The 72,089-nt window shown below is 39.4% G+C and overlaps 1 protein-coding gene and 1 pseudogene across 2 annotated transcripts; both read right to left on the bottom strand.

Annotated features, from left to right (window-relative positions):
* Positions 1-18,604: 18,604 nt before the first annotated feature.
* On the bottom strand, positions 18,605-22,328 carry LOC148028884 (uncharacterized; annotated as a pseudogene).
* A 9,775-nt stretch (positions 22,329-32,103) lies between these two features.
* LOC148028883 (dimethylallyl, adenosine tRNA methylthiotransferase) lies at positions 32,104-56,994 on the bottom strand. Of its 2 annotated transcripts, none has more exons than XM_087687650.1 (7): positions 56,671-56,988; positions 56,512-56,600; positions 56,270-56,411; positions 33,929-34,024; positions 33,652-33,777; positions 33,286-33,548; positions 32,104-32,827 (listed from the first exon to the last, which is right to left on the bottom strand). In XM_087687650.1, exons 1-7 carry the CDS (start codon positions 56,873-56,875, stop codon positions 32,714-32,716), a joined length of 1,035 nt encoding a protein of 344 aa, XP_087543776.1. In that variant the 5' UTR covers positions 56,876-56,988; the 3' UTR covers positions 32,104-32,713. The 2 variants fall into 2 exon arrangements, with proteins under 2 accessions (XP_087543776.1, XP_087543777.1); XM_087687651.1 differs by lacking the exon at positions 32,104-32,827 and adding an exon at positions 32,858-33,113 and having other exon boundaries at positions 33,193-33,548; positions 56,671-56,994.
* Between the last annotated feature and the right edge of the window lie 15,095 nt (positions 56,995-72,089).

Raw genomic sequence — 72,089 nt, 5'->3', positions numbered from 1 at the left:
CGGGATGCTCATTTGATGTTGAACACTTGGGAAATGTTTGGTCAATGCATTTGGAATGCTTTTGGAATGATTTGAGCCCATATTTGGCTCAATTTTACTATCGTTTTTACTACTATAATAAGCAAAGCTAAATTATATTTTATGAGTGAAAGCATATGTCTATTGCTTATTCATGCTTCCTTACTACTTGGGATGATACTTTGATGTCTATGGTTGGTGTCTATGGGATGACACATTGATGTCTATGGTTGATGCCACCACATACTTGGGCATACTCCTGAAATGCTTTCAGGCTTTGATTGGCCTCACTTTTTCTTAGACTTGACTATCATTTTACTACTATACATACAATGGACAACAAGCTTTTAACAAGGATAGTCTATGCCTAATTCTCTTTCGTGCTATTCAAGCACTCTATTGGATGTATTGGTGCATAACATTGAAGCTCTATGCTTGATTAATCTATTGAATGCATTTGAGCTTTGACTTGAGCTTAGGACATTTGAAATTGGTTGTCTGTTACTTCATTGGATGCTTCAGAGGTCTATGACCTTACATGCTTGAAGCTTTTATTGGATCTTATGCTCCCGACTATGTACTTGATGTGTCTTGGGTGCTTGGATGCCACTCACATGAGGATTTGAGCTTTGTTTTTCTCATTTGGCATCTGACTTTCGATCCAATGGGAGTCGCTTACTTGACCCTTGGATATTATATTGAGCTTTGGATTTTTTTTTGCAATTAAACTTGAGCTACTTCAACTTTTTCTCGTGTGCTACAAACTGTTGTATTATTTATGAGAGCAATCCCCTCCATTTGATGGTATTTTGATCATACTTTGTGAATAGCTCATTATTTGGTCCGTATTTTCAACTTGTTTTGGCAGTGGTTTTGGGGATGTTTGCAGGTATTACAATAGCTTCTTTGATCTATATTGTGCCTCTTTTTCTTGTCGTATGGTTGGTCATTCAAATGACAATGCCATCTTCAATATTGAAAAGTTGGATATGGCAACAATTATGGCTATTAGAAGACCCAAATTTGGCAGTTTTTGGTGCAAAAATCTCATATTAGGCTGATCAAATGCAAGAGGATCAAACCTAAAGGTCAAGATCAGGATGTATGGGATGACTTAGATGAGATTTGCAAGTCCACGATTATCCTATACCTTAACAAGCACGTTTATTATAATGTTGTCACAAATGGGCAGTTAGCATGGGATCTTTGGGCAAATATCTGTTATCTCTATGATAAGCAAAGCCCTACTTCTCAAATGTATTGGCTAAAGCAGGTTATGGACCTTCGTATGAAGGAAGGTACTAGTGTTTCTTAGCATTTGAGCGAGTTTCATGCTATCATTGACCAAATGTTGTATCATCGTAGGCTATTGACTTTAAGAACACAACCTTCCATCTTTTTTCCTGTTGCTAACACTGCTTGAGTCTTGGGATACATTCCATACTTGGTATGTGTGCAAATATGCTTGAGAATGGGCCAAAATGACGTAAAGGGTGTACTCCTAATAGAGGAGATCAATAGGAAGAATGTGGATGCTTCTTGTACTTCTCATGCTTTGACTATTCAAGGTCGCTATGATGGCAAGAGTATGAATGACTATCGTGGTAGAGACTTGTAGAAGTCTCATTCTAAGTCCTATGGATAGTCTCACAGTAAGTCCCATGGACATGAGTCTAATTTGACATGCCATTGTTATGGGAAAGCAAGACATATCAAGCCGCAGTGCCATAAAATGCATGCTAACAAGCAGAAGGAAAAGAGCAAAGGGAAAGCATAGCACAAGTTTGATGATTGCAGCATTGTCCTTGCTAAGTCTAGTATTTAGATCGACGAGATAAATGTAGTGTAGCAACCTTACTTTGATGATGATTACAAACTTGTAGCTTTTTCTTTAGATGAGCCACAGCCGATTGATGCCTGGCCTAGTTTTACTCAGTGTTGGTTGATGGATTCAAGGGCTTCCTAATATGATCCCTCATAGAGAGTGGTTCCGCTCATACCGCAGTATGACTGGATCTGTCCATTTGGGGAATGACTTGGCATTGCAGATAGTTGGTAGTGGTGACATCTGGCTACAATTTGGTTTAGGCAGTATGTTTACTTTGCACAATGTTCAATATGCAGTACTGGCTCTCATGAAGAGTCTTATCTCTACTGGCACACTAGATGATGAGGGTTACTTTATTTCCTTTGGGGAATATTCTTGGAAGATCACCCGGGGGAACCTTGTTTTAGCACATGGTGCCAACTTGGTTGTATCTAGATTCGTAGATCATGTTTTGTTTGTGGATGCAATTCCACATGTATGCCTTTGGCATCATCGCCTTGGGAACATGACCTTAAAGGGAATGAAAATGCTTACTCATTTGTAATATCTTTGCCCCCTTGACTATAAGTGTTTTGAGTTATGTGATCATTGTTTGTATGGTAGGTAGATATGTAGTATGCATAATAAGTTTGGCACTCTATGCATGGGTGAGCCTTTAGCTCTTGTTCATTTTGATGTATGTGGATCTATGCCCTATCAGTCAATAGGAGGCGCAAAGTACTTTCTCACATTTATTGATGATTACTCACATAAGGTCCCAGCATATTCCATAAATCTAAAATCTAATATTTTGGCTAGCCTTCAATGTTGGCTTGCATTGATTGAGAACTAGTCTGGGTATAGGCTGAAATACCTATAGTCCGATAATGGGGGTGAGTATGTCTCTAAAGCCTTTAAGAAATTTTGTAATGAGAATGGTATTAAGCATCATTTGACCACCTCGTACACCCCACCCCAAAATGGTATGGCTGAGTGCATGAACAAGACAATATTGAAAAGGGTCTATCTATAGTATGCTTAGCTAGGCAGGCTTACCACAACAGTTTTGGGCTAAGGCAGTGACTTACTACCGTACACTTGATCAATCAATCTTCTTGCAGTACTATTAACACTCAGGTTGCAAAGGAGATGTGGTCTGGAAAATATCCCTCGTATGCTCATTTGCATGTCTTTGGTTGTGAGGCTTTCTGCCATGTATCCAAGGACAAGCGCACTAAGCTAGATCCTAACTCCATGAAATACATCTTTCTTGGTTATGGGGATGCAAGTGAGATGAGCTATCACCTATGGGATCTACAGGCTCGAAAAGTCATCCGTAGTCATGATGTAGTTTTCCATGAAGAAAAGATGCATAGGCAGCCTACGCGGATAGTCAAGATACATAGGGTTATATTTTAAGAGGAGCCTTATGCTCCCATATAGTCATCTAGATAACCTGCAGCAGTAGTTGATACTCCAGTGGTCCATGACCATGATGTTAGACAGAATGTGATGGCTCCTCAACTGCCTTGAGACACTTTGCTAGAGCCAAACAACATCCTGAGTGATTTGAGTGCTCCATTGATTATGTGATGGTGACAGATGCAAGTGAACCTCTCACTTATGATGATGCCATGTGCCATGGTAATTGTCACTCTTGGGAGAGAGCCATGCAGTTAAAGTTTGACACTTTATAGAAAAATCATACACATGGGAGTTGGTTCATTTGCATGGTGGAAAGTGTGCATTGCCATGCAAGTGGGTGTACAAGTTAAAGCGTACCCCTGGAGGCCCCAAGCCTACTTATAAGGCCAGATTGGTTGCTAAGGGTTTTAAATAGAAGCATGGTATTGACTTCAAGGAAGTCTTTTCTCCTGTAGTCAAGAGTCATCCTATACCTGGTACTAGCATTGGTTGCTTAGTTAGATCTAGACCTTTATTATCAAATGGATGTTAAGATGGCTTTCTTACATGGGGACTTGCATGAGGAGATTTATATGCAGTAGCCTAAAGGCTTTGAGAAAAAAGGTAGGGAACACCTAGTGTGTAGATTGAGAAAGAGTCTTTATGGCCTTAAGCAAGAACCTAAGGAATGGTACCACAATTTTGATGCTTTTATGCATTCACAAGGCTATACACACAATGATATGGATCCATGTTTATACAAGAAGAAGATTCATGATGGCAGCCATTTGATTTTGGCACTCTATGTGGATGACATGTTGATTGTTGGGAGAGCTCCTAATGAGTTGGATGCTTTGAAAAGTTAGCTCAAGAAGAGATTTGAGATGAAAGATATGGGATAGGCCTCACATATTCTTGGGATGTGCATTACACATGACCCCTCTCAAGGGCTCCTTTACTTGTCACATGAGTATATACAGAATTTCCTTGAGCAGTTTTATATGCAGGATGTTAAGCCTATCTATTGTCCTTTGCCTTCTTATGTGAGGGTGAGCCAAGCCGATTGTTCGCAGTATGATGAGCAAAAGCCCGAGATGACCAAGTTCCCTTATGCATCCATAGTGGGCAGTTTTATGTATGCCATGATAGCCACTCGTCTTGACATAGCTTTTGAAATGGGAGTTATGGCACGCTATATGGCTACACTTGGCAGGCGGCATTGGGATGCCATCAAGGGTATCATGAGGTACCTGAAGGGCACATTAAATATGTACATATGTTATGGTGGCTAGGATATAGAAGTCATGGGGTACACTAACTCTGATTATGCAGGACATGCAGATATAGTAGAAAATCCACATGTGGCTATATGTTCGCCTTTTCTAGGGAGGATATTGTTTCTTGGATGTCCAAGGTGTAGAAATGCATGGCCCTCTCTACTACAAAGGTCAAGTATGTTGCAGCCACCACTAAGACTTGTAAGGAGGCCACCTAGTGGTAGACCTTGGTATGACTAATGTGGTCCCTACACTGCATTCAGATTCTATGAGTGCTATCCAATTAGCCAAGAATTAGATCTTTCGTGAGAAGATAAAGCACATTGAGGTGTGGTACCACTTGATTAGAGAGGTCATTAAGGACAAGCCTATTGACCTTGTCAAGGTCTCAATTGACCAAAATTCTACAGCAACAGAGTGTTTTGCCTTTCTTAGGAAGTTGATGGACATTGGATGAGATGGCCTCTATTCCTCATTTTGTTGTACTCCTTGTACACATTGTACTTTGTCACTTTTTTTCTTGTCCCATCTTCACTCAAGACACATTCATCTTTAAGTAGGAGGTTGTTGTGGGTAAAGGGGCATGTGCCTAGCTGCCTGTGTATTACTACATTGACAATACCTGCACCTGCACGCTACAAGCTGCAAGCGCCCATCATTGCCACTTCATTTTTTATTCTTTCGATGACATTTAAATAAATGGAAGGCCAATCACACATTGTGACTGTTGAGTTTCCACATCTTGAGTCTCTCTCTCTTGCTCTCTTGCTCCATCTGCCATAACTCACACCTCTCTTGCTTCCACTTGCTCATCCTTCCACTTGGGCTTCTCCCTTCAGCATGTTCTTCACAATAAAGATTAGACTTGCCTTCCCCAAATGCATCAATTCCTCAAAAAAGAGGCTTTCTCAACTCAAAATTCATACATCTAACCTTGTGCCTCGCCACATGCCTGATGTCCTCTTTTAGTAGGATCATATACACAGAAACAATAGGATAAATCCCTTTTAATTCATCATAGCTCCATACAAATGCATCTCTAAACTCCTATAGGAGTGCCACATAGTCCATATGCTCATCATTCAATAATGTGGTGCCAAGCTTGATTCAGCAGGGATCATCAAGAGTCTCGAGATCCAATTCTATCACATCAATGTCACGAGTTTGATCTTTTGCTTTGATTGGCTCATTGAAGCATACTTGGTACACCCTTTCTGTGGTGGAACTCTCATCTAAATCACTAGAGCTCAAGGTTCCAATGTGGAGGTTCCCTGAAGGGCCTCCCATTCCATGATGGGAGGTAATGCCCTCTCATTCAATGGGTGCTCAAGGTAGCCATCCAAGATCATTCTTTTCACTAAAAATTAGCCGACCACTAGGGATTTCCACCAAACAATCCGAATGTAAGATCCAAGGCCATCCAAGCAATAGCTAGTAGCTTGGTCTCTCAACAAATCGAATAACATGGAAGTCAAGAATACACTCAATATGTGCTACAATTACATGCACTTGAGACATCATTTATTCTCATTGTCTCAAAATATCATCATCCATTTTAGGATAGTGGTGACATCCTTTTGGATAGGTAGACCTAACCTCTCCAATAAATCCATACTCATAATGTTCATGGAAGAGCCCAGGTTTATCACCACTGCACCTTCTATCAAAATGCTATGCATGTAAGCTTGTACCCTAGGGTATTGTTTTTTGACATGCTCCCACCATTCATTGTCCACTCGATTGATACCACTAGGCTATTTCACATCTAGTTTTACTTCACATAAAGCATTCACTTAATGAAACTCTCAAAAGTTTTCTATTGCTTTCTTCTCTTTCCACACCATTCGGTCTTTTGTCTTATTAATGGCCTTAGTAGCCTCCTTTTCTTTCAGTTTTTGTTTACTTTTAACCAAAAGCTCCTCTAAAATACCTTCATGTTTCAGAGGACCCGCCTGGGTCTTACCATCCACGACCTTCTTGTAAACCACACTCGGCTTAAGATTAGCTTTGCTTGTTCTAGGGCATCTTTTTTATTCTCTTTCATTTTTTGACCTCTAATAAGCACTCTAACATTCTTAGAAGCCGCATCCTCGTTTTTTGGAAGTATCTCAACTAAAATGGCCCCATTGGGCTCCTCAAGGATGGCTTTTCCCCTTTGCAAAGATCTGCTTAGGGTCCTCCCCTTGAGTATTCACATTGTTTGCATGATGATTCACATGACAATGTAGTTGACTACCTTGCTGGAGAGAATTGATCATTCTCCAATAGGTATTGGCCATATGGCCTAACCACATATGTCATACTTCACATGAGGACACTTTTTTGGGAGTTAGTAACCACCATACCACTCGCAGCTAAACTTTGATGAATCCATATCATAAGGCTTCTTAGTGTCCTATCAAATTTTGCTCACGCTTCAAGAAATTAACATTCACAGTGATCTATCGATATTGTTCATATCATTGACTTTCTCTACAATATTGGATGTAGAGGATTCATATCCAAAGGTTTTACAATTCACAAAGGGGATGTTGCTTGTATGGACCCTTGGTTTACAACAAGGACCTGCCCACTCCTCATAGACATCGTAGGCCTCAGTTGTTGGGCCACATTTGGCATTGTAGGGCAAGTAATTAGGGAAACCTTTGATTTAGGACTCCATGATTTTACACCACTACATTAGTTGGGTAATGCAGGTAATGAATTGTAACCCATTAGCACCACATTTGGCACCAACCCAGTGATTTAGAGGGCTTACCCTCTTGCTACATAATTAGCTTGGTCTTGACTTAACATCCTCCATTGCTACTATAGTTGCATCTAAATCGTTTAGTGTCGTATTGCTCAAGTATAGTTGGATCCTAAAATCCAACCCTCTCAAGAAGACCTTCAACTGACCACAGCAATGGATAATTGGATAGTGTTACCCAAACAATGGAAAACTTCACATAGCTTTTGAGCATACACTTTTACACTCTCATTGAATTCTTATAGAGTCTCATTTAGGACACGCAACCATATTGGCTCCCCTAGAACTCCTTACAAAGTAGAATGCTTACATACTGGCAATAGAATTTGTTGCAAGTCAATGGTACCAGTGGGCTACATTTTCCTTCAAATTTGTGATGAAGAACATCAAATGATGTGCTTCCTCATTGACTTGATAGTTAAAATAAGTTTTTGGAAGTCTTTGATGTGTAGTTCCACATCTTCATATGGACTTCCACTAAAGATAGGAAGCGAATATTCTAAAGTGGATAGAGCCACCGTGTCAATTGGAATTTGAAATGCTTGAGGGGATATTGAGGTTGGTTGTGCAATTTCTACACATATAGGAATAGGCTTAGGAAGAATGACTACGGTGCTACTAATAGCACGAGTAGGTCATGGGATTGATCCACTAGTTCGACTAGTCCTTGAAGGAGTAGACCATCAAGCTTTAGGTGTTAAGGGTAACCTACCACCTTTGTATGTGTGGGATTCCTCTTGCTATGAGGGGTTGTAAGCCCCCTACCTTTAAGAAATACAAGGCTAGTATTGTCCAATGAGTGATTAGGAAAAGATTATGCTCGTTTACATAGCTTCTCTTCACATTTCTCTTATTGAATTTGAGAACTCTCTCATATTCTTACCTTAATACCTCCTTCTTCTCTTTCTAATTGAAGAGTCATACAATCAAGAACCAAGTCTTAGGACCTTGGGAATCCTAAAGACTCTTGATAAACACACCATCTATCCAGAACCTAAAATGGGCCCTCTCACACTTTAAGCTCACTACCGAACCTCACATAACCAACCCCCATGACCTTGTATCCATGAGCGACTTGTTATAGCTAGAAAAACCTTCTCTAAATATTAACATATTGTGTTGTAGTCCAATCAACTAACTACTTACCTTGAACTCCAAGCAGGAGTGCCCAACATAAGGTATCTAATACACCACATAAAGGTAACACATGCTCCTCCTTTGGCTGATTGATATGGCCTCTAATCACGAGATTACTACTGTCATGAGGACATGTATTTTTGAAACCTCACTTAATATGTGGATTAATTTTTAATCACATGATTAAGTAAATGTTGCACATGTGAGGTGCATCTAGGGTTAAAGTACATTTACGAGAACCGGAACCCAAAGAAATCACGAGATATCAAAGGAAAAAGTTGCTATAAGTTATGCCGCACACGTACTTCGTGGTATCTAGTGCCAATTGTTGGCCTAGGTCATCCATTTGGCCATAAGTGTGAGTTGGTGAAACTAGAGAAGTGGTGTTTGATGGTACTTAACACCAATCTGATGATCAAAGATGGCGCAGAGACACTTGGGAATGGAAGTTGCCTAGCCAATTTAATTATTGGCCAGTTAGATTGATTTTCAGGGCATTAAAATATTTATTAGATGAATTTTTAGTATTTAAATGCTAAAAATTAATATTTAATTATGAAAAATGCTAGAAAAACCATTTGGGAAGGCTATCACTTGTCAAAAATGTCCATGCAAGACTAAAAAACGTCTTTAGAGACTAGAGAGAGGCATTTTTATAAATTCAGCCCATAAGAGAAAGGGAGGGGAGGCTGCTGGTCTGATTTGCAGCCAAGGGAGGGAGAAGACCAATCAATAGCAAGAGACAGCATCTACAAGCTATTGAGACAGGGTAGCAATAGTAAATGAGTGATTTTCTTCAATTCTTTGCATCTACAAGCTATTATGGCAGGGCAATAACTGTATTTGACTGACTTTAAGTCATTCTTCGCAACAAAACTCTGAAATTTTTTCTCTCTATAGCTTTCCCTCTCATCTCCCAATCATTTCATTTTTGCTCGAAGATCTCAGCATTTAGATCCCTGGAGGTTGAGAAATTTTAGATTTCTCTACTGGAAACCCTAATCTGCATTAAAAATTAGGGTTCAGCGACAACCTCAAGAAGCGTGCCAAAAATTGAAAGCTCCAAGACTTGGATTCAATAGGGTTGAAGCTATTTTTAGCCTATTCAACTGGAGGGACCAACAAATAATTGAATTTGGAGCATTTTCCATATCCATCAAAGCGGGTGAAGGCCAATTGATTGCCCAAATCAAGGGGCAAATCAAATTAAAGATTTGCTGGTGATTCATCACAACAAGGGGAGTTGGAATACCGAAAGGAATTGGGACAATCCCATTGTAAATCAACTTCTTCTTCAATGAAGCTAAAGAAATACCGAAAGGGGCACCAATTTTGGGGCCAATCGGGTGTGCATTGTCCAAAGATCAATATGAAAATTTGTATTTTTAGATTTGCACTAATTTTTTGCTATTGTAATTAAGTTGTAATCAAAGATTTACCACCCATCCACAAAAGGAAGGCTAGTTACATGGTTCCATTACCAAGATACCACTCAATCCCTTGATTTGGTGGGCCCGAGGCACCTGATTCCAATCCAAAGCTTTGTGCTAGTGCTGATATTTACTGTCAGCTGAGAAATTACTGCAATATGTCTTCATACAGTGAGATGGACTCACGCAATGATGATGCCTCTCAATATGAATGTTCACATGGGAATAAAGGAAATGCAATGCTTGGCCTTAGACAAGGCTCAGACCATGGACATCAAGCTAAAAATGTTGCTATTGGGCAAGATGCACGGCCTTTAAGGCTTAAGGAGGCTGGTGACTAGCAAAGTGAAGAGAAATTTGATGGGACGAGGAATGCTCCAAAGAAGGACAGCAAAGGCAAGAATAAGAAGATCTTCTACACCTTCAGGATAGCAAGATGCATCGAAGATAATGCCAAACCCTTCATTTGAAGCTCCCAAAGATACTAATGAAATAAAACAGTTGGTACCTATGGGGAAAGGAATGAAAATGCAAGGCCATCACAAAAGTGCCAATCCAATGGATTTTGGATAGCTAGGCATGCATGCTATGATGGGACAGCCATTATATTTTGGTGGAAGCACGATTTTTCATGCTATGGTTGGACAAGGACCGCATACATGAATGTATGGCACAAATCCCTATGGTATGCAACAACCAATGCATGGAGTTCAAGGCCCAATGTATTCGCGTATAGCTGGAAATATGCAAAACCCTATGTATGGCAGCATTGGCTTTATGCCTAGGGCACAAAGTAGCATGTTTGGTACTTCATCTGCACCCCCAAATGCTTGCTCAAGGAATGAATGTTGGTCATGAAAATGCTCTGTTTGGCATTGGTTTTGATGTAAATTCAGCAAATGAACCCTTTTTGCAACAGCCAGTATATGACAACTTGACACCCATAGGGGCAGCAAAAGACTATGATGAGGGTAAAAAAGAAGTGAAGTTTGAGTCCTTCAGCAGTGTACAAGATAGGCTAAAAGCTTTGACTTTCATTTAGTAGTTTGATGTACCCTATTCAAGGGGGAACTTCACGGAGTCCTCAAAGATCCGAAAGGTAACCACTTTCTTGAAAGGGAATGCATTACAATGGTGGTCCACTCTTTTGATGCAAGGTAGAGCACCATCAACGTGGGTACAATTCAAGCAAATGTTTGCATTGAATTGGTTGACAAGTACCTTTGAGGTGGACATCATGACAGCTTGGAATAAGCTAGATGCTAAGGAATATAAGAATATGGAGCAATATAATAAGAAGTTTTGGGATGCATTGATGCCTATTACTTCTTATCGCACCGTACCCCTTCATGAGCAAGTGGAAAAATATGTTTGTGGGCTACCCAAAGGAATCATGGATTTTTGCATTAAATCCACAGTGTCTAGCTTGTCTCAGCTTATAGAGACTGTTGCTACATTTGATGCTATGCTGCATGGGAATGATTCAAGCTTCCTAGAGAGTGGGGAGAAGCCGAATAAAAAGTTATTTAAGGCAGAGAAAAGGGGCAGATCTAAAAAACAGACTAAAAAGAGGCCAAAACAACAAAGAAAGGGCTCAAAAACATTGGCACAGCACAGGGAATTGATGGCTTCAAATAAATGTTTTATTTGTGAACAAGAGGGTCACATTGCAAGGAACTATCCCAATAGGCAGCAAGATGGAAAATTAGAAAATCAGGGAGATTCTAAAGGAAAGAAGCCTAAAACATAAGTGGGATCGGTACCCGATGTTGTTAGTGATCAGCCCAATGATGATGCTACTGAGTTGTGCAGAGCGTGGTGGCAAAATTAGGGATCAACATGCATTGATTTTCTTTGATAATGGTGCATGAGCCAACTTCATCTTTGTTGACATGACCGCCCGTCTAGGCATCAGAGAGGATGAGATGGGACCCATGGGGAAAGTTGGAATGGCATGTAAAGGCCATGCAGAGCATGTCACATCGCTCATTGGAAAGCTTCGGTTGCATATACAAGGATATGTGGACAGCGAAGAGTTCTTTATTGCTCCACTTGATGCCATGGTTTCACCGTATGCATGTAGTGATTGATTCTCATGCAAAAAAGGTCACTATTCAGCATAAGGAAAAGATACTCACACTTGATGTAAAGTTGAAAGGTGAATCTGTCCGTATTGTATCTGCAACAACTGTCATTTCTAAAGTAATGAAAAATCATCTTCAGCGTACTTGTTTTTACTAAGGATAAAGATAATAGTGAGAATGTTGGGAACATGTCTAAGTTAGAGGAGGATCACATGTCATTTCTGAAAATGTATGTTGATTACTTCTCTAAGTCACTTCCAAGGCAGCTATCATCTAAAAGGCTAGAAGATCATGGCATAGATCTTATCCCTGGAAGTATCCCACCTAATAAGCGACCCTACAAAGTCAGTGCAGCCCAAAGGAGGAGATTATGAGTCAAGTAAATGAGCTATTAGAAAAAGGGTTGATTCAGCCCAGCTCATCTTCTTTTTGTTCTCCAGTGCTTTTTGTGCAATAAAAGGATGGTTTATGGTGTATGTGCATTGATTATCATGCTCTAAACAAGATCACAATAAAGAATGGCTTTTCGATTCCTCAGATAGATGATGTTATGGATAGATTACAAGGGGCAACCATATTTAGCCATATAGATTTGAAAAGTGGGTATCATCATATACGCATTAGACCAGAAGATGTGCCTAAGATAGCTTTTAGGACATCTTTTGGATTGTATGAGTTTCTTGTTATGCCTTTTGGACTTACAAATGCTCCTACCACTTTTAATCGAATGATGCATCGTATCTTCAGGGCACATAGAGGATTTGTTGGTACTTTCTTTGATGACATGATTGTCTATTCAAAGAATGAGACAGAGCATAGAAAACACTTGGATATTTTGTTCAATGAACTACATGACCATAGGTTGATTATCTATGACAAGAAAAGTGAATTCTTCTTATATGAAATCCACTTTTTGGGGCATATTGTATCGGTTGATGGTATTCGCATGGACCCTACAAAGGTTGAAGCAATACGATCATGGACACCTTTGAGGAATGTGCATGAGATCCACAGCTTCTTGGGTTTATGTTCTTACTACAGGAAGTATGTACACGGGTCTGCTGAAATTACATCTCCATTCCATGCCTTGCAAAAGGATGTGCCATTTAGATGGACAGTAATGGAAATTTCAGCATTTGAAAAGTTGAAGGAAAAGATGACCTCAAATCATGTGCTTATGTTGCATGATCTAAGGAAGTCATTCATAGTCTAATGTGATGCATGTGGTAACATCATTGAGGTTGTTCTTATGCAAGACGACCAAGTTGTGGCTTATGAGACTTGAATTCTCTACAGTGTAGAAAAGAATTTGCATGTCTATGAGAAAGAGCTCTTGGATGTAATTCATGCACTGTCTACGTGGAAACATTATTTGTTGAGGGTTGATTTTACAATGCAAAAAGATCATCAAACTTTGAGGTACTTTCTGACACAAACAAAGTTGTCAGAGAAGCATATGAGATGGGCAAACTTTCTCTCTATGTTTCATTTTTAGGTTGTACATATTGATGGTAAAAAAGAATGTTGTGGCTGATGCATTGTCACGTAAGCCATAAATTTCAGTGTCAGTATGGTTTATCACATTGAGTTGGATGCCATGAAAGAGCAATATGTTGTTGATTCGGACCTTACTAATTTTTATGACCAGCTTTGCAATGGCCAAAGGAATAAACACTTTGTGTTAAGAGATGGATTTCTGATTATGCATGGATAACTATGTGTCACAAAGCAGTTAAGGCCTAGAGTTATCACTGAAAGTCATGTTCCTCCATATGCAAGACACATAGGTATTAATGCCATGGTTAAGGTAGTGGAGCATTTCTTTTATTGGCCAGCTTTGAGGCATGATGTAGAACAGTTTGTTAAGACATGCATCATATGCCAAAAGGTAAAGCATGATAGGCAAAAGATGTCGGGCCTATTGCAACCCGTGCCTATTCCAAATAGGCCTTGGTAGAGTATTGCAATGGACTTTATTTTTGAGCTTCCTAAGACACCTACAGGGAATGATGGAATATGGATTATCATTTGCAGGTTTAGCAAACAAGCCCATTTCATTTCGGTGAGGAAGAAAATAAAAGTTGATCATATGGCACGATTGTTTTTGCAAAACATCTTTAAGTATCATGGTATGCGAGAGTCAATCATTAGTGATCGAGACCCCCGGATGACCAGTTTATTTCGGAAGGGCTTGTTTGAGGATATGGGTACTACACTGAAATTCTCGTCATCCTTCCATCCGGATACAGATGGTCTGTCTGAGGAAGCAAATTCCACAGTGTTAGATCTTTTGAGTTTCTATGTTTCAAACCACAAGACACAGTGGGAGCAGTATTTGCCCTTGGTTGAGTTTGCTTACAACAACATAGTGCATAGTTCTACGGGCAATGCTCCATTTAATGTGGTTGAGGGTGGCAACAAGAAGGTACCACCTATTCTGCAAACTAAGGATAAGATCTTTGAGGCTGATCGTTATGTGGAAAACTTGGATAAAGCCTATGCAAAGATAAAATATGCACTTCAGATATTGCAAGGAAAGCAAAAGAGGGCAGCTGATCACCACAAACGTGCTTTGCAGTTTACAGAGGGTGATTATGTATTACTATGTTTTGAAAATGCAAGGCTAAAAAATATGAAAGAAAAAGAAAGATTGTATCTGAAGTTGAGTATGAGATATTATGGGCACTTCCAAGTGTTGGAGAAGATCAACAATGTGGCAGATCAGCTAAAATTACCTCCACATTGGCAGATACACAATGCCTTTCATGTTAGTTTGTTGAGGCCTTTTCATGGTGATGTGCCAGAGGATATGTCTACTAAACTTCAAGTTGAGGTTGAGGAGCTAGATGAGATTTTGGTACCTGAGCAGATTTTGGCACATAAGGAAAGAAAGGTCAAAGATAAAGTTTCTGGGAGATACTTGGTGAAATTGCATAATTATTCACTAATGGATGCCAAATGGATGGAAGAGGATGACTTGGCAGACCATCCTCAGTTGTTGCAACTTTACCTATATGCCTTTCAGTTAGAGCCGACTTTAGTTTGGGCTCCATCAAGTTCAGTACAGCAAGGGTCTAGAGTATTGCCTAATACTCAAGGGGGAGGTAGCACTTCCACTCGTCCAATTATGGACAACTCTCCTATGTAGTGGATCTCGAATGTATTCAGCATGCATCCAAGGTACTGCGTTGACAATATGCTTGCCATGAGACCACTACTTAGTGTACTAGTCTATGTGAGATGTATGCAGATGAGTATGAGTTTCACTCGGGCACTGGAACTATACTTTACATCAGCTTATGATCAATTTAGGATGAATTTTGCCTCAATTTTGAGACAAATTTTCTAATCAATTTCAGCTCACTTTTTTATCAGCTTGAGAATCGTTTATGGTCACTTTTTGGATCAATTGTGCTTTTTACACTAATTACTGGTTAGCTTTTGCAATGAGTTTGTGATCAATTTTGGGTCACATTTGCAACAGTTTGTGATCAGTTCTCAGATCAGCAAGTGATCATTTTATGATCAGATTATACTCAGTTTTCAATGGTTTACATCTAGTTCATTGGACAACAGCATATATTATGATACCATTGATATTTTAGCCATGGTTTATGCTTGGTTTTTGCTATACTATGGTTTGGTTTTGCCAAATGAGTTGAGTTCATGAGAAATGGACATGTACATGATAATTTGGCAATGTTTTTGAGATTCTTTGTGAGTCTTATGCTATGTTATGTTGGCTGGTAATTTTCACCATATGTTGGGCATCATAGTCAACACAACATTGCACACTGCTGTTCAATCAAAGGGCTGTCATTAGGACATGTATTTCTAAAACCTCACTTAACATATGGATTTATTTTTAATCACATGATTAAGTAAATGTTGCACATGTGAGGTGCAACTAGGGTTAAAGTACATTTACAAGCCCATGACCCAAAGAAATCAAGGGATGTCAAAGGAAAAAGTTGCGATAAGTTATGCCGCACATATACTTGGTGGTATCTGGTGCCAATTGTTGGCCTAGGTCATCCATTTGGCCATAAATGTGAGTTGGTGACATTAGAGAAGTGGTGTTTAATGGTACCTAACATCAATATGATGGTCAAAGATGGCACAGAGACACTCGGGAATGGAAGTTGCCTAGCCAATTTAATTATTGGTCAGTCATTATATTTTTCAAGGCACCGAAATAATTGTTATTTTAATTTTCAGTATTTAAAGGTTGAAAATTAATATTTAATTATAGAAAATGCTTTAAAAAACCATTTGGGAAGGCTGCCACTTGTCATCTGCAAGCTATTGTGGCAAGGTAGCCGTTGCATTTGACTAATTTTCAGTCATTCTTCGCAACAACTCTGAATTTTCTCTCTCTATAGCTTTCCCTCTTATCTCCCAGCCATTTCACAGCGCCTTGCTTTGAAGATCTCACTATTTGGATCCCTGGAGGCTGAGAAATTTCAGATTTCTCTGCTACAAAACCTAATCTGCAACAGAATTTAGGGTTTAGCAGTAGCCTTGGAAAGCATGTCAAAAATCGAAAGCTTTAAGACTTGGATTCAACACGGCTGAAATTGTTTTAGCTTATTCAAGTCGAGAAACCAACAAATAATTAAATTTGGGGCATTTTCCATCTCCATCAAAGTGAGTGAAGACTAATTGATTACTTGAATCAAGGGGCAAATCGAATTCAAGACTTGCTAGTAATTCATCACAGCAACAAGAGAAGTTCGAATACCAAAAGGGATTAGAAGAATCCCATTGTAAATCAGTTTCTTCTTCAATAAAGCTAAAGAAATATCGAAAGGGGTGCCGAGGGTTGTCATGAGGACATGTATTTTTTGAAACCTCACTTAATATGTGGATTAACTTTTAATCACATGATTAAGTAAATATTACACATGTAAGGTACAACTAGGGTTAAAGTACATTTACGAACCCGGGACCCAAAGAAATCACAGGATGTCAAAGGAAAATGTTGCTATAAGTTATGCCGCACACGTACTTAGTGATATCTGGTGTCAATTGTTGGCCTAGGTCATCCATTTGGCCATAAATGTGAGTTGGTGACACTAGAGAAGTGGTGTTTAATTGTACCTAACACCAATTTGATAGTCAAAGATGACGCAAAGACACTTGGCAAAAGAAGTTGCCTAGTCAATTTAATTATTGGATAATTAGATTGATTTTCAAAGCACTTAAATATTTATTAGATTAAGTTTCAGTATTTAAAGGCTGAAAATTAACATTTAATTATGAAAAATATTAAAAAAACCATTTGGAAAGGCTACCACTTGTTAAAAATGTCCATGCAAGACTAAAAAACGTCTTTAGAGACTGGAGAGATGCATTTTTATAAATTCAACCTACAAGAGAAAGGGAGGGGAGGCTGCTGGTCTAATTTGCAACCATTGGAGGACCTTCTGAGACTGCCAAGGGTAAAAAAAGACCAATCAACAACAAGAGACAGCATCTACAGGCTATTGAGACAGGGTGGCAATAGTAAATGATTGATTTTCGTTAGTTCTTTCCATCTACAAGCTATTGTGGCAAGGCAACAACTGCATTTGGCTTATTTTCAATCATTCTTCACAACAAAACTCTGAATTTTTTCTCTCTACAGCTTTCTCTCTCATCTCCCAGCCATTTCACAGCTTTGCTTCAAAAATCTCAGCATTTAGACCCTTGGAGGCTATGAAATTTCAGATTTCTCCGTTGCAAACCCTAATCTTTATCAAAAATTAGGATTTAGCAACAACTTCAAGAAACGTGTCAAAAATTGAAAGCTCCAATACTTGGATTCAATAGGGCTGAAGCTATTTTTAGCCTATTCAACTAGAGAGACCAACAAATAATTGAATTTGGGACATTTTCCATCTCCATCAAAGCAAGTGAAGACCAATTGATTGCTCAAATCAAGGGGCAAATCAGATTAAAGACTTGATAGTGATTCATCACAACAAGGAAAGTTGAAATACCGAAAGAGATTGAAAGAATCCCATTGTAAATCAACTTCTTCAATAAAGCTAAAGAAATACCGAAAGGAGCGCCAAGTTTGGGTCCAATCGAGTATGCATTGTCCAAAGATCAATAGAAAGTTTTATATTTTCAAATTTGCACTAATTGTTTGCTGTTGTAAGTAAGTTGTAATTACCACCCATCCACGAAAGGAAGACTGGTTACGACTACCTACTTAGGAATTTAATATTTCAATCCTCATATCTTTATATAGATCGTAACACTTACTCCACTCTTTCTCACCGCTTAGCCCTTGAACCCTCATTATCTAATCGGCTTGAATCTTTATTACACTCGATTAATGTAGAACAAGTGTTATATGTTGATGTGTACAAAGTAATAATTGTATGCATAAGTGAATTGAAGATTCCCAAGCATTATTAATTTAGAAGATAAAAGTGAAATTATAGCAAGTATCTTGCCATATTTTTCCATAAACCCACTCTACCGATATCTAGCATTGCTACACAAGCTCAAGGGAGGCAGTCAATTGAACAAGTGAACAAAACCGAGCGAGCCCAAAAAAGCGAGCAAGAAAAGTTAATGGTATAATAAAAGTAAAGTGTAGTTCAAAACAAAGATTCATAACTAGTTTCACCATAACTACACATAAGTTCTACTGATAAAAGTGACAATAATAAAAGTTGCTTCCAAAGCATCAGAAGTTTGAATGCTCACTAATCATCATAGGGATTGTCCACAACTTGCACTTTGTAGGCATCTAGTTCTAGCTCCTCATCATCAAGACCCAAGCGTGCTCTCTTTGCACCTACTTCTTCTACAAGAGGTCGAACCACAACATCGACTATATCTTCACATATATCAAATGAAAAACATGGACGAGAAGATGCTTGGCATGCACGCATCAGAGGTGCAGTGCCACACCCCATCTCCAAAATCAATCCTGATGGTGGACACAAAAGATCTAATACACAGAGCAAGAATACAGGTGATCTCTGAAGACCTCCACGCCAAAGAGTTGAAGAAGATGGTCGTGCCAATCTATTTCTCTCTGGAAGGTAATGGGGCCAGTAGTCACTCGATGGATCAATTTGCAACTTGCGGAATTGAGAGTTGCTCTCTCCAAGAAAGGTGGGTGGATGACATCCACTACGACGAGCAAATACCAAAAGAGAAGATCGGCTCTACATAAAGCATAAAGGTCAGATATGTTCACTACAAGAATTACAAACCAAAAGTTTAAGATCACTTACTGACACCTCAAGATCGCATTGTTCCCCATAGCCATATGGAAGCTTGTCAAGCACAAAAACTCACCTGACAACTTCGAGACCAAGCACATGTATGTACTTCTCAAGCCAAGATAATGCATCACCTATTTTATCAAAGAAAAACTTTACTTTCTTGTTTAGTTAAGTACTTATCCCAACACACATTGATCAGGACAATATACCTGTCAAAGTAATCCAAGTAACTAACCATCCACTATCTCCCAAAGAGGCAGCAGCAACTGTAATTCCTAGGTGAATGTGTGCCTCCGTGAGCATATTCCAAGCAGGCAAGGTGGTTTCTTTATCAATCAAACATCCAGTAGGAAAGTCAATGAAGACAACATCGCAAGCCCATTTCACATGCTTCCCATTCCGTGCATATGTCATATCATGTTTTGCAAGCCTAGAAAAGAACTCATGTATTGTCTTGTAAGCATCATTTTTTCTCCCTGCAATAAAATCTTGCCCCATAGAGATGTAGTCACCCATCATGCACCCATAACTTATCACGTCATCATCTTTATTGGAATGCATATCATTTAGTGGGCAAGGAAGAAATACAAATGGAATGATCTCCTTGATGGCAACCCTTTGCCCTGCAATAAACAAGAATATATGATTATAAATTGGATGCAATATGTGTTACGATCTCTAATGATATAATCTATTCCACCTCCTTGGATGCTACTCCTTTGCTCCACTTCATGTTGTTTGGGACTATTGTCTTCTCTCTCTTGCATTGTTGTAGCACAAAGCATTTGCAATGATTCGCATTTTAACAAGGGAAAAAAACTTCACAACCATTGCACCCAAAATATAATCTTACCATCACTTTCTTTCTTTGTCTCCTTTTTAGACCGTGTATTGCATCGATCCCCAAGAGGTGTATCAACAGATTTTTTGGAATGCACTTTGTGCAATTCTTTCTCTCTTGCCAAAACATATCCACTTCCAAGATCCACCCACCAAGGGCAATGGTCGATCTCCCAATCAGAGAGATTATGCATGCTCTTGGAATACATGCATACTTCCTCATTATCTCTGTCAATCCATCCTTTGCAATGATCTAGAACCCTGGCTATCTTCTTCTCTCCAATCAAATGAAGTAGATACCTTTTGCATGACATATTAGCACAAGCTATTAAAATAAACAAAGAGCAACTAAAGTTAAGCTCATTATGGCAACAAATCTACCTGTAGACAACTCGATATGCAAACATTATGATTTCATTTCTCTTTTGGCGCTGAGGACCTTCCACCTTCTTTGATCCTCGTGCATCTATAGCTTGCTCTCTTGCTCTTACGTGAGCAAACATATATTTTCTAGCCTCTAATTTCACACCCTCCATGTAATCCTGTAATAAGTAATCCTATGGAAGATCCAATGGTGTACTTAAAACACACATTTTTTTCAAGTCTTCCAATGTTTGAATAGCCTCAACCTCAACCTTTTCCAAAAAGCACTCCCGTGTCAACCACCTTAACAAAAAAAATCAAATCTATTAGTATCACAAGATACACATGATACTAGCAATATCAAGACTACAAAAGCTTTCAAATTGACACTTACAATCTGTACTCATTATCCGACGATGGCATACCATACATATCTTTTAATCTCTTGTTTGCATCCAAGAGAGAGAGCATCACCAATCTTTTTTCTTCCCTCATATCAGCATTTGCTAGGAATTTCAACTTGGCAATAGTAATCACTGAGTCTGGGCTATCAAACTTCAGTGTAAATATTATATCCAACCATTGATCCCCTAGCTTGGGATCAAGCACATTAAGAACCTACAAAGTGGATAAGAAACCTATATTTAGAGATTTTACTATAATGGGGAGTAAACGAAGAAGCAAAGGGGCCATACCATGCCCATCTTGTCTGCCAATCTTTTATGTATCTTGGCACGTTCCTTTTTCAATGTCTCCTCTCTATTCTCAATAGAGACTGTGTTTAATACCAAATCCTCAACCTTTTTGAGTTCTGAAGTATACTCAACCTTCACAACAAAAGAGAAGCTTTTAAATTTTACCCTAAAAAGGAAACTTATCTATTATAATCCCTCTTAATAACAACCATGACATGTATTACCTGAAATACCAATCTTGCCAAGTACCCCCTTGTCAGTGGATACCATTGTTGTTTTCCCTTGACACTGCTATCTTTTGCTCTCAAGGACTCCAACAGTTTTAGTTGATCCTGGGGTAAGGCACTCAAGAATGCATTGATGTCACACTTGAAGATATTGTTGCAGTTCCAAAGTACATCCCGCAAGCTAGGTTTCACGATGGCATACTCGTTCATGCTAATAAAGGAAAATTTGTAAGATTGAGTTCTATAGATAAAAATATAGACGTCAATTCATTGTAACAAATATTGATACACTCACCTATTGACTCTTTGGAGTCCAGCGAGAAGAGCAATCTCTGAAATCCGTGTGGGATCAATAACAGAACAAACAACCCTGACATGGCAAGCTCTATTCTCTTTGTACATTTGTGAGATCAACTCCATCCAAGCAGTCAACCGATGATTTCCTTCCCATACGTAAAAATTTTTACCAGACAAGAACCTGAACTCCAGTTTTGCCAAGACCTCCTTCTCAAATTCTGCATCCACTTCACGCCATAGAGGAGACCAAGTTGACACTATGGCAGGGGTCACTAGTGTTTCTTCTCCTTTATACTTACATACAGACACAACAAATGAGCCCTTCTCTGGTAAATAACCCTCATATTGAAATGCACTTTTTAAAGAGGACATGTCTGTACAAATCCCTCTAACAAAAGCATGTGCAATCATACGACACAAGGGGATACGAGGGAAAACTTCTTGAGATAGAAGTTTACATTGACTTATTACATCTCCACATCCTACCATTTGCATATCAATATCGGAAACCTGGCTTGTTGCTTCCTCGTCTTCCTCCTGTACCAGTTGAGACCCTTGCTCCACCACTGTGTCATCTCCTTCTTCACTTTCTTCTTGCAGTTGAGGATTCGAAGTCCCCACTACAACACTCGAAGTCTTTTCACTTTCTATAGTTGGTGTACCCTCCTCTAGAACTGTAGAGAGGGATGATCCACGAGTTCTTTTTTGTGGAGTGGCTAAATTATCTTTGGATGATCTTGCACGACCTTTGCCTCTGGCCTTTCGTGGAGACATGACTGAAATACCACATAAAAGAATCAGTACATGTGTAGCGCTTGAATATATATCTATTTGTATTACTTGAATATGCACAAACAGTACCTGAGATTGGCCTTTCAAAATACCAGCAATATCTCTGCTAAGATGCTCAACACAAGTAGATACGTGTGAGAGACTAGATCGTTTGACCTGCAACATTCGAGAAACAAAAGTCTCATCTCACTCTGGCTAAAAAATGCAAGCGTTTTAAAACGTTGTTACAAAATGCAAACAAAGTATAAAACATTGTTACAAAATACAAAGCACTGAGCTTGTAGAGAGTAATCCATTATTAAACGGCCAAACATTGCAAGTATAATGGCAGATAATGTCTTAAACCAAGCAAATAATGTCTCAAACTCTATTCTTGGAGTACTTGGCAGCTGTCCTGTAGCTGAAATGTAACATTTTAGTTTGAAGAGCAAGTCTAATTACTATATTGGCCTTCAAACGTTGTCTGCCCAATCATAGACAAAAGCCTCATTCATTTTTTACTGCATTTTAAAACGCACCCTAATCTAGGTGCAGTCCATGTAACATCCATGCAACTTCACTTTCTTGCATCATGACTTTTGCTTGCATCATCTGGGCTATATCATTACTTACAATGGCATACAATGGGATCGTCCAATTTCACTGTATTTGCTCTGCATACAATGGCATCATCCAACACTTTGTGCTCCACATAAAATGGCATCAATAGCTTTGCATATATTAGCATCATCCAATTTCACTACGTTTTAAAACGCAGCCCTTTTCTCTGCTTGTAACAGATCATGAGCTATCCAGTCATACTGCAGAAGTTGCAATCCTTAATAGATGTGACATTACATTACGGGTTTCGCATGTTACTGCAATCCAAGCTCAAGAACTGTGTTTTAAAACGCACCACTTAATCACCCAATTCTCTGGCCTCTGCAGTTCCATTTCCTACTGTATGTCAACACAAGCTCGAGCTCCATGGCAGCAACTTCAACATAACCCAGAACCAGCCCTTTCCTGTACATAACCTGGAGTGCTGCCCGACCTGGAGCAACGTGCCAACAGAGCATTGATGGCCAACAGAGCGGCCCAACCAAAAGGCAACCCTTGGGAATTTTTTCACCCAAGGCAATGTACTTGTCAGGGTTATCAAGAAAGTCCAAAACTTCTTGCAATTTATGGAAGGCATAGAGGAGCAAACAGGGAAGGGGCTCTATTGCGGCAAATGCAGATAAAAATACCTTCTGAAGCTGCCAGAAGTGTGGAGTATCACAGTTATGTTGCACCTCCCATCATACATAGGCATATCAAGAGCTCAAATTGACTTGGATAGTGGATGGACTGTCAGGGTTTTTGATTTCACACCTGGTCTTGGTGAGGATTTGCATGTCTTTGATGGCTGAAAACACACTACAGTATCAGCTTCAGCACCATACTGTCACAAGCAATGTGTATAGATTTCGTGTTGTATTGCTTGAGTTTACCACAGGGGAGCAGGCTATTCATAAAGCAACCCATGGGCCTGTCAACAAAGTATGCAGTACCCAGATAGGGGAAGAGAAATTGGTAACTGTTTGGCCTGATCAGCACTGGCTACATCCTGAATCGTAACACCAGTCTTAGGTACACAGATGGTAAGCGTGGCACTCGCGCGATGGCCATCGACAGCAGTGAGCTGCAGGGTAGAACCGTCCTTGCTGAAGCGGACCCTCTCCACTTTGCCTTTCTTGACAGCATTCAGAAACTCGCTGTAGCGCCATTGGGTGCCCTCATGAATTGAACCATGATGTGCTTCTGTGAGTCGAATTGGCCATCATAATAGCAGGAATTGGCCATCATAATAGCACATCATAAGTGCCAGAGAGAAGCACATCTTTGTACGGCGGAGCTTTCTTGAGCAAACTTCATACTTCTTGAAAAGCATTGGTGGCTATTAGAGCTGTTAGAGGGCCACCTTGCAGGACTCAAAGAGGAAGCCCCATTGTGACTACGACTGCATTTTGAAACGCACTTGAAACAGGCCATACATACGGAGCTTTCTTGAGCAAGTCTTCATACTTCTCTCCCGCCTACACGGACTGCCTCTTGCAAAGTTTAGAGGACCGCCTTACTGGCCTTGCATCACTCACAGATCCCCTGCTTTGCGAGCTGCAGAAGGCACATTAGCACTCTCTGATTGCCCACTGTGTGGTTATGAATTGCATTTTAAAACGCACTAGTAAACCTTGTTGGAGCCAGAGCGGGCCTTGTGGAAGCCCCAACGTGACTGAGAGTGCGTCTTGAAACGCAGTTGAAACACACACTCTAACCTCAAACACACCCAAGAGAGGAGAAGCACCTACCTTGTGGCTTTGATCGATGCAAGCTATAAGCCTCTGGCTCTTCACAGTCGACTCACAGAAGCAGCACCCCTGTTGTACCTGCATTTTGAAACGCACCCATATTGATACACAAAAACTTGCTCTCGCTTGCTTGATCGGTCTGCCTTCTCCTCTGTGCAAGGTTGTTTTGGTCCTCCTGCTTGCTTGTTTGGGGGGGGAGAGAGAGAGAGAGAGAGAGAGAGAGACCGCAGATTCTATTTAGAGGTGTCTTCTTCTCTGTCATTTGAGAGAGAGTGTGTGTGCCCGTGCGTGTGTGAAAGGACCATTAGTGTGAGAGAGTATTTGTGTGTTAGTAAATAAATAACACTAGAAGAGAGAGTGTGTAATGATTCTCGTTGAGAGAGAGAGAGAGGTGGAGTTAATGACCATCAAATGTGTTTGTGGCCATTACTGTGAATAATTAGTGCAAAGGGGGACTATAGTTCCTAATTAGAGGTGTCCTTTTTTTGTTGCAAGAGAGGGAGAGAGAAAGAGAGAGTGTGTGTGTAACGACCATCAATGTGAGAGAGTGTTTGTGTGTGCTAGTAAATAAAAACACCAAAAGAGAGTGCGTGTAATGATTGAGTGTGTGTGTGTGAGTGAGAGAGACAGAGGTGGAGTTAATGATCACTAGACGTGCAAGTGACCATTAGGTGTGTATATTTAGTACACACCTATCATTATGGAAAAAGTAAAGGTTATTATTAACATGACTGTTTAACCTTGACAATTACTATTTTCATATTGAGATCTATTTTCATATCGCCATCTTATTACAGTTACTTGAAGAACAACTCTTCTCTTGTTCCCTTTGCATAGATTGTTCTTCAACTCTATTGAGGTTCTAACTGTGTCTATTGGCTTCTTAAGAAGACATTCACACAGACATGACTATTTACCTATTTAGCAACAATGCCAAACATTGTGCAAATCAAATATGGTAGTTTCAGTACCTTGTCAATAAGCTATGACTCATGTTTCTGTGAGGTGGCATTGGTAAGAGTCACTTTGAGATTGGTGATGATATTGATGTGGAAGTGCAGCATGCAACAAGCCAGCCGGGTGTGTACACGACCATGCCATTGATGAGACTAGAAGAGGGTAGCAAGGGATTCATACTAGATGGTGGACAAAGCAGTGTCTATAGTCTCCAAGTTAAGCATATCCTTCTTATAAAGCAAATGACTGACTCAATGAGTGTGCAAGTTCTACTGGATAGGCTTCCCTTATCTAGTTCTCTTCATGTTGCACACTCATCTATCAAAGAGATACAAAAGGTGGATGAGCTACCAATTACATACAATGGCTACATTATGTTTGAGTTGTCACCTAAGCCGATCGAGGGCAGCTCGATGAATGGAATGGACCAAAAGAATGATGGGCACACATGGGCAGAGTATACTACTATTTCTCAAGATTTCTTCAATGGCACGGTGAGGATGAGCAGATTTTGTGGTTATCTTAGATGCTTCTCCTTGGAATGTCCATATCTAGAGAGGACTAGTATTGCTAATGAGACCCAATGGAAAGGTAAGTTGCAAAGGCCTCCTTCATCAACTGGCCCTCTGCAGCCTGAGGTTGGGACCCTGAGGTGTACACATTGTGGAATGTCTCCTGAGTTTGTAAAGGCTTGTGTTGCATATATATACTACTGTATTCCCTTTGACAAAGTGAATACCACAAGATGTGCTATTCATGTTGGTTTTCATGATCACCCTATGCAAGATGGCTCGTGTCGACAAAAGCAAAAGCAGATTGAAGACATGGTGCAAACTCGTGCACAAATAAATCCTTCAGTGTCATGTAAAAGCATTGAAGTGTATGTTGGTCAAGATCTTGTGATGGAAATGTTGATTTCAAAAGAAGATTGCTCCGAGGATTTCAACGAAGCCAAGTTGCATGAGGTGCTGGAGAACCTTACCCCATTGTCTCAGAGAAGAAGGATGCAAAGGTCAGTAAACATTGCTAGAAGAGACAAGCGACATGCTGAAGGCGGGCTTGATGCAATTTTGGCATTGAAAAGAAAGTGCATATACCCCTTCTTTCACAGTATTTTGTTTCCGCAACAGCTTGGAGATAATGTCATGCCACACATATTCAAGATGTCTACAATTGGACCAAGCTCAGGAGTTGACCTTGTTAATAGAATGCAACCTGGTGGATCTTTGGGAGATCAATGGATCCACTTTGACCATTTGCATAGGGTGAAAGGTTGGAACGCAATGGGAGCTCATGTTTATGATCCCCATATTCGAGAAATAATGAACATTGCAACCTGCGAGTTCAAAGTGGAGGATGAGCATGCACAAGTATCATTTTGGCAAATGTTAAATAATGTTATGATAGCAAATGGATTCTCTATCCCAAAATTTCGAGGTTTTATGGCAGATGCAGCACAAGCAAATTGGCTAGCAATTAGAATAGTCTACAATGGAGGACCAAGCAACATCATGCATAGCAAGGAAAGGACTTGCTCGTTTCATTGGGAGATGAGCATGGTCATGCATGCAAAGAGATGTGTCAAGGCCCCATATCTAGAGGAGCACAAACTTCTTTGTAGAAAATGGAAGGTTGCAAGTACAGAGCAAGAAGCCGAACAGTGCAAAGAGGCACTCTTAAAGTTTTGGTCTCCTGTCCATGTAAAGGATGGAGAGCTCCCTGGATTGATGGCTTGGTTGGACTGGTGGGATGTCAGGGTTTCCCAATGGGGAGGGATGTTCATGGAGCAGCATGAAAATGCAGGGTTTGTGCCAACAACAAATTAATCGGAATGTAAGCACTCGAGCATGCAAGCAACTCATGGGCAATCTAAGTATGTCTCACTCTATGAGGCATGTAGTGCTGATTTGGCATTGGCTGTGTTGCAAAGTGCACACTACAAAGCATTTATGGAAGGAAAGCACCTTGGTAGTGGACCAACCTTGCAAAGATTGAAAGAAAAAAATTTGTGTGGAGAATCAAGTGGTTCTAGTCAAAAGCTGATTGATCTGACACATGCAGTGCTCTGAGAGGCAAGTGTGCAATCACCAGAGATGTTTAAACCACAACAAGAGACAAGAAGTGTTAGAAGGAAAAGGGGTAACATAGACCCAAGAGTGATCTTGCCAACAGATAGCCATAGACCTGAATATTCAACAGTGATTGTTGGCAAAACAATGGGGTTTAGAGGTGATGGAATGGAGCAGAATTTGCAAAAGGAGACAGAAATTGCCTTGAAGATATGCAAAGAGAGCACAGTCCACCCTACGCATTGGGCCATCAGAAGAACAGAAGCACATAGTCTTGTGACTTGTTTTGGCTTCTTGGAGTCCAAGAAGGCTAGATGTGGGAAACTAATTAACCCTCTTGGTAAGAATGCAACTGTAGGTGTGCTTGCACCATGTTTCAAAGGAAGGAGATGTTATAGTTCTGATGGTACAGTGGGACAATTCATATGGTTTTGTGGAAATGATATTCTCCATACGTGGAAGGTGGATAGGTCGATGATGGGAATACCAGGAGATGCTCCAACGACATGGAAGATTGCTCAAAGCACCATGGTGACAGAGACAAAGAAAGTAAACTTGCAAAGAGCTAGATTTGTTCTTGCAGAGAATGATGAGGTTGTGGATAGCTTCACAGTTCCAAATGATAGGCCACCTCCAAGCCATGAGCAGCCACTGTGGAGAAATGGAAAGCATGTGAAGTGGAGAAGCAAGTTATCTAAACAGTTTCAAGAACGAATAAATAGGGCAAAGTAAATGGTTGCAGAGGTTGTGAAAGAGAGTATTGTTACTCTTGGTGAAGCTCATGTTTACTTTTTAAAGACAGAAGGCTTAATAGCAGATGGGTTGACCTATTCTATCACTGTGTCACAATATCCAAGATGCTCATGTGAGGACTTTACTCAGCGAGACACGAAGAATTTGGTATACATGCCATGCAAACACCTATACTATGTCGTCATAAAGGTCTTGGAACTCAATGAAGTCGTGCATCAATTCATACACCAAGCAACTCTCACTAAGGTGGAGCTGGCTTAAGCACTACTTCCAAGAGTTGGATAGTGCGCTTTTTGGTCTTGTGGATGGCCAAAGCTTTGAGGAAACATTTCCCTAAATGTTTTGTCATTTAAAAAAAGTATCCTTTCGTCTTAAGGGTTTTATATAAGCAGATAAATCACTATGTTTAAGGTATTCGAGGCTAGGGTATTTTTGAATTCAACATACGGCCTTTTCTTTTTGGACATGTACAGCTCCTTTAATGAGCTTTCATCTATTGTGTCTGTTTTGTTAGCTTCACCCCACGATATGGAATGATATAAGAAATACTTTTGTAATGTAAACTTGTTTTGTTCATTGGAAAATTGAAATTAGTTCCTCATCATGTTTCAAGATCAGACTATTTTCTTACCACCTCCTTTGTGAGATGAACATGGATTACACTTTTTTGTGTCATTATTGGGATGAGTTATGTGAGCTCTATGTGTGTGTCTTCATTATATTTAATTTTAATCTACAATTTTTATATGTATACGTCAGTGATGCTCTAGGGGTAGGCATGTTAGAAGGTAGCTTGTTGCTCGAATTTTCATGCTCAATTTTCTAGCCTTGCTCGATTTCCATTGCTTGCTTTTCTAGCCTTGCTCGGTTTTCATGGCTCACTCTTTGGTTTTCCTCAGCTCAAGGGTATCGAGTATCCCAACTCATGTTACCTTTGAGTAAACAAATAACAAAAGATCAACCTATATACGATATGCGTCAGAATTTGATCCATTTTAGCACCATTTATCAAAATTATAACCATTTGGCATACTTAGAATAAAATGGATGGCACCCAAACCCCAACCCTCTACTAGCAAACTATGATATTTAGATATTAAACCCTTGTTTTCTCATATTTTATAAATAAATTTATAATACTTCTATATTTTTTTATTTCTTAGATTATTCTTAGCTTTAACTAATTATTGATACGTTTTTACTGTTTTCTATTTATTAAATATTTGTTAATTTTTAGCTATTTATTTTATAATAAAATAAAAAACTATGAACAATAAATACAAAATTCTCAAAGTAAGTTTAAATTTTTCTTTATCAAATACTAATATAGTCTTTTATTTACATTTTATTTACAATAAAAATTAGAAAACTTGAACTTAGATTGCTTATGTACCATAACACGTATGATGCATTGTGGAATCCAAGGCCGCTAACACTTGAGTTAGCTACTGACACACTTAATTAATCCTCCAAAAACTCCAGTAACATATCACAAACATTCATTTCTGTAAAACCCTCAGCTCTCCCTCTATCACTCCCATCCTCCTTTCGTCATAGAAACATGCTTTTTATGGGTAGAAAGATGGGATAATAAAATGCAAAGAGAGTGAGTGAAAAACTACCATTCACTTGAACCTTGAAAACGACCAAGAGCTAATTTTGCAAGATGTCAAATAGATACCTAACGTAAAGAAAAGTTTACTATCAATTGGGCAACTTAATGCAAGAGGGTATTTTACAAAGGACCTGTGTTGATTGTTAAGGACAACAAAATGGAAACTATGCATTATTTGCACTATAAATCTTTATGTTATTTACACTATAAATCATTACCTGGCAAGTTTTTAGTTTTGGCTAAAGTTCATTCATAGATGAAACTTTGGCATAAAAGACTTCGCCATATGAGTCAAAAAGGCCTTCAAGTTCTCTTCTCTTTAGGGAGATTTGATGTAAAAGGCTAAAGTCTCAACTTTTGTAATGATTGCATATGTGAAAAACATGTGAAGCCTCCTTATTACTTTGGTGTCATTAAGAAGTCCAATTCTCTTGACTTAGCACACTCTAATGTATACACTATGCCTATTAATTCACATGGCAATGCATGGTACTTTTATCTCTTTTATAGATGATTTCAACATAAAGTCATGGATATGTATTAAAGAGCAAAAAGTGTTGTCTTCAAAAGGTTTCATAACTTTGTTACCACATAAAAAAGGCTTAAGTTAATAGCTATAAGAATGGATAATTGGGGTGAGTTCAAAAAGTTTTATGAGATACATGACATTAAGAGGAATTTAACAACCCCTTACAATCCCGCATCAAACATCTTTTTTTTGTTTTGGCTCCTTGTATGTTCATAAGCGTGTAAATGGGCATGAAATTTATAAACATAACATGCTTCAATACATGATTAAAGTACCATGGAAATTGTGGTTATGATGCACATAAAAGTGCATTAAAAATGACGCTGATCTTTCAATATATAAAAGCAAGGCTAGGATTGGATATATTGACACAACTGATGATATGATTTTTTATGCATCATTAGGCAAGTCTTTTTTCCATTCAAGAAATGCATCAAGGTAGTTTGTCTATGAGCTGAACCCCTTGTAGTTTTGTTGGAATGCTTATATCACATTGCACACACATATAGAGCCACGGTCTCTCACATCATAGCATTTCAAATGATGAACAAGAAGATATGCTCTTTGACTTTGGCAACACACAAATCCTAGTTAAGCTATGGCTTTTGCTTATCAACACATTTTATTTGTAATTCAACCAATTTGGGAGCTTTATGCCTAACTGATTTTTGACCATGTCAAGATGGCCAAGTTTTCTAGGGTTTTGGGGGTGGGGATTTTAAGTGAGGTGATTTACTTAGTGAGAGAGCTCCAACAAAAACAACCAAGGCTACTCAATACATCAGATCTCACATATCGTAATATTGGCTATTATTTTGTACATTACAGCTGTTTTCGCCCTAAATTTCTACAAAAAGATAAACAGTTATCACAAATACAATGACGTGTCAATAGGTTTGGAAGGGTTCTGTGCAGATTTCTCCCATTCCCAGAATAGGACTCTCATTTGCAGTATAAAATCAACTTTTAAAAGGTTCGGAGAAATGTTAGATTTCTCTCACATTCCCAAGAATAGGCTTCTCAATTGCATTATAAAATCAACTTTTAAAAGGTTTGCAGCAATGTTAGGTTCACAGATTTGGAAAGAAGGCGAGAAATCAGGCCAGTATCCTCACGACAAAGTTTCTACGTTTCTACAAAGGGATGAACAATGATCAAATGTACAACCGAGTACTATGGGTTTGGAAGGGCGCTGTGCCAAATTGTAAGGAAATGAAAAACGTTGCAGAGATTATGGCATAGGGCAAGATTTTGAATGCAAATATTCAACAGGAGTGGTATAACACCGGGATGCATACAATCTAGGACCTGCTCCATTGAGAGCTAGGCCGATATGTCTGGCCACAAAATTAGGGAAAGAATAAGTGATTCGTGAACCTTAATAGTAATTCCCACTTCCAGTATTGTATGTTGCCCAGTGCTAACATCAAAATACATATTTTTAGCGTTATCTGTACCACCTGGAATTTGGTTATGCCCTTAAAAACACCCACAGAAACCGGTTGCTTAAAGAAATCGTCTTTAATTTTACAGGTCACAGAAAAAAGTTTTCGTGAGCACTACTGTCAATGCCCAGTAAGGCAGCTCCACAGTAACAATGGACGATGTCATCATGAGCCGACGACTGTCCTTAGGGCAGGCAAACTCTGCGCAGGCTTGATTGTGTTGACAGACTTTAACAAACAACGCACCGACACGCGCACGCTAGTGCAAGAGACCGATGATGATAACAAGATTACGAGGTCCTGCACATGTAACGCCACCACCGCTTCCAACTCCGTCAACACCATTGCCTCTTTAACTGAAGCAAAATGAGAATCTGAACACACTTTTCAATGGATCTCAAGGATGTCTACTAGTCACCAAGGTTCAAAACAGCAAATTGCAACCTTATCAACAACCCTGGCTGTGAACGATTTCACATAACATAACGAGCCTGGCTTCTCTCACTGAGTCTGGACTTCTGAGATGTCCAAACTCTACATGTTACAAAATCAAAGAATCAAAAAGGAATGCATAGAGCTCAGCATGTGGTGAGACATGGTTATTCAGATAAAGCAAGCTGGGAAAAACCACACAGCCCCAATAGTACATGGGACAACAATAGAGGGCAATCAGGAAGAGCTTACTACTCCAGAAACCCACGGAACAACAACAGGTGCGGTCGGGTGGCTCTTCCTGTAATCAGGTGCATACTTTCCTTTAAAATTTAGTCGAGGTTGACTAGCCTGTCATAGAAGATCACACACATGATTATACAACACCTTTGCAGACTTAAACGTGCATAAAATGAACATGGGTATCCACTAATTTCTCTAAATTCTTCCCATTAGGACAACTATAAAATGACCTGACCTGTCGTTGTACTACTACCTACAAAGATGTTCAAGATCTGTACTGGGCAATGCGCAAGTAAAATGGCATAATCTGGAGAGCCGATGAATCCAGTTTTGCAAATGCACAAACATGCACACGCACAACAGTAGAGAGGCTGTCACATGCTGTCCAGACGACCTCTGGAGAGCCGATGAATCCAGTTTTGCAAATGCACACACATGCACACGCACAACAGTAGAGAGGCTGTCCAGACGACCTCTTGTACGTCTCAATATTCCTTAATTTCAGCAACCTTTACGTGCCAGGGATGTTTTTGAGAGAGAGAGAGAGAGAGAGAGAGAGAGATGACCTGTTTCAGCCAACATTCTTGATGTTTGTGCTCGTATATGTCTGGAGAATAGCAACCTGCCTCTTGTGGACAAAAAACCCAAATGTTACATATCATTTGACCGGGTTTCACAGTTTTTGCCTGATCTAAGCATGCTTGGCAACAGTCAGCTGCACTTTCAACATGAAAGTTAAGCCCCCACTTTACAGCTGACCCATCATAATCTGTATGTGGTTCAGCATGACACTCTGGAGGGACAGTTCTACCAGGGATGATATTATCCTCTGCAATACACAAACAGAAGCTAAAATAGTTGAGTGTTTTGACATAATGATATCTTTGAACCACCTTGCAAATCATAACAAGTATCTTATTGAAACCACATACCAGTCTCCTCAAGTTCACCAGACTCCACGTGAATATCTGGAGGATCAGGCTTGGACCATCCTATGTCCTCAAGTAGTGAATTCCAACCAGCCTCTAATATATATTTCATTCCTTCTGAACGAGCCGCTAGAATGCACAGCAAACAACCAAAACCCCAGTATCTCTTTAGTATGCTCTACATGCTTGCATGTAACTTTACTTCAAGCCTTTCATAAAAGAACCTACTTAGTCTTCAGCTGTGCTCGAATAACATGTCATGGCAAGTTCCTAGCCATACCAGCAACTCGAGCTTCTTGTGGTGATGAGCAGTTCTTGCTCTTAGTTTCCTGCTCCATAATCTCTTCCAGTTTTTTCCTGCGCCAATCTTCAAGTTCTGTGTTTACAAACAAACAAATTAAATACAAATGAGCTTTATTGAAATCTGCACGCAATAATATTCAACTTTCATTGTCAGGCTTCAACTGCAAGTCCCTGTGTTTTGTCCACACTATTCTTCAAACAAGGATGGTAATCACCAACCTTTATAAAATTCTACTGGGTGTCAGTTTGCCAATAGTACTAGTTCATCATGTTGAATGGAAACACCATCACATGTCAACAACTAACACAGCCAAAGTGCAGATAAAAAACAAGGAAAATGGCCATCAAAAGCTAGCTTAGTGAAAATAGCAGGACTTAGCATCAAGATTTGCTGTTTTCACTCAATCCTTCTGTCCTGTATCGTTTTTTTCATACTGGTCCTCCCACAGTTCATTCAACCCTTGTTCTACTTCAAGTTCTTGATCTATCCCAGCAGATCATAGACACTAGTAGCCAAAACACAGGCATCCATCTATGTTCAACATCTGTGCAGTATTCTGAACACCTTTAAAGGCCAAGGCTCCCAATGCTGCCCATAAATAAATGTCCTATTGACTCAGCCCAGAATACAGAACAAAACACTTTGATATGGTCAAACATTGGAATTTTTGGAGCTCTAAACAGGAGCCGTCCTGGCAAATGTAAAATCAACATAAGCGATCCAGTTTTGCTTCAGCCCCTGTGATTCCACATAGACAGCAATATTGATCCAGATGGCAGCCTAGCCCTCCAAAACAGACTGACAGCAGTCACAGGCGTGGAGTAATTGCATGATGAATTCAATAGAGAGTGAATGAGAATGAAAAAATTAATCAATGCACAACAATACTCAATCACAAATGAGAAGTGATGTATTAATATGAGAGAGAGAGAGTACAATGCTCAAGGCGATCATAATGAAAAATGCCACACTTTTGTGCTAATGATGCACAAAGTGTCTTTTTGTAATAAAATGAAACCCTAACGGCTTAACCGTCATAGGAAACCCTAAATTAAACCCTGACCCTAGTGTCACTTAACTTAGTGCCTAGGACACTAGGGGCTACAATTTTATTTAATGATAGTTTAAATGCCTAAGAAGCCTGGATCATGGATCAAAGGGAATCAAGGCGTAGTCCATGAGATTATCTACAAATTCCCCTCCATGAAATGGGCGGACCGGTCTAAGAATAATGACAAGATCCTAGAAAATAAAAGAAATATAAGGTCCTGGTTACACAAGTTCATCCAAGTGCATATAACAACCTCTGATGGTACAAAGTATGACAAATCGTGGAACAAATGAAATCAAGTTCAAGGCTTGTCGAAAATCCTAGAGCATTGGTTGAGGAAGAGCCTTCATGAAAAGATCTACCAAGTTGTCTTCAGTGGGTGCATAAGAGCATTGGTGTGTTGGAGCCATCTGGTACATATTGAAGATCTACAAGTAACTTGCACAGCCAAAGGCACTCCATTATGACTATCAACATTGCTCTGTACTCAAATTCACAACTCGAAGTAGCAAATTTCTTGCTGAACCAAGAAACAAGAGATGTACTCAAGAGGTTGTTGCCACTATGAGAGACACAAGAATATGAACCTCAAACCTAATCTCTGTCAGAATATCCATGCAAAGAGATTGAACACACTCCACTGTGGCTATCAACATTCCGTTGTACTCAAATTCACAATTGGAAGTAGCAACTGTAATTTGTTTCTTGTTGAACCACGAAACAATGTACTCAAGCAATTGCCACTATGAGAGACACAAGAATCTGAACATCGAGCCTAATCACTATCAAAATATCCATGCAAAGAGATTGAAGAATCAGCCTTGCAAAAAAGGCCAAGATCTTGGGTACCATTAAAATACCAAAAGACATGCTTCACTGCATGTCAATGAGAAATTGAAGGGTTATGCATAAATCTGGTCAAATGGGAGACAATAAACTATAGATCCGACCTCGTGTGACATAGATAAATCAAGCATCCAACAGCTTACTAAGATAACGTAGAATCAAAGGATCAGCTACCATCATTAAAAGTGAATCTGAAACCAAGCTCTTGTTCGCTATAAAGTTCCTTCATGTGTACAGTCCTATTAATCTCCGTATATAAACTTACGGGTGTGAATACACCCTTATTTGTTCCCTAACATATAAATACATTTTTATTATTTGTGTACGTAACACTTACTAGTACACTCACATTCAGATTCTCACACTCACTCTCAACTCTGTTCATGCTCCATTTTTGTTTCGCACTCCATTGCACTCTGACACAACAAATTGGTATCAGAGCTCCAATAACAATGTTCGCATTTCCCAAAAGTGCGAGTCAGTTTTGCATGCGAGAAGAAGCCGTTCACCTTTCCTCTCAGTCATTGAGAGCAAGTAAGTTGTCGTTCAGGTCAAACTAATCAAGTCTATTCGTCACGATTTCAGCTGACGACAAACGTGGTAGCAATCGGTTCACTGTTCAAATATGACGGTCATCAACAGACGAAGTATAGCATGTCGACAGATGATAGGGCGGTCCTAGCATGAGACAACAACAAACAGCGTGGAGGCGAAGGCAAACGACAGCATCGTCCGCGCCCAGACAGATACCATGCACCAGGTCAACGACAACAAGACTAACTGACAGACACCACGCATCAACAGGTGTGGGCAAACGGGCACCCAGTCAATAGTTCGTGAGTTTTTTTTTGTGAAGTGGCTTTTTTTTTAAAGCCATGGTTCATGTGTGCAAGCACAGTCTTCAAATTAGCGTCTTCTTGTGCCTGAAAATTTGGGGGTTCTTCCAAATCTGATGCTAGTCATACATAATAGTGATAGTGGACCCGAAAATTGCAAGATTTGAAGATTGTGGGAGAGAAAGAAGGAGTCTCACTTGTAGCTTTCTTGCTTGCACAATGGGGGAATACACACAAAGGTGGAGGCTGAAAATAGTTTTCCTCTTCTTAGTTGTGTAAGCCAAAAAGAACTCAAGTACAGAGAAATAGAAAAACCCTATATATGGGTCTCAAACCAAACTCAACTAACTAAAGTGGCATACTAATTGAGCCACGAACTAGAGTAGATAAGGATAGCTATCATCTAGCTATTATTCATGGGCGGTGTACCAACCGCATCTGCAGCTAACAAGTTGGTGACATAAATGCACAACGGTCACCCTGGCATATCACGAGTGAAGCCCAATATCTCACCACTCCCCCTTGAGTTCAACCCCAATTCCTGCATACCAAGCAGGTCTCTGCTTTGAAAATTTTGGGGTTTTTAATGTATCAGTGAAATTTTGCTCAAATGAGCCAAATTTACAGACACTGGTGCACATTTGGATCTGAGAAATTTGAGGCTTTTGTAAAATTTTGGCAACTTCTACTAATTTTGCCCATTTTATGCTCTCGAGATCATGTATTAATGCAATCAAGGCAGATTGGTCAGTAAAATTTTGGGACTTTTGCTGAAATTTAAGAAGTTTAGCAAAATTGATGTCTGAAATGTATATAGGGGACATTGCTGAAGCAATCTTGGTGCTATAAGCAATGAGATTTGTCTCCCATTTGTGAGATTTTGGAGAAATTGCAAAGAATTTTGATGTTTTTGGTGTATCAAAAGTTGACTTGGTCACATATGTATGTAGTACACATGTTGGGCAGCTCCCACTGAGTTGATGTATTGCTGAATAGTCATGTTGCAGCAGTCTTAGTATCATTTGCAAATGTGGGATTGTTGCAAATGTATTTTTGGTGATATTGCTGAAGTGGCAGTCACCTGCAATCATGTATGCATGGAATATATGCTGAAATTTCAATTATACTACTGAAAGTCATCCTTTCTACTGCTGTATATGTACTTGGACTGAATCTTGCTCTTATTGTCTGAAAATTTGGGCTGATATTAGCTCAATATTCAGCTCATTATTTCTGTCATAAATTGCAGCATTGATTTTTGGGTGCATTGCTGAAAAATGGCTGCAAATGCTTCTAACAGCAATAACACTAAATCCCTTCTTGAAATCAAGAGGTTTAATGGCAGTAGCTTTGACTTGTGGAAGGACAGGATGCAAGGCATTTTGTTTCTCAACGATTGTGATGATGCTCTTTTGGAAGTCAAGCCTGCAGCTATGACAGATGAGGTTTGGGCTAGACTTAACAAAAAGGCCACTGCATACATTAAAATGGTTGTATCTAATGATATACTTACAGACATTAAGCATCTTGATACGCCTTATGCCATATGGAAAAAGTTGGACACTTATGGAAATAAAACTCTAGTAAATCAAGTGCATCTCATGCGCAAGCTTGTAAACATGGAGTTGGATGAGTCTATGCCAGCATCGCAACATTTGAGTGCTTTCACAAGGATTTTGAGTCAATTACACGACTCTAGTTTGCGACCCTTCAATGATAAATTGAAGGCTATTTTCTTGTTGATGACTTTGCCTAATAACTAGTCTTTGGTTATTTCACTAAAAGCAACAGCCCTGTTTTAACCTTTGATGGCGTTAGGGGCTCTATTCTCAATGAGGAGATTAGAAGAATGTCTAGTGGAGAAAGCAATGGTTCAACTCATCATCTTAGAAGTAGGTTAGAAAATAGTAATGTAAGAAATAAAGGTAAAAGTAGGAGTAGAAGCGACGGCAAATAGCAGGATGTTACTTGCTATCGATGTGGACGTAAAGGGCATAAAAAGCCAATTCTCGATACTACAAAAAAGAGCAAGAAAATAAGCAATAGCAAAGAAAGAAAAAGAAGAAGACAAGAAAGACAATGATAGCTCTCCCTCAAAAGAAGTTGCAAAGGTAAATGTTGCATCTAGTGTGGTCATTGAAAAGCTCTCTAACAATAGAGAGATAATTGTTAGAGTCTCATGTAATGATGTAGATGTTACGGAAACAACAAGTGATATGCACATCACTAAAAAGGAGGTAATTGATGCCTTACTTTCAGCTCATGATGGGCTGTCTCAATCATGGATAGTGGACAGCGGTGCCTCTTTTCATGTAACTCCCTCTTTGGAGTCATTTTCTGAATACACTGCAGATTGCCTAGGTAAGGTTTACTTGGGCAACAATTATGCATGTGAAATAGAGGGTGTAGGTACCATTCACTTGGCCCTTGAAAATGGCCAAGAGCATATTTTGCAAGATGTCAAATACATACCTGGCATAAAGAAAAGTCTAATATCAGTTGGGCAGCTTGATGCAAGAGGGTATTTTACTACCTTCATTGGTGGATCATGGAAGGTCCACAAAGGACCCATGCTGATTGTTAAAGGCAATAAAAAGGGAGCTTTGTATTATTTGCACTATAAAGAAAGCATTACTTGGCAAGTTTTTGGCTCTAGCTGAAGTTCATTCACAAATGGAACTTTGGCATAAAAGACTTCACTATATGAGCCAAAAAGGCCTTCAAGTTCTCTTCTCTTTAGGGAGATTTAATATAAAAGGCTCAAGTCTCGACTTTTGTAATGATTGCATACATGAAAAACATGTGAAGTCTCCTTATTACTCTGGAGTCATTAGGAAGTCCAATTCTCTTGACTTAGCACACTCTAATGTGTGCACCATGCATGTTAATTCACATGGCAATGCACGGTACTTTGTCTCTTTTATTGATGATTTCAACAGAAAGTCATGGGTATATTTGTTAAGGAGTAAAAAGGAAGTGTTGGATGCCTTTAAAAGGTTTCATGGCTTTGTTACCACATAAAAAGGACTAAGTTAATAGCTATAAGAATGGATAATGGAGGCGAGAATGTTTCTAATGAGTTCAAAAAGCTTTATGAGATACATGGCATTAAGAGGGAGTTAACAAGCCCTTACAATCATGCATCAAAAGACATAGCTAAAAGATATAATCGCACACTTTGTGAGAGAGTCAGATACATACTGTCCACAGCTAATCTCCCGCATCAATTCTTGAGAGAGGCTCTTAAAACTACAGTTCATGTGTGCAATCGCTCTCCAAATCATGCATTAGAAAATGGCATTCATGAAGAGATTTGGTCTAGCAAACCTACTTCATATGACCATTTACATGTCTTTCGTAGCCTTTGTGCATATTCATATAAATCAAATGACTAAACTACACATGAAATCCATCAAGGGCATCTTCATGGGATATGGAGATGAGGGAGAGATGGGTTACAGAGTTTAGCTTCCTCAAGATAGGAAGATAGTATGCAATCGAGACGTAGTATTTAATGAGGCAAGATTATTGAAAAATGCTACACATGGTGATCTTGGCAAAAAGAATGTTAAATTTCAGCATTAATAGCCAGCCATTCAGCAACCATTAGTTGAAGATTCTGTCCCTTTTGATGCTGAAAATGAGCAATGACATATTGTGCTACAGCTAGAAGATAATGGACAGCAAATAGATGCACATGATAGAATAGGACAGCACAAAAAACATGCTGAAAACAAGTTACAACAGCCACAAAGGACAGAAGGCAGCCAAAGAGGATTCAACCATCTTTGCATTGCATTTTATTGATTGATGAAGGTGAGCCTCTGACATTTAAAGAGGCACAATCATGTGAAAACAAGAGAAAGTGGAATCTTGCTATGCAAGAAGAGATGAAGTCTATGTATGCAAATAACACATGGGAGCTTGTACCTTTGCCCAAGGATAGGAAAACTATTCCTAATAAATGGGTTTATAAGGAGAAATGTATTGATGGGAAGCCCAAATACAAGGCACATTTGGTTGCTAAGGGCTATACACAAAAGAAATGCATAGACTTCCAGGAGGTTTTTTCACCAATGGTGAAGATGACTACGCTCCGTGTTTTGTTTGCTCTCACTGCATCCATGGATTTAGAGTTGGATCAAATGGATGTGAAGATTGCTTTTCTTCATGGTAACCTGGATGAAGAGTTGTACATGAAACAACTCCAAGTTTTTGCTATTCCAAGGAAAGAGCATTTAGTTTGTGAGCTGAAACACAGCTTATATGGGCTGAAACAAGCCCTAGATAGTGGTATAAAAAGTTTGATACTTTTATGCTCAGCCATGGATTCAAACGCAATCATGGATATCACTACTTATACGCTAAAAAGGTTGATGATGAAAAGCTTATTGTGCTGGCCTTGTATGTGGATGACATGCTGACTGCAGGAAAGCATAGGAGTAATCTACATGCTCTTAAAAGGCAGCTGAGTTCAGCCTTCTCAATGAAAGTTTTAGAAGCAACTGAACACATTTTGGGATGCACATTAAAAGAGATAGAGGGCAACACTTCTTGTTTCTCTCACAGGACAAGTACATTAGCAAAGTACTTGACAGATTTAATATGGCTGATGCTAAGCCTCTTGGTGTGCCTTACCACCATATACAAAGCTTAGCAAAGCTAACTGCCCAAAAGACGATGCAGCTGCTACTGCTATGACGGGCATACCTTATGCATCAGCTTGTGGTTCTTTGATATACACCGTGGTTGCAACTCGTCCTCACATTGCTCATGCAATGGGAGTTGTTAGTAGGTTCATGTCTAACCTTAGCAAATCGCATTAGGAAGCAATGAAATGTATCTTTAGATACTTAAAAGGTACACAAGACAAGTGTATATGCTATGGAAAGGATACACTAGAGTTGCAAAAATTCTGTGATTCGGACATGGCAAGAGATTTTGACACTAGAAAATCTACCAATGGGTATCTTTACTTTGGCAGGTGGGGCTATTTCTTGGTGTTCAAAGTTGCAAAAAAATGTAGCACTGAGTACTACAGAGGCTGAATATATTTCAGCCACAGAAACTTTTAAGGAAGCTATTTGGCTTGGCCCTTTGGTCAAGGATTTTGGACTTTCTTCACATACTCTAATACTTAGTTGTGATAGCCAAAGTGCAGTATGTCTGGCTAAGAATGCCATGTTCCATGCACGTACCAAACACATAGGTATTCGGTATCACTTCATTTGACAGGTCTTGGATGATGGTCTTGTCACACTGACTAAGGTCAAACCCAAGATAACCCTGCCCATATTCTCACTAAAAGTCTTGCAAAGGCTCAACATGAGCATAGCATTCGATAAGTGGGAGTTGGTTAGCTTAAAGGTACCACTTCAACCCTTAAGTGGAAGGTTATTGGATATAAAGTCCCTTCGAGTGTGAAGTCCCATTAATCTCCATTGTCATAGCGCGTAGGGTTGAAGGTCACCACAAGGGTTTGGCAAGAAAACTGGACAAGATAGATGGAGATGTATCTTCAAGAGATAAGTAGATAACAATGAATGTTTAAAGGTTCAAGAGGTACTTCACAGTTAATCACAAGGGTTTGAGAGAGAATAATGTATGGGAGTTCAAGAGCTTAGACTCCGGAGATGGTAGAGATAAGAGAAGGATTGAAGATTTCAAGCCAAGCTCTTCAATATGTTAATAGAGATTACAACTGCATGTTCTTAGCAAAGATCACAAGAGTATTATCTCATAAGTTCTGACTCAAATCAAGCTTGTTTTCTTGACTATAAGAGCAATCACCAACTATAAAATCAAGTACAATATGTTGTCATGTATCATAAACTCTACATCCCATCATTCATACATGATGCCATAGCATGAATCAACTTTGCGTTATTACATTCAATGTAGACTGTTAGGGACAAAAGCTTATGAGTCAATTACAAGGCTTGTTGAAAGAGAAGTGAAACCCAGGAGGAAGAAGCTTGGTGGTGAGAGCTATGGCGGATGGAGAGCAACAGCCGAGAGAGAGAGAGAGAGAGAGAGAGAGACTCAAAAGTGGGAACTCCAATAACCACAATGTGTGGCCGAGCCTTCCTTTATTCAAACTGTCACTAAAAAAATAAAGAATAAGTGATTGTGACAGGCGCCCGCCACCTGCAATGTGTAGTGGCAGGTATTGTCAGTGTAGTAATACATGGGCAGCTAGGCAGAGGCGCCTTTACTCCCAACAACCTTCCACGTATAGGCGAATCTGCCCCAATGAGAGAGAAACTAGAAACGACAGTACAACATGTACACATGGAAAACAGGATGAGGAAAAAGACGTCATCTCATCCAATGCCCATCAATCTCTTGAGGAAGGCAAAGCGCTCGGTAGTAAGGCTTTTCATGAGCAAGTTTGCAGGATTCTGCTCAATCGGAATCTTAACAAGGTCAACAAACTTGTCCTCAACGACCTCGCGAATAAAGTGATGCCTCACCTCAGTATGTTTCGTCTTTGCATGGAAGACCGGATTCTTGGCCAACTAAATGGCACTCATAGAGTCCGAATGTAGTGTAGACATAGCATCAGTTATACCAAGATCTGCAATTAAACGGCCTAACCAAATATCCTCCTTGCAAGCCTCTGTGGCTGCAATATACTCGGCCTCTGTAGTAGAAAGAGTTGTACACTTCTGCACCCTGGACATCCAAGTGATAGCCTCTCCAGCATAAGTGAACACGTAGCCAAAAGTGGACTTCCTACTATCTGCATGTCTTGCATAATCAAAGTCAGTGTACCCCACGACTCCTGTATCCTAGCTGCCATAGCAAAGGCACATATCTGATGTGCCCTTCAGGTACCTCAAGATACCCTTCACGGCATCCCAATGTTTCTTGCCACGTATAGTCATATAACGTGCTACAACCCCAATTGCAAAAGCTATATCTGGATGGGTGGCTATCATGGCATACATAAGACTGCCCACGGCTGATGCATAGGAAATCTTGGCCATCTCAGCCCTCTGCTCATCTGTATGCGGACAATCGGCCTATAAAACCTTCACAAGAGAAGGTAAGAGACAGCCAATAGGCTTAACGTCCTGCATACGCAAGCGCTCAAGGACTTTATGAATGTACTCCCTCTGTGACAGATAGAGAAGTCCCTGAGATCAATCGCGCATAATGCGAATACCAAGTATATGAAAGACCTGTCCCAAATATTTCATCTCAAAGCTCTTCTTGAGCTAAGCCTTAAGAGCATCTAGCTCCTCATGAGCTATCCCTGCTAAAAGTATATCACCCACATAGAGTACCAAAATCGGTAAACAACCATCACGAACTTTCTTCATATACAAGCACGGATCCATAGCACTGCAGCTGTAGACTTGAGACTGCATGAATGCATCAAACTTATGGTATCATTCCCTAGGTGTCTGCTTCAAGCCATATAGACTCTTCTTTAGCTTACACACTAGGTGTTCCCTGCCAGGGTCTGCAAAGCCCTTAGGCTACTCCATGTATATCTCATCATGCAAGTCCCCATGTAAAAAGGTTGTCTTGACATCCATCTGGTACAAGTCCAAGTCAAGCTGTGCAACCAAGACCAAGACTAATCGTAGGGTGTTCATCTTGACCACAAGAAAAAAGACTTCATCAAAGTCAACACCATGCTCCTGCTTAAAACCCTTAGCAACCAATCGAGCCTTGTATGCCGGCTTGGGATGTCCAAGGATACTATTCAGCTTGTACACCCACATGCAAGGCAAAGCCTTCTTACCCTGAGGCAAGGAAACCAAATCCCAAGTCTGATTCTTATACAATCAATCAAGCTCAAATTGCATAGCCCTCTTCCAAGAGTGACAATCACCCCTACGCATAGCCTTATCATAAGTGAGAGGCTCTCCTGTATTTGTAACCAGTACATAATCCATAGAGGATGCAAAACGGTCAGGAGGTCGTCTATCTCTAGTAGAATGCCTCAATCCAAGCTCTGCTACCTGACCAATATCCTATCTAACATCAGCATGTCTAACATCTGGGCCATGAGCATCAGGTGATGCTGCACGCTGTCTAGCTAGCCGTGGACTGTACTGAACGGTAGCAAGAGCTCCTCTTGAAAGATAACTCTACGTACCTCAACCACTTTTTCAAGCTGCATATGCATTTTGTCCCCATGAAAGATGACATCATGGTTGTGGATCACTTTCCGTGCCTGCGGATTCCAAACGGTAATCCATCTCTCCTGCATCTCCATAGCCAATGAAAATGCATTTGACACTTTTAGGATCCAGCTTATTGCGTTTGTCCTTGGGCACATGGTAGAATGCTTCGCATCCAAAGACACGCAAATAATCATAAAAGGGGGGCTTGCCTGCCTATACCTCCTCTGCAACCTAAAAGTCAATGCCACTGCTAGGCGACCTGTTAATGAGATGCACTGCAGTGGTAACTGTCTCAGCCCAAAAGTACTATGGTACCCTTTCCTAAATGGTCCTATTCATGCGTTCAGCCATACCATTCTAGGATGGGATGTAAGGGATGGTCAACTGATGCTTAATACCCCGCTCATCACAAAACTGCTCAAAAGCATGTGATACATACTCACCCTCGTTATCTGACCTTAGGCATTTGAGCCTTTTTACAGACTGGTTCTCTGCCAATGCAAGCCAATGCTGAAATGTCTCTAAGACATCGGATTTTCTCTTTATGGGATAAGCCTAAACCTTACATGAGTAATCATCTATGAAAGTAACAAAGTACTTTTGTCCCACCAAGCGACTGACAGGGCATGGATCCACATATATCTGAGTGCACAAGTGCCAAGGGCTCATCTATGCGTTTCTTACCAGACTTTTTATGCGTATTTCTAGTCTGTCTACCATACAAACAATGAACACAAGAATCAAAATGCGATTAGCAGAAAATGCACTAAAACCACTGCTAGAACTGGCTAAAAGAGTGAATTTCTCCAAGAGAAACACATGTCCACCAAATATGACCAAGATAACATCAAATAGTAAGTACTACCCTCATAGAAGTACTCAAAATCTGCAAATTTCAGCTTGCTATGATAAATGATAGCAGTATGTAAAACTGTTCCAAAATGAAGTAATCACTAATACATAGGTCACTGCAATTGCCAGGTAGCAAGATACATCCAACAGTGAGTTTCCAAGGGCAAAAAGGTACCAAAACTATCAAACCAATAACCTGTTAGGCAAGAGACATCTCATAGGTCTAAAAGTCATGCATGTAATGGGTCTCGGGGTAAAAGAATAGACCAAACACAAGCACAACTGATAGAGCAAGAAGCTCAATACATAAACATCCAAGAAGCATACAAAACTGACAAACATGTGACATAGATAGGTGTTTGCCCCAATAGGCGTATCAAATCAGCCTACTACAGACAAACTGCACACATAAAGCTCTCAAGAGAACAAATGCATATAACTATCCCACAAGCTCAAGCTCATCTGTAAATAAGACTCTATGTACATCCGAATATACCAAGAAACTCCAACTAGAAGTGAAGTCAGATGCAAAGAGAGCAAGCAACGCTCTAATACATCAAATACATAGTATCAAACATGCCAAATCCCAATAGGATACATCCGAAGCATAAATCCCAAGCTATCTCAAACCCATGAAGCATAAGCTTGAAAGCATTCAAAGAGCATGTAACTGACAAACAAATGTAATATCCACTAGATCCAAAATGCTCAAATATATCTACAGATGAAGCTCCAAGTAACTACCAAGCATGGGCAAACCAAGTGGCATCCATATCTGACCAAAGCATAAATACAAGAGGCCTAAATATCAAGCAATGACAATAGGCATAGACCAGTTCAAAGCATGCCAACTAAAGCCAAATGCCAGTGAAGAACAACCAAGTTGGAGTTTAATACAAGCTCAAAAGCATTCTGAAACCAAAAAGAAGCATTTGACAACCTCCAAATATATCGGTATGATCATTCAAACCTTCAAGAAGCACCCCGTATTCATGAACCAATCCATACACCAAGTAAATGAGCTTCAATCCACTATATTACAGCAAGAAATTTACTATTATATGAAGCTCAAACGGTACTTAAATCTGCTCCAAATCAGTCCCAAAGCATAGACATAGCATCCCATAACATCCTCGCATCAATAGGTATCAAACGGGCATTGCCAAGAAACATCAAACAATAAATGTTAAGTGCTGCCCTGTTTTGACAGTCCTGGGACTACGTATACAGCAAAGGGCTAAAGAGGAAAGCACTCGAATCGATCATAGGGAGTCAAGCACTAATGCGCAGGAGTCAAGCAATGCTCGGGAAGGTTGCTAAGAGTGCCGAGAAGCCAAGAAGGAGCAGGGAAATGCCGGAGAGCAGATCAGCCCAGCCCCCTAAAAATGCGCCGAAATTTGTATTCGTTGTTCTTGGGGACTGGGAGGTCTTCAACAACCCTGGAGGGCACTTGGCAATGTCAAGGGGGTTCCAATGCAACCCAAGAAAAAGCTGTTCAAGGTCCGGGAGCTTGAGGAGGAGACGGGAGATCGAAACATACCTGAAAATGAAGGTGCCATGGCTGCCATTGAAGCTCGGGTTGAAACTCTTCAAATCCGGGCTGAAGAGAATGCCAGGCAAGCTCCAATGCCTTTGCTCTGAAACCAGTTGAAAGGGAAGTGGAACCCAGGAGGAAGAAGCTTGGTGATGAGAGCTATGGCGGATGGAAAGCAAGAGCCAAGAGAGAGAGAGACTCAAAAGTGGAAACTCTAACAACCACAATGTGTGACGGAGCCTTCCTTTATTCAAACTGTCACTAAAAGAATAAAGAATAAGTGACTGTGACGGGCGCTCGCCACCTGCAGTGTGCAGTGGCGGGTACTGTTAGTGTAGTAATACACGGGTGGCTAGACGAAGGCGCTTTTAACCCCAACACTTGTAAAGCAAAGAGACTTGCTATAAGAGAGCTTCAAATTGAGTTCCTAATAAGGATAAGTTACCATAGCTAAGAAATAAGAGAAAAAGCTCTTCTTAATTCAACTCAAAGCATCTATGAATGATCCACAAACATTGCCCTACCATAAGGACACATAATACTTTCACATTTGACGAGATGTCTTCTGTAGAGTAAAAAATGAATTAAAAGAACAATGCTGTAGCTAATTCTCTGAATATGGCTGAAGATATCAGTCCCAAATCAACCCAAATATCTTTCGGAATTCACCTCTAATGATAGCATAAACTTCCCCTAACATGGTGTCGGTGCATTTGGTGTCCAAAGTCTACCACGGGGTAAAGAGACAACAGGGTGAAGGTAAATTCAAGGAGAGGAGTAGACGGAAGAAAAGGGGTTTGAAAAAATAGAAGACGTAGAAAAATACCCTCAGAAAGAAATAGAAAATGAAAAAGAATACTAACAGAGATGAAACCTATTAGTTTATTTCAATATTATGAGAAGATAAAACCCTAATAGACAAAAACGTGTATAAAATAATATCTTCCTCTATGCTGCTCAAATCGCCAATCTGATGCTTCCATTGGCTCCGAAAGGGGGATAAAATACCAACACACCTGGCCAGAATTCTACCAGATCACTCCCTCTTCATCTCCCACTTCAGAGTGTTGTTCGCTGCCTGAAAACAATGCTCGTGCGTCGCGCAATTTCGCTAATCTTTCTTTTTGCATAAAATCCTCTCAAATTGGCTGAAAGCTACATGCTTTCTTTTATACGTCATCCTAATCTAGACGTTGTCTATAGTTTTATGAATTCTTATAAGAGAATATCTAAAATATCAAAAATGGACTAAAACTTGTCCAAAAATCTAATATTTTTAAGCCATGGACACTAACGCTAATGTCTAAAGTAGCATTGGCTCTCTAAATCTAAAAGGAAGCCACACTCTAGATTTTTTTACACTGCGCGTAGCGGCACGACACTGTGTGTATAAACTTACGGATGTGAGCAAACCCTTATTTGTACCCTAACATATAAATACATTTTTATTATTTGTGTACCGTAACACTTATCAATACACTCACATTTGGATTCTCACTCTCACTCTCAGCTCATACGAAGCTCTACTCTAAATCAAGCTTAAATTCTGCAATTTGACAAGTATTGGTCCCAAAGACAAGCCTGTCATCAACATAAAGTACAAGAATAACAAAATCAAATTCCATAGTCTCGATAGGGCTATTCTAAAATCCAGGCTGCACTACATGAGAATATATGTGCGCATACCAAGCCCATGGAGCTTACTTTAAACCATATAAAGCCTTCTTGAGACCACAGATTTTGTACTCAGAGCCTTTGACTTCAAATCCTGAAGTCTAAGAAACATATTCCTCTTCAGTGTGATATCCATGGAGGAATGTTGTCTTGATGTTCAGCTAATGCACCTCCCAATGAAAGTGGGCAGCAAAGGCAATAAACAAGATGATTCATCAAGGCATGGCAAGTCCGCATGAAATAATCGACACGCGTGGCAAGGCAACAATTGAGTCAACTAATTGATCATCAACATAGCATGACAGGTGACGACTAGCAGGTAACGTTTTAGGCAAAGGGCGCGAACAATGCAACAAGTCCACATGATGGTTGGTAGGAATGAAGGCTGCCTAGAGTGTCGGCTAACAAGGTGACCCAACATGCAGTTTTTTGGCATTGTCGTGGCTAATACAAAGCAGGTAAGGGCTAGGCAAGACTGTCATGGTGATTAGTAGGCATCCACGTGAGGTCAAGGCAGCAGCTATTGAAGTCTAAATAAGGGTAGACCGGGATGAAAAGACAAACTAAGCAATGTTGTAGATGGTGTGGCAGCACAAGATAGGTGCACAAGCACTAGGTGGCTCACCAATCGAGGTGGATTGCACTTCTCACGAGGCGAGATAGACATGCAAGGTGTAGACACTAGCAATGGCTAGCAACAACGGGCAAACATAGGTGGTGGAACTAGATGTGCAATCGCCAATGAAGAAAAAAGAATCAATGCAAGGGCAATGGCTCGTGGGACAATCAGCCGAGGTGTGATGCTCAATGGCAATGGCTACTAGAGTATGTTCACGAGTGATGGCAATGGCGAGGAAGGTAAGTGGCTCTAATACCGCTATTGGCCCAAGTGTGGAGTAATTGTGCAATTAATTTAATAGAGAGTGAATGAGAATGAAAGAATTAATTAATGCACAACAATACTCAATCACAAATGAGCAGCAATGTATTAATGAGCGAGAGAGAGTACTATGCTCAAGGTGATCACAATGAAGAATACCATGATTGTGTGCTAATTATACACAAATTGTCTTTTTATAGCAAAATGAGACCCTAACGGCTTAATTATCATAGGAAACCCTAAATAAAACCCTAATCCTAGTATCACTTAGTGTCTAGGACACTAGTGTCACTTAGTGCCTAGGACACTAGGGGCAACAACTGCATTTAATGACAATTTAAATGTCTAGGGAGCCCGGATCATGGATCAAAGGGCATCGTGTAGCCCTTGAGATGGCCTGCGAGACCAAAGGTCAACAGGCATATCTTGATAAGGTGAGAGATTGGGCACTACTAAAAGCCTATCGCATTTACATCATTAAACTAAATACAAAAGCTGGTCATATCACCAAATAACTAGCACACAAGCCACCAAAACAACCTGAAATAAGAAGAGATACAACACAAAAGTGAGCACACAAGCCCACCCAAAGCACCATCAAACAATCACAATACTTGTAGGCCAACATCCCACAACCCCTCCATAGAAGCCCCAACATGACCTCCAAGATACTGAAAAGAGGAGACCCCTGCAGGCCACACACAAGACAGGTAGCACCAGTCTAAACACCCCTTCCACAAAGCCAAATGTTAGCAACACTTTGAACTCCCACAAGAACCCAGAAACGCAAACGTAATAAATAAATTCTCAGCTACACCAATTGTGCGGTACCCTTTGATACAACAAACCGCATCACATTCCTCCAAAGTAGCAGCTCACTTGACGACTCACTCCAACCACCAAGATTATATTCTGAAAGAGACCATTGTTAGAGGTAAAGCAGCCCCTGCCAACACATAATTTAGCCCAAACCATGTTCTTTTAGTGGTTGCTAATTAGATGCAAGATTAGCCTTGTACTCATCTTCTTCCCACTTCAAAAAGAGTTAGTAAAGGATATCCATGACCGTCCATAAAGATACAAATAGGAAGGGACTTAGTAGACCATAGTTCAAGCTTATGAAGCCTCTCTAAAGTCAAGAGGAAATCAGGCCAACGGTCCTCTAGAGTTTGAGAAGGTGGATAACTTCATTTTGAGCATGATATGGTTGTCAATTGGTTGGTCTTGCAGCAATTTGAGTCCTTGTCTTGGAAGTACTTTAGCCCTCTTTCTCTTACTTTCTCAACAGCCCCAACACTCCATCAAATGATTGAAGAAAGCTCTCCTGGAATTGAAAGAGTCAGAGAGGAAGAAAAGCAGCCCAAACAATCATCATATTCACTCCAAATGGATAGGGGAAGAAGAATACTAGCAGCCCATTCTTATTAGAATAACATGGGAAAAGGATAGAATGATAGCATTGCTCCAATACAATAGAATTGCTCCCTTCCCTCCTCAATTAAGGAGCTCAACACCATTTTATAGTGCTCTAGCATATTCAACTAATCATGTTGTCAATCAAGCTCATCACACTACATGTCATGCTCTCAAAAGCTTGCTTCATACTTGCTAAATCAGTCCAAGTCAGTCTTGATTGTCAATCATTGCCAAATATAGCTGCCACATCACACCATATCAGGTGCAATAATCGAGTGCTATAATCGACTTTGTTTCAAGGCTTTTCACCTTTGCCATTTTATAGTGCTTTGGCATATTCAGCTGATCATGTTGTCAATCAAGCTCATCACACTACATGTCATGCTCTCAAAAGCTTGCTTCATACTTGCTAAATCAGTCCAAGTCAGTCTTGATTGTCAATCATTGCCAAATATAGCTGCCACATCACAACATATCAGGTGCAATAATCGTGTGCTATAATCGACTTTGTTTCAAGGCTTTTCACCTTTTCATTCTTACTTTCAAGTTTCCACATAATCTCCTTTCACATGCCTATCAAGGCTAACCTTCATTTGAACATAGTAGAAGCATGTTCCCATGGCTCTACATCTTATGCCTTATGCATTCTTAAAAGGTTCTTCTTCCACTGATCCACCATGGATCCAATCACAAAAAGGCACATAACTCAATAGTCATAACCCATCAGCACACTATCAAAGTGGAGCAAAAGGATAACAACCTCATCAATAACAAGTAGTAGGGCAATAGACCTGTGCTACTATTGTACCAATGCCCATCCATAGGAAGTTGTATTTTCACCTACAAGTTCCAATAGCTTTGTCAGAAGCTGCCTAATGGTAGAAATAAGAAGCAAGACCACAAGCCCAGGGCATAACATCATCACATCCCTGTCAACTAGGGCTCTCTCTGTAATCAATACTAGAGCAATGCATGGTTTTGCACAACTATACCATGTCCATGTGCTTGGCTACCCTAATGCAACTACATGCTATAAAGATACAAGATGCTCAATGCATGGTAAAACACCTATAAAGAGTGCACAATTGTTTACTACTGGTGCATACAAAACTCCAAAATGACATCATCTCACATGTGTACAAAGTCAAAATGGGGTTTCCAAAAAAAGGCCCATCAGTGTTTTGCCACGACAAGCTGGTCAGCAGCATTTGTCAAAGGGTGGCAGCAGATTACATAGGTGAGCCAAATCTTGTGCCATCATGGCAACTAGTCGGCTAATTTCAGCATTCTCCAGCTATATATAGCTGGGTACCCTCAGCCTACCACACTAAGTAATTTTTGACTCCAGCGGTCTCTCACTCAGTCTGCTGTACACTCTCCATCTACGTATACCAATGTCCTCATTGACACATACCAGCTGCACATAAGGGCTGATTGGGCCAGCTTTATATCCAGCATTCTTTGCATATCAGTTCAGTCTCATTCCTTCATTTTCTGTGTTCTTTTCAATCTCTCTCTATACTCTTGATTCTCTTCAGTCATGCACTCTCACATGGTACCATCACCAAACAAGAGGAACCGAAGAACATGAACACAGAGAGAGAAGAGAAGAGAGAAACACATAAGATGCAGAAAATAGAAGAAATCTGCACTGATCTGAAAACGGAATGCTCAAGGTAGTCAAGCACCATCCGTCAAATTTGCAGACTTAGTACGGTACCAAACGTACACAAAAAATGTCAGACAAAATACGGTGTTTCGTATGACCATTGACAAATACATAAAAATTAAGGGTAGGCACTAAACAAGACCCAATGCCCTAGGACTCGTCACCTAAGAGCTCATATCACACGAGTCATCAAACCAATCGCTAAGGAGGGACTCATGATAGTCTCATGAAACTTTACCAAAATCATCTTCACTAGGAGATTGCCATCATCATCATCATACTTTGGCTCTCAAAACAAAAGCAATTTTCCAGCATGAGTAGCTACAATAGACAAGCTCCTAAATCCATACCTCATGTAAGTCGTAACTACCACTTTTATGTTGCCACCACTACAACACCTTTAGTAGCGAATCATCATCCCCTACAAGTATGTCGGACTCAATAGGGTTAATCTCCTCTATCTCCATGTAGATGTCTCTAAATAAGGCATCTTGCTCAACATTATTCTCTTTGTGCAAATTTGTTAACTTGAAACTTACTAGCTTGCATCATGCCATAATATTTGCAAGTCCATCAATAGACATTGGTTCTATTGGTGGCACTTTCTCAAGGTGAGTTGTGTGTAATGTGAAGGCTTCACGAAGAGGCTGAGGCGATAAGAGGTAAAGAATATAAAGATACAACTAGAAGTAGGGGAAGGGGAAGGGGAAGGGAAAAAAGAGTAGGTAAGGAAATAGAAATAGAGCTACACATAGGGATAAGACAAAAGTCACATTTTTCAAGCTCCAATAGTTACTTTTCAAAAAAGTAAAAACAAAGGATAAAAATGATTACTATTCAAACCAAATGAATGGCATACGGATCATACATATCCAATCAAATTCAATGAATCGTACAATATGGATCCATCCCTAGACGGAATGTGACTATGGGCACGCAACCCAAAAACAATCAAACCCTAGCCTCTCAAGCAAGTAACTCCCAACACGAGAGACAAGGTGGTGGCAACCAAAATCATGGATAGTGGCGAGGCCAAACCCACATCACCACCAATTGGCCATCATAGTCAATATCATTTTCAAATCCAAAGGGCATGTCTAGATGGTCTACTAAACATGAGGTACAAGTCCTCCCCATGGAGACATCAAAGACTTTGAGTTTAGTCCGCATTCACAAGTTGACTCCCAACAAGGCGACTGCTCTACCCAACCAAGCACATCATCTTCTATTTGGATCGTGGATAGTGGCGTCATCCATCATATGACCTCTATCTAAGACATTTTTCTATCAGGAGCCCCTCCAATTGGGAATGTTCATTGTGGAAACAACTACTCGATTAAGATTCATGGGCTAGGTCACATCAAGTTTGATACTAATGAGGACCAAAATCTCACTTCGCTCGACAATGTATACTATATCCCTCTACTTGGGGTGAATTTATTATCCGTTCAACATGTTGATTGAGGCAAGCAGTCTTCTTTACAACAACCATACTCGAGATCATAGACTCTCAAACCGGTTTAGTGATTGCTCATGGCGAGGCATAGTCTAGTGGCCTCTATGAGATAACAATTTCTTTACTAGCCAACAATTGAGCACTTGGAGTTCCACTGCTTCCAAGTTTTAACTACCAAGGTTGTCAAGTATGAAAATTACAATATAGTAGGGTACGATAAAAGACGGTACTAAATGGTACCACACAGCCTTGGTAGTTAAAATCAAACAAGACTGGACCACATAGCCTGTGACTCAATATTATGCATAACTTTCTCGTGTTTGGTATATGGATTCCATTTTCCGAGCACATCTTTGCTTGCTCTTTTGTCTTGTGTTCACCAATTTATTTCAACATTCCTTCATGCTTTCATAATTGCATCCATTTCTAACAAACACATCTATTATTATTTATACTATAGTTTAGAAGTATTTTTCAAAACCACCGTTTTCACAAAAATTTCAAGTGGAGAAAACTCACTTTCTTCCTACTTTTGAAACTCTCATTTCCGAACTGCATGGAAACTATGGGTATAAAAGATTCAAAGGCGACAACCACCATGACTACACGTCTATGTCCATCTCTATGAGATAGAAGACAATGCTTTAGCTTCTTCTACGAAGAAGCCATGGCTTTTGAATCGATCACCATCATACACTATAAATTTTATTTTGCAAACCTTGGCATATCTCGATATTGTTTTATGTTGTTGTCCATGTAGAGACTAATATCCAATTTGAAACTTGTTGCTTATATCTATACCCAATCATCAATTCCTTTAGGGTGTTGCCCTCTATGTTTTTTATGCAATGTTGTTACAACTATTTGGTTACATTCTGAACCTTAGTGCAATCGTCCACCCTCTTAAAGACCTTTCCCATCAGGATCTATCTGTGATTTTGTTGTTGCCCTTGGAGGTTACTCTTCATCACCATACACCTATAAAGATCTGTGTTCCACTCCCTTGGTTGTTGTCCACATTCATCTATTGTCTTCTTCAACACTCCCCTACCCAAAAATTGTGTTTTGCTCTCTCCATGGTGCACATTCTTTTTTAAGGTGGTGTTGTATTGTCAATGTCAAAAAATTGAAAGCAAAGCGAGCATCAAGGTATTTAAGGAGACCCTACTTGAACTCCTCAAAGAAATCCAGCAAATAAATCAATGGTTAGGCACAAATATCAGCGTCTCACTGGCTGTAGTAGCCGTCAGCACTACCAATGAAGGCTTACCGATATCCTTTACAAGACTATACAAGCAATGAGCTATACAAAAACAAACTGAATATGGTGGTACAGCCCCTCCACTATAGGACCAACAGCTCTATCTGTTGGCTCAACATCTGCCACAAATGCTACCACATTCTCTAGCCCAAACATCTCGAAGTTAACTATCCACTTATGGAAAGCACATCAGCGCTCTTACCTATCTGCAACGTATCACATCTCACAACAAGAGTATGCCACAAGCCCGTGTACAGATCTCCTCTGACTATTGTATCGAAGTGCAGTGTTGCAAAAGTAGATGCATTGGCTGAGACAAAGAGTGAAACACTCAGCCCACAAGGAATGCTGAAGACTAAAATCTGAAAGCAGAGCATGTACACGTCATGGAAGCATACAAATGTACAAGACCGACAAATAGGCTGCAGAAAAAGCAAATAACAATCGTGCCTTAGCTTGCAACCATGAATGTCATATGGCATTCAATCATTAATTGGCCGCACAGCTGGTAAGAAATGTATGTACGAAAAGAGATCTGCCTACTTCTCGGATCCGGGCCATATTACTAGCATCCTAGGTTCCGAGCAGAGCAGTGAAAAATGTGTTCCTGTCCGCAGTTCAGGATCATAAAACCTCTGGAAGATAAACCTTAGGCTTCCTGTTCAGACCAGAAATACCTAAAAGTCAAGGCATTAAACAATCACCTTGTTGCATTTGGCTTTCGTTGCCGGCAGCTCTGAGCTCTTTAAGCCTTGCGGTTAAGTTTGCGATTGCAGTTTGCTTGAGATATTGCACCTGTTCATCCTTTAACGAGCTCTGTGCAGACTCCACCCGAATTTCCCTGACCTACATAAATGCACCCTTCAAAAATGAATCCGACCGAGCGATGCACTTCGGAATAACACTAGCCACTGTGACTACAAAGGCGACAGTCAGGCAGGCTTACTCTCTTCACGAGCTCGACAGGCTCAGCAGCTCTCCAAACTTCAACGGCCTCCTTGATGCGACGAAGCTGCGCTTGGGAGTACCGGGACGCTGCAATGAAAGAAAACAGTTTCAATGGCTGGAAAAGATCTTGACGGTAGAAGGAAATGCACATCGCTACCTTTGAACCGGAGGTTAGGGTTTGGATTCAGGGAGGTGATGGAAGGAGAAGATGTGGTGGAGAACAGGTAGACGGGACTAAGGAAGAGTTGAAGAACGTAGAGAATGGCGACGATGTTACAGGTGCACACGAGAGCAGTGGCGCTCTTGTAGGAGCAGCGGGTGCGAGAGGGAGCCGAGAACTCAGAGGAGGAGAAGGGGGCCATGTAGGCAGCATAACACCACTCCGTCACAGAGAGAGAGAGAGAGAGTGAGAGAGAGACGCTCTAGAGCACATTCACAGCGTTTCCGGTGTCGCGTTACGGTCCATTGCCAGCCAACCTTCGTTTTCATCACCCACTCCCCCTCTGTTCATATGCAAAGCCGGCGCCTCTTCATTAGAGCTGGGTCGCACGGCATCTGCAAAGCCTGGGGAATTTGTGAAAGGTCCTGAACACCTTATCTTGCACCAGGGGGGCTACCCCATAGAATTCTCCACATTGACGCAAAATGCTAGAGGTCATAGGTCATTACTCTCCCATTGGACAACGTTTCCACTCATCGAGCTACTAGCAAATCTCATTTAGTATCCCTTCGAATGATGCAAGAAAACCCCCTTTTTAAGAAGGATTTGCAAGTTTAGACTAGGAGGATAAAAATTCCTCTACTCCCACAATCACCTTACTTTGTCATGTGGTTCTATGTCTATAATTTAAAAACTTACAAAATCTTTATTGGTAACATGATTTTAGATGTGTGTCTATGGGATCAGTCTATTATTGTGTACGCTAGAATTTACGTTGTCTGTGATCAATTGTCAAGATATTTGGAGTCGGTTCATGGTGCACATATCGGATGTTGTATGCACGTGTAGTGAATGCTAGAAGGTCCCCAAGAACAAAGAACTCTACAAAAGCTTCATAAAAGCAAAAAGAGAGTTTGCACGACATGAGACAAAAAGACAAATTGGGTGCAATATTCCCCCATGCCTTGTATTTATGGATTTATTTATTTTTAAGCTCAAAAATAGTCCACTTTACAAATAGCATGCTATTGGCTTTTGTGTTTGCTTTTGCTTAAATAAAGAGTAAGGCGTTTGAGCATCCAGGCTGTTCCCGAATACAAATATCAGGTAATGAAATATTTAGCTGACTGCCTATGCGCAATAAGTGTTTTATCAAGTGCTTTAATAAATAATCACACTTAAATAAATATTAGCCCCATGCCTTTAGTGATAAGGCCCATCAAAAATAGTAAATCTTCTAAGCATTTTAAATTCACGCCATCGCCTTGGTGCTACCCAACGCCATCACCACCTGCTCTATACATCAACTGAAACATTCACAATTATTAGAAAATAATAAGATAAAACCAACAAAAGTGAATACATAGCAATCTTCAACTACAAATAATTAAATAGGTTGGAACTTTGTCATAACCTTTGTTGAGAATCAGCAATCACACTCACTAAAACAGCCTCTTTGTATGGAGCTTCAGGGTCAAGGATATGCAGGCTAACTTATCCCATATGCACAATGGTGCCTACTGCAGTTTCCTACTTTCCTATAAAGCATTGTACTTGCTTCCTTTCTTAATGCAATGATAGTACTCTTTTCTTTTCAGTGAAGTGTCAATGTCATTGTCCACATACACAAGATTGTGTTTATGAGTCCAAGTCTCAATCTTGGAACCTAATTCACTTCTGTAACAAACAGTGTCTTTGTCTTCTTCATCATGAGTCCACACTTCTCATTTCATCCTCCATAGCTTCCGGTTTTGCCATGCTCTAGATTCCGCATTTGTCACATGGTATCAGAGCACAATTGGGCATGGCATTGCTTCTCTAGCCTCTCTTGATTCCTCTCAACCTCAGTCTAGCTCAATGTCAGCTCATGACTTCATCTCCCAACTCTACTCTCACTGAAGCTTCCATGGCAGCCATAGCCAACAGCACCCTGTCAGATTGAGCTGCTTATATCTCACTCCACAGGTCAAATCTCTTGGAGCTTCCTTCTGGAAAAGTATTCCCCAACTCACAAAGCTTCCCTGTATCACATCAATCCAGGACATTGGACCATCTGGAGCTCAGCATTGTGAAAATCCTCAATCTCTGCTCTCTGTCTGCCATAGCCAGGCAGGACCTACCTTACTTGGAGCTTCAATAACTCCTCAACCAGGCCATTTCAGCCCACGATTTCTTCTAGGGAGTTGTTCCTCTACTCAAGGCGATTCATCCTGGCACAAAAATCGACTGCATTACTGCGCCCTGACTCCAACATTGCGGAAATCGCGAAAATTTGTCAGAATTGCGCCTGCTTACGTTCGAGCTGCCTGCGTGCTGCATACAGTCCACGATGTTGACGATTATCATGGCGCTTTGATAGCCCATGAAGTCAGCTTCCTAGGCATATAAAAATTTTTGAAAGTGATCCACTGTAGCTTCTGCAATCAGCAAAAAACCAGGCTGCCCCCATAAACCCTAATGCAAAAGCCATAGCCAAAGCTTCAAAATTCTGACATTTCTCACTGTTTCTCCCACTGAAGTTATCAACAGTGATTTTAATCACTGAGCAATACTCTCTTAAGTTTATTAAAGTACTATCACTCAGATTTGAAGGTATCAGCATCAAATCAAGAAGGGGAAGATTACACTTGGATTTAAAAAGAGTAAAGGACTTTGCAGATTTGATATTCATTGACACTCAGTTAGTGTTTTTTAACACGTGTCTCTCAACCAACTCTTCTGCTGCTCAAATCTAATAAGTCTGAAGTTGATTTGCTACTATTCTTGTAAGTCTAACATGGAAAAAGACTCTCCAAATGCTCGATTCAAAGGAGTCGGTTTTCACACCTCGCAAACCCGCATCAAGCTCATCTTAATGAAAAAGGGTCTCTGGGCCATCACAAATGGCAAAGAGAATAAACCTCGGGATGCGGACCTTGCAACTACTTGGCAAAAGAATGATGACAGAGCCCAGGCCATTATCAAACTGAAGCTAGACGACAGTTATATCCACCATGTGGATAACTGTGAGACCTCACAGGATACATGGAAAAGACTTAACACCCTGTTCGGTGCACAATCTAAATCATCAAAATATGGTCTCCTGATTGAGTTATTCAGGCTTGAAATGAAGTCCAGTACATCACTTGCCACACATCTTAATTACATGGAAGGACTCCTAACCCAACTTGCAGGAATCAACATTAAAATGGATGAAGATGTTTGCATCGGTGTTCTACTTAAGAGTTTGCCTCCTGAATATAATAATGTATCAACAACTTTAATCAACATGCCAAATCCTGAACTTGTTGATATCCATGCATCACTGTTAGAAGAGGAAAATAAGCTAAAAACTAAGGAAGAACCAAGTACCTCTAGAGATGAGCATGCATTATATGTTGGCAACAGGTACAAAGGCAAGAAGGATCAGCTCTTCTGCGACTTCTGCAAAAGGAAAGGAAGAAGTTCTGCCACGCAAGAAAGAGATCCCAAAAGGCCTATCTAGTCGCAGTCAAAGAAGAAGAAGAAAATGGAGCAAAGGAAGAAGAAGATGAAGATGAAGATCACCAGGATCGGAAGGACAAGACTCATCAGTCCTTGTACTCTCATAATTCTGATAGACTGTTTTAATAGCCTTGTATTTTCCTTGCCCTAATGCTTCCTGCCATAAGCTTTGTAAACTCCTTATGTAACTTGGCATTACAGTCCATGTACACTTTGTGAGGCCCTTGTTACAGCCTTTGGATGTCCACCATGTTTATGGTACCCACACTTAGCCTTTTCTGCGATAGCCTCTGTTGTTTTGCCATGTTTGTGGTATGCCTACACTTTGCAGGTGGTTCTCATTACAGCCTCTACACACTTTGTGCCTTTCTAGTTGTGATTGAGGAGGGGTGTTGAGAATCAGCAATCACACTCACTAAAACAGCCTCTTTGTATGGAGCTTCAGGGTCAAGGATATGCAGGCTAACTTATCCCATATGCACAATGGTGCCTACTGCAGTTTCCTACTTTCCTATAAAGCATTGTACTTGCTTCCTTTCTTAATGCAATGATAGTACTCTTTTCTTTTCAGTGAAGTGTCAATGTCATTGTCCACATACACAAGATTGTGTTTATGAGTCCAAGTCTCAATCTTGGAACCTAATTCACTTGTGTAACAAATAGTGTCTTTGTCTTCTCCATCATGAGTCCACACTTCTCATTTCATCCTCCATAGCTTCCGGTTTTGCCATGCTCTAGATCCCGCATTTGTCACAACCTTAATTTAATTCAAGTGCACACTCTAAACTCATAAATATCCATTAATTTGATATGCATTTTGCAGAATCACCCACTGTGAAACCACTCATGTGCACATTAAATTAATCTAACGCTTGAAAAGGATAGGCATCCCCATCAACTTCTCGCACAAGGAATCCACCTTGTATACAAGCCTCAGTAAATAATATATAGTTTTACGGAATCTATCGAAAAAACCTCATGGAATCCACCATGGAATATTCCTCCTAGCATCATACCCCCGAGATGGGATAGCAATTGTCCTCCATTGTTATTAGCTCAATGTGGAGCAAGCAATGAGGGGTAAGCACTTAGGCCACATGCATGCATCCATTGGGCCTCTTCAACAGGATAATTTTTAAACTTGACCAAATATCTAGAATATCTATAGCCAGTTCTAGTGGTCATAAAGTCAGTATCTAGAATAGTTTCAGGTTCAAGGATCTCAGTTTCTTCTTCTGACAAATGAGGATTTTCATAGATAGGGTGGACATGTAATTGGTCTCTAAAAGGTCGTAGCAAACCGATATGAAAAGTATTATGAATCTTCCAATGTTTTGATAGTTCTAATTTAAATGCATTGTCATTGATCTTGTGAAATATTTTTAAAGGTCTAGAAAACCTAGGTGCTAATTTAACAACAAGGTGTTTCTCAACACTTTGCAATCTTCTCTTTTTAATGTGAAACCATATATAATCATCAACATTGAAACTCATGGCTTTTTTTTTCTTATTAGCTTGTAAAGTGTATGATTGTTGGGCTTTCGCAATCATATTTTTAACTTGAGCAAAATTAGTAGTATGCGTATTGGCAATATCATCATCAGCTTTAACTTTGTTTGACAATGATGTGACAGGTATAGGCAATCTATGTCCATAAATGATTTCAAAGGGTTCTTTTTGAGTAGCAGTGTGTGGTGTATTATTGTATGCAAATTAAAGTAGGTGCAAATGTGTATCCCATGTTTGTGGTTTTCAAATTGTATATGTACGTAAAAGATCTAGAATTGTACTATTAGTAGCTTTAGTTTGCCCATTGATTTCATGATGGAATGTAAGTGAGAAATTAATCTTAGTGCCCAAATTAGCAAAAAAAGTAGTCCAAATATTATTGCAAAATCTATAATCACGATCTGAAATAATAACTTTTGGCAAACCATGATTAGTGAAAATAGTCTTAAAAAACAATTGTGATCAAGAATTAGTAAAGGCATTAACAAACCATGTTGCTTACCATGGTGTCACTTGACTCTTTGACAAATTAAGCACTCTGAAACAAAGTTAGAAACATCTGATTCCATTTGTGGCCAGTAAAAATCTTCAATCAATGTTCCTAAAGTGGAAATAATATCTCTACGTCCTTGATATGGGGGACAATGAATTTCTGCAACACAAATGATCTAAATTGAACAATGATAATCTTTTCTCATAAAGCATAAATCCATCAGAATAAAACAAAGAATCAATTGGAATCCAGTTGTTAGTAACTATTTTGTTCTAATCAGCTTGAAAACTGGGGTCATGGTTAAAGGTATCCTTCATATGAATAAGGGAATCAAAGGAAGAATGGAAATATTATGGATACTCGGTCTTCTACTCAATGCATCAACAACAACATTCTCTCTACTTGGTTGATATTGGATAAGTGGATGAAAACTTTGAATGAAAGCAATCTATTTAATATGACAGTTAGAAATTTGTGGTTGACTAAGGAGATGTTTGATACTTTGCTGGTCAGTTTTAATCATAAATTCGAATCCCATCAAATAATGTTTCCATTGACGTAAGACTTGAACTACAACTAACAATTCTTTGTCATAGGTGGAATACTTCAACTCAAAAGGTTTAAGTTTGCAACTAGAATAGATTATGGGATGTGAATATTGCATAAGGACAACTCTTATTCCTAATCCGCTAGCATTAGTGACTACTAGAGAGAATGATCGATTAAAAGTAGGTAATTGTAAGACAGATACATGTGTTAAAGCATGCTTCAACAAATCAAAAGACTTTTGTCGTTTGCCAGACCAATGATACACAATACCTTTCTTTAACAATTTCATCAAAGGCAATGCAAACAATGAAAAATTTCTTACAAATTTTCTATGAAAGCTGGCAAAGCCCAATAAAGAACGTAACTCATGCACTTTTTTAGGGATTTGACAATTTAAAATTGTCTCTATCTTTTTAGGATCAACGCAAATACCATCAAAAGAAACAATGTGACCTAAATATTCAATTTGGATTTGGAAAAATTCACTCTTGTTAAGGTTAGCATACAATTGATTCTCTTTCAACAATTTGAAAACTAAAGATAGATATTCACAATGCTCATTCTCATTCTTACTGAAAACTAAAATATCATCAAAGAAAATAATCACACAATTCTAATACTTAAAAAATATATGATTCATCATACAACTGAATGTAGCTAGTAAGTTGGTCAAACCAAAAGGCATAACAAGAAATTCATAATGACCAAATTGAGTTCTGAATGCAGTCTTAAAAATGTCATGTATATCTAATCGTACTTGATAATATCCAAATTTGAGATCTATATTTCTAAAAACAATGGCCCCTTTGTAGTTTATCCATGAGGTCGTCTACCCTAGGAATCAAGTATCTATTCTTAACAATGATTTTGTTCATGGCACGATAATCAATGCACATCCTATAAGTATTATTTTTATTCTTAACTAATAGAACATGTGCACCAAAAGGAGAACTACTCGGCCTAAAGAGTTCTTAGTTCAATAGTTCTTCAGCTTGTGTTTGGATTTCTTTTTGTTCAATCTTATTATATCCATAAGCTGCTTTACATGGTGGTTGAGAACCTGTGATTAAATCTATTTTAAGATATTCAAAATGTCTAGGTGGTAAACCAGGTGGTAGATCAGCAACAAAACAATCTTTAATTTGTGAAAAAATTTGTCCATGCCTAGGATGCATCTGATTTTCCTTAGCTTCAATTTCATTCACCCATACTAAATATGACTTACTACCTTTTTTCAATGTATGATTAGCCTATGTGTAACTAGGCAATGGAAAATTATTAAAGGTGTACAATCCATGTAATGTGATTTGGTTTCCTTTAAAATGGATTTTCATGGAATGTGTGGAATATTAATCTATGACAGGATTATATTTGTGACGCCAAGACATGCCTAAAATAATATCACTAGCTTGCAAAGACACAATCAAGAAATTTATGCGCTCAACATAATCACTGATTTTAATCTCCAAATCATGAACTTCTTGTGTACCATTATATCTAGTTCCTAAGAATGCAACCTTTATGTGATAATGAGTTAGTACAGTAGGTAAATTCAATTCTTTGACCAACTTTGCAAAAATAAAATCATGCATGCTTCCATCGTCATATAAAACAATCTTTTCTTGACCATGCACAAAACATTTTATTGCTAGTAATGAATGAGAATTTGGCATACCTCGTAAAATATCTGACACATCGTCGATATCATCATCATCTTCAGTGGAATATTGCATATCTTCATGGTCCTCGTTCATCTGTCGCTCCCAAATAATTGATTTGAACAACTTGTTTCTTGGACTAGCAATTCGTTGCTAAGTGTCCAGCCTGATGACACTTGTAGCAAACCATAGGCTTTGCTTTGGAGACATTGTTGGTAATAGCTGAAAGTTTGGGTATATTGGGATTTGGCTAGAGAGAAGGCTTAGGGTTTAAATTAGCAGTCGATGGTAAAGCAGAAGGTTAAGTCTAAGATCTACGGAAAGAAGAAGAAGCAAAGCGATTTTGATTGAATTTTCAGAAGTTAGAATTGAATTGCTTTGTACCAAAGTTACCATTTATTGAAAATTACTACGGTCACTTTTCTCATCTATGAATTTTATCTTCTACATCATGCGCTAAAGAAATCGTATCATCAAAAGTCATTGGCTTGAACATATTCAATTATGCATAGAAGCGACGAAGCAAATCGGACATATACTTGCACTTGTGAATCGTCTCACCAACATCTTCAAGGATTCAAAGTTGAAGTAAGGCATTCCAGAAACGCTCAGTGTATTGCGGGATGGATTCACGATCTCTTTGTTGCAAGAGATCCCATGATTTGATAGCTTTTTCATTGAATTGAGGTGAAAGAAAATTTAGCAAAAATTATTTTGAAAGGCTTCCCAAGTAGAGGAACAATCAACACTCTTGTGGACAACAGTCCACCATAATGATGCTCTATCTGCTAGATGGTTAGTGACACATTTAAGTTTATCTTTTTCAGCATATTGCTCTTCATGAAAATAGTCGTAAAACTGATTGATAAAAACAAGAACAACTTTTCCATCACGTTGCCCATTAAAAGTATGGAATTTGAAATTTCTTTTACTTATCTTGGCCTCTTTCCTAAAAGCATGTGCATCAAGTGTCTCATTAATAGTACGTCGAATAATATCTTCAGGTTGCACTTCATCTTGATCGACTGTGGATTGTTGATGTGTAGCCAGTTGTGCTTGCAAATATTGACGTGCTCTTTGCTCTTCTTGAAGTTGCACATGATCAGATTCATTTTTTGCTCCATAGTCGGCTCTGGCAAATCACCTTTGCCCATTAAATCATCCATGTGATGATCGGACATCCTGCAAAAATCTCAAACAACCTCACACACTCAAAATCTCATTAGAAGGATGAGCATAGCTCAAATTTGGGTTTACAACACTTGTTTTTTTTAAAAATGGCTTTTGCTTTTATGATCTCGCTTTTTTCTCGGGGTACAACAATTGATAACGGTCATCTTCCAAGCAAAATAGTCTTCCGCATAGACTGCGCATGACAGTCTTCTTGTTGTGAATTAGCTCTACCAAGTTGCAGGTGGGAATAGGGGCTTGCTGAAACTTCAAAATTGGTTCGGGAGTACCACATTGCAAACAATCTCTATGGAGGAGATTAATAGTTGAAACTTTAAGCTTTAGTTAAGCTTAATAACCTTGAGCTTTTTAAAAAGCTTAATGATTTTAACGATTCGTTGCAGGATGCCGGTACATTCTAGCCGGAATCGATCGATGAGTACATACTCCTGCCACAAATCATTGAATTTTTTAGGCTTAAGCTCTCTTTAAGCTTATTAAGTTTATAAAGTCCAAACTTAATGAAACCCCCTATCTGTTTCTTTGCCAACAAAACGACTTGCAAAGGAACTTCAGAAGTGGTCCTCCACCTCCTAAGAGAGGCCCTTCGCGATTAGAGGGTACAGTAGGGGGTTCTTTGTTGCCAAGAACATGCCTATATTGTCAATTCATCATGAGACAGCCCGTAGAGCCCATTCATTCCAGGAGCTTTGCCTTCGCCCATTTTTTTGTCAAGCGCTTTAATAAATAAACACGCTTAAATAAATATTGGTGCCATGCCTTTAGTGACAAGACGCATGCTCATCAAAAATAGTAAATCTTCTAAGCATTTTGAATTCACACCATCGCCCCGGTGCTACCCAATGCCATCGCTGCCTACTCTACACATCAACTGAAGCATTCACAATTGTTAGAAAATAATAAGATAAAACCCAACAAAAGTGAATACCTAGAAATCTTCAACTACAAATAATAAAATAGGCTGGAACTCTATCCTAACCTTAATTTAATTCGAATGTGCACTCTAAACTTATAAAGGTCCATTAATTTGATATTTATTTTATGAAATCACCTGTTGTGGAACCACCCACGTGCACATTAAATTGATCTGACACCTGAAAAGGACAGGCGTCCTCGTCAACTTCTTGCACAAGGAATCCACCTTGTGTACGAGCCCCGGCAAATAAATATAGTTTTACGAAATCCACCAAAAACCCTCACAGAATCCACCATGGAATATGCCTCCTGGCATCAATTCACATCTCAAAGTTGTATGCCAAGTGTTAGGACCTTAGCTAGGCAATAAGTGGCCAAAGTTCGTGATTGTGGATAAGTGGATGAGCCAAATTAAAGTGTGTTAAGCCTATAGGGCAACTCCGTAAATTTCAACAGAATAAACAAGTTGGATCAAGCACCTCCAATATCATGCTTTTTAGTTGTTGATTAGAAGGAGAAAGCATGGGCATAACTGAAGGATACAAGGAGAAGACTGCTAGATGTGTATGGAAGCATAAAGAGGGATTGATCTAGGTATCTTTGGACTACTGTGGGCAAATATGGATATGGATGCATGAAGAGGGACTAATCTTGGTATATTTGGACTCTTATGGACAAATCTAAGCATAGATAATAGGTTGTCTATTACTATTCACTACTTGCACTAGGAGTTCTACCTTGATGCAAGTGTAATCTATTACTCTTAGTTGTCTCGATTAAAGGCATATTGTGGATAGATTTGAGGTTTGCCTATTGCTCTACTATATATGAATCAAAACATGGATTTTGGGCTAAAGAAAGAGTAGTTTTGAAGCTTTAGGATAAGTTGCTTTGATGTGTATGGGCTATTTTGGATCTGAACTATTCTGTGCATGTTCTGGATTTGATTTTGGGTCACACATACATTGTTTTATGCTCAAGCTCTTGTATAGCAATCTTTGAATCTTATGGGATGAAGTAATTTGGGTTTTCTCTCAGCCATAGTGTTAGATCTATTGTCTATAATAGTGGATGTATATGTTGTACAAGATTCAAAGCTCTATCCCGATAAATGCAAACTACAATCATGTTTCTTCTATTTCTTATGTTCTTATTGCTTCCTTGCCTTCATCTTCAACTGAATTTTTATTCTCACTATTATAATCTCTTATTGCAAGAACCCTAGTGGTTTTAGGCGAAACATAGCTAATCTCCCAACATCCTTAGTGAACCCAATGCGAAGGGCCAACATGGGAGTCATACAAGATGGGAGATGCTAAAGGTCCTTCACATTATGTAAGGCAAATACAACAAATTTTGATTGCATATTTGTAGCAGCTACATCTATAATCTTTTGCAAAATATGAGTTTGTTTTATAATCAAAGCATTGCAAGCTGTGGAAAGCTAGTTTAAATTATGTGATGGTTGGAATACTTCCAAATACTTGAAGATCTATGTATTGAATATGGATTTCAATAGGATACTTCCACACAAGATGAGCTAGTATTTTATGCAACTTGCAATTCACGAGCTGAAACCATGTATAAACAAAATTTATGCAAAAGATTTAGAACATGATAATTTCAAGAAAGCTTTGAATGAAGAGTATTTCATAGAAGATGTAGGATCGATTACTCACAAGACTTTCATAGAGTGGGTTACAAAACCTAATAAAGGACTTGCTACTACAAAGCTTTTATGCAAGTTTGAGCACAGATTTAACTAGTTGGATATTGCAGAGTAGCAAGCTTTGGAATCTGAGAAGATAGAATTGTTTCTATAGGTCACAAATTCTACTCTATAATTAAGCTTGAAAGAGCTTCTTCAAGATGAAACACGTAACAAGGTTTAAAAATAGAGTGGTAGAATGTCAAGGATGATGTCTCTATATTGATCAAGAGATAAAGGAGATGGGCTAAGATGCATGTTGGGCCTATGCCTTCAGCCACTAGTAAGGTCATAGAGCATATAAGAAAGCAACTTGTTTCGATATCTTCTCCACTAAAAGAGGATGTAATGAATGATCTAGTTTGGGGTATGCGCAACTTGCAACTAAAGTTTGCAAGGATGGAAGAAAATTTATAATTTGTTGCATCAAGAGCCATGATTCAAGGAGTCTTTGTATGACGATGTATCTGGTGCAATAGCACTGAGCAAGGGTGCAAGGATTGTGAGAATTGTTGGGATGCATTGGAAAAGATTTCGATTTTCCTACACAAGATAGACCTACCACTTAATCCACCTACACAAGATAGAGCTACCACTTAATCCAAATTTTGGAAAGGGTGGGATGTAGAAGTTGATGAATGATATGGCTATATAAAATGCTTATGCTACAATGAAAGCTACTACTTTTGGCCTACAATTCAAGGAAGACCATGGATGTGTTTCTATGTCTAGTAAGAAGTTGAAATTTAGTCTCATGCTATACATATTTTCAGGAAGGGGAAAACCCCATGGGTCTAAATTGAATGATGCAAGTAAGTAAGAGTATTTGTGAGATGATAGGTTAGGATGCTCCTATGAACTCTTTTTCTATCTATGCATATCTTACTAGGCCATAGAATACAGATGTTATCGTGGAAGAAAAGAAAAGAGAGATAATGGAAATCATGAAATGTCTAACAAGGTCATTAGAAGGAGTAGATCTTATTGAGATTAGCTACCTCCTACTCCTATTAGGCCTATACCCAAGCATACAATGGGTGATATTTCAAAAGAGAAAAAGAAGGATCATACAAAGCTAAAGGGGAAATAACCAAGGTATAAATTGTAGTCAAAACATTAAGATGGTCACCATTAACCTAAAAAAGATTCTCGAGGAATGCATTTTGAGTAACAAAGTGGAATCCACTCTAGAAGAGTTTCTTAGCATTGCAAATAGAGAGTTCCACAAGGAAATCATCAATATTATCAAGAGAAAGAGGTAGTCTATTGGAGAGTCAATACATACTATGATGCAAGGTGAAGAAAAGCGAGGATTGTAGGGGATTCAAGTAGTCCACAATGATGATGTAGGTGATTAATTACTAATATTGAGAATGTGATTGTTGATGATGGAAAACTAGTTGTTATTGCTAAAAAAGTAATGGTTTGCAACAATACACAAGTGAGAAATGGGGGGAGAGAGAGAGGGAGCTTGAGCTATTGTAAGACATGTAGCACATAGAGAATGCACACAATATATGAAGATAAAAAACCTAGTCTTTATTCTTATTCTTCTTCATTTTCTTCTCCACTATAACGATTTGCTGAGAATAACAAGAGAATACAACATACATAATATACAAGTAGTCCATATTGTGAACATGCTAACTAGAAGGATAATTAGATATATATCTCGTACTTGAATGATATGTCTATGTAGGTACCAACCACATCAATGATGTGAATGAGGAAATGGTCATCCAAGTATGTGAGTGTTAGCCCATGTTGAACTTGACAACTCAATACTCCCCTAACTCAACTCCATGACATGTACTCCAAGTAAGCTTTGAAATTGTTGAAGTTTTTCTACACTTAGAGCCTTGGTGAAAACATCTACAATATGCTCCTTTGTGCTCACCTCTATGAGATTGATGTCATCTACCAAGACTCGCTCTCTCTTGAATGGTAATGAATCTCAATGTGTTTCATGCATGCATGAAACACTGGGTTTCTCGTCAACCATATGTAACTTATGTTGTCACAATAAATGACAACTCTCCTATCTATGTGTATCTCCAAATCATCAAGTAGCTTTTGCATATGAGCTTCCTCACATGCTACCATAGTAGGACCCTTGTATTCCGTCTTTATACTCAATAATGCAACAATGGGCTATTTCTTTTTGCTCCAAGTCACATCCCTACTCCCAAAGGAAAATAGGTAGCCACTGGTGGACTTCTCATCAATTACATTACCTACCCAATTATCACAAGTTATGTCTCACACTATCCAAATGAGACTTACAAGGCTCTTGCATAAATTGACTTTCAAAGCTAACAGTGTAGTTACAATCTAGCTTCGTGATTAGTGGTGAAGATCAAACTTCCCACCATCTTCTTGTACATCATGGGATCCTCCAATATCTCACCCACATTAGTACTTAACATTTTGATCCAATGGCGGTGAGATTGCTTACAATTAACCATACCATACTTCATCAACATATCCAAGATATACTACCTTTGTGAGAGCCATATCCCCTTAGATGTTATTGTCACCTCAATAGCAAGAAAGTACTTCATCTCTTCCAAATATTTCATGTCAAATTTTTGCTTGAGAAGACTCTTCACATGCTCTGCCTCTTGCACATTATTACCCCCGACAATCAAATCATCCACATATAAGGTAATCATAACAATATCCTGATTACTCTAATGCCCTTCAAGCAAGTGATTTACATTTCTAACATGAAAAACAACAAAGACAAGATATTGTGTTATCTTGGCATGCCTGTTCTAGGTGCTTGTTTTAGCCCATACAAGGCTTTGCATAGTCTAAACACATAATTGGGGTGAGCCATCCTCTCCTAACCCTATGTTTGCTTCATACACACTTCTTTTTGTGACTCACCATGCAAGGATGAATTCTTTACATCCATTTGATGCAAGGCTCAACCTTTAGCCATTGCAATAATAGCTCTTGTAGTTGCTTTATTTGGCACTAGAGAAAATGTCTCCTCATAATCAATATGATAAGTCTATGCAAAACCTTTGGCAAATCTATCTTGCTATATACATGGTCACACTTCCATATACATTATGTTTTACTTTGTGTACCCACTTGTAGCCTTTAAGTTTGATTTATATCCAATATAGCCATTTCTTCATCCATGGCTTTCTCCTAGTACACACTAGGTGTACGAATAACTGGAATACAAAACTCCTCATCTATACTCTAGTTTGAGCCATCAGACTCACCATCTACATGTGAATAGCCTATAAAAACATCTGGCACACCAAGTGTCTCAACCATTTTTTCTTTTCCTTTTCCTTTTTGTGATACATTTTTTGTACTTGTAGGAATGCTATTCAATGTAACCTACCATTCCATGGTCTCTCAATAGACCTATTAGAAGTGGACTTTTCTCTCCCACTCAATGTTCATGTAACTATGGATCCACATTTTCTATAATCGCCTTTTCTTTTACATCTTCTATAACAATCTATTTTAGCAGCATAACAACTTCTCATCTCATCAAACACCACATCTCTACTCACCCTATCTTGTGTGTAGCTAAATTATAATGCATACAACCCTTTTGCTCAAGGGAATAGCCAACAAATATACACTTTTTCACTTTTAGATCCAACTTATTTCTTAGGTCATCAGGCACATGTACATATGTAATGCATCTAAATACTTTAACATGTGACAAATCTAGTTTTTTACTAGTAAACTTGTCCTTTGGTGTCACATAACGCATTGCAATAGTGGGAGTCATGTTCTTAATATACACACTTGTAGAGACAGCTTTATCCTAATAATAATGAGGCATATTCTTTTCAACCATCAAGGCTCATGCAATCTCTACAATTTTCTTATTCTTTCTTTGAGCAACATCATTTTATTGTAGAGTGTACCTACATGTGAA

This window comes from Lygodium microphyllum, chromosome 11 (genome assembly GCF_053477565.2).
Source record: "Lygodium microphyllum isolate KBCC chromosome 11, Lygodium_microphyllum_v1.1.10, whole genome shotgun sequence".
Taxonomy (NCBI): domain Eukaryota; kingdom Viridiplantae; phylum Streptophyta; class Polypodiopsida; order Schizaeales; family Lygodiaceae; genus Lygodium; species Lygodium microphyllum.
Note: the sequence above shows the minus strand (reverse complement) of the source record. Positions and strands in the feature narration are given on the sequence as shown.

What these genes read in the sequence shown, in the direction of transcription:
- LOC148028883 (XM_087687650.1), bottom strand. Translation starts at nt 56,875, where the DNA reads ATGGCCCCCTTCTCCTCCTCTGAGTTCTCGGCTCCCTCTCGCACCCGC. An exon ending in CCCTAACCTCCGGTTCAAAG is followed by an intron (nt 56,601 to 56,670) that starts GTAGCGATGTGC and finishes CTTTCATTGCAG; the next exon opens with CGTCCCGGTACTCCCAAGCG. An exon ending in CGAAAGCCAAATGCAACAAG is followed by an intron (nt 34,025 to 56,269) that starts GTGATTGTTTAA and finishes TTGTAAACACAG; the next exon opens with AACTTGAAGATTGGCGCAGG.